Source organism: Tursiops truncatus, chromosome 5, assembly GCF_011762595.2.
Source record: "Tursiops truncatus isolate mTurTru1 chromosome 5, mTurTru1.mat.Y, whole genome shotgun sequence".
Taxonomy (NCBI): domain Eukaryota; kingdom Metazoa; phylum Chordata; class Mammalia; order Artiodactyla; family Delphinidae; genus Tursiops; species Tursiops truncatus.
This window is the reverse complement of record NC_047038.1, coordinates 45,327,875-45,399,963: the sequence shown is the minus strand read 5'-3', so window position 1 is coordinate 45,399,963 and position 72,089 is coordinate 45,327,875. Positions and strand designations below refer to the sequence as shown.

Genomic DNA, 72,089 nt, shown 5'->3' with positions numbered 1-72,089 from the left:
GAATCAGTTATACATATACATATGTTCCCATATCTCTTCCCTCTTGCGTCTCCCTCCCTCCCACCCTCCCTATCCCACCCCTCCAGGCTGTCACAGAGCACCGAGCCAATATCCCCGTGCCATGCGGCTGCTTCCCACTAGCTATCTACCTTACTACGTTTGTTAGTGTGTATATGTCCATGACTCTCTCTCGCCCCGTCACAGCTCACCCTTCCCCCTCCCCATAACCTCAAGTCCGTTCTCTAGGAGGTCTGCGTCTTTATTCCTGCCTTACCCCTAGGTTCTTCATGACATTTTTTTTTTTCTTAAATTCCATATATATGTGTTAGCATACTGTATTTGTCTTTTTCTTTCTGACTTACTTCACTGTGTATGACAGACTCTAGGTCTATCCACCTCATTACAAATAGCTCAATTTCGTTTCTTTTTATGGCTGAGTAATATTCCATTGTATATATGTGCCACATCTTCTTTATCCATTCATCCGATGATGGGCACTTAGGTTGTTTCCATCTCCGGGCTATTGTAAATAGAGCTGCGATGAACATTTTGGTACATGACTCATTTTGAATTTCGGTTTTCTCAGGGTATATGCCCAATAGTGGGATTGCTGGGTCATATGGTAGTTCTATTTGTAGTTTTTTAAGGAACCTCCATACTGTTCTCCATAGTGGCTGAACCAATTCACATTCCCACCAGCAGTGCAAGAGGGTTCCCTTTTCTCCACACCCTCTCCAGCATTTATTGTTTCTAGATTTATTGATGATGGCCATTCTGACTGGTGTGAGATGATATCTCATTGTAGTTTTGATTTGCATTTCTCTAATGATTAATGATGTTGAGCATTCTTTCATGTGTTTGTTGGCAGTCTGTATATCTTCTTTGGAGAAATGTCTATTTAGGTCTTCTGCCCATTTTTGGATTGGGTTGTTTGTTTTTTTGTTGTTGAGCTGCATGAGCTGCTTGTAAATTTTGGAGATTAATCCTTTGTCAGTTGCTTCATTTGCAAATATTTTCTCCCATTCTGAGGGTTGTCTTTTGGTCTTGTTTATGGTTTCCTTTGCTGTGCAAAAGCTTTGAAGTTTCATTAGGTCCCATTTGTTTATTTTTGTTTTTATTTCCATTACTCTAGGGGGTGGGTCAGAAAGAATCTTGCTGTGATTTATGTCATAGAGTGTTCTGCCTATGTTTTCCTCTAATAGTTTGATAGTTTCTGGCCTTATATTTAGGTCTTTAATCCATTTTGAGCTTATTTTTGTGTATGGTGTTAGGGAGTGTTCTAATTTCATTCTTTTACATGTACCTGTCCAGTTTTCCCAGCACCATTTATTGAAGAGGCTGTCCTTTTTCCACTGTACATTCCTGCCACCTTTATCAAAGATAAGGTGTCCATATGTGCATGGGTTTATCTCTGGGCTTTCTATCCTGTTCCATTGATCTATCTTTCTGTTTTTGTGCCAGTACCATACTGTCTTGATAACTGTAGCTTTGTAGTATAGTCTGAAGTCAGGGAGCCTGATTCCTCCAGTTCCTTTTTTTGTTCTCAAGATTGCTTTGGCTATTCGGGGTCTTTTGTGTTTCCATACAAATTGCGAAATTTTTTGTTCTAGTTCTGTGAAAAATGCCAGTGGTAGTTTGATAGGGATTGCATTGAATCTATAGATTGCTTTGGGTAGTAGAGTCATTTTCACAATGTTGATTCTTCCAATCCAAGAACATGGTATATGTCTCCATCTATTTGTATCATCTTTAATTTCTTTCATCAGTGTCTTATAGTTTTCTGCATACAGGTCTTTTGTCTCCTTAGGTAGGTTTATTCCTAGATATTTTATTCTTTTTGTTGCAATGGTAAATGGGAGTGTTTTCTTGATTTCACTTTCAGATTTTTCATCATTAGTATATAGGAATGCCAGAGATTTCTGTGCATTAATTTTGTATCCTGCTACTTTACCAAATTCATTGATTAGCTCTAGTAGTTTTCTGGTAGCATCTTTAGGATTCTCTATGTATAGGATCATGTCATCTGCAAACAGTGACAGCTTTACTTCTTCTTTTCCGATTTGTATTCCTTTTTATTTCCTTCTCTTCTCTGATTGCTGTGGCTAAAACTTCCAAAACTATGTTGAATAAGAGTGGTGAGAGTGGGCACCCTTGTCTTGTTCCTGATCTTAGTGGAAATGCTTTCAGTTTTCAACCATTGAGGATGATGTTTGCTGTGGGCTTGTCGTATATGGCCTTTATTATGTTGAGGAAAGTTCCCTCTATGCCTACTTCCTGCAGGGTTTTTATCATAAATGGGTGTTGAATTTTGTCAAAAGCTTTCTCTGCATCTATTGAGATGATCATATGGTTTTTCTCCTTCAGTTTGTTAATATGGTTTATCACATTGATAGATTTGCGTATATTGAAGAATCCTTGCATTCCTGGAACAAACCCCACCTGATCATGGTGTATGATCCTTTTAATGTGCTGTTGGATTCTGTTTGCTAGTATTTTGTTGAGGATTTTTGCATCTATGTTCATCAGTGATATTGGTCTGTAGTTTTCTTTCTTTGTGACATCCTTGCCTGGTTTTGGTATCAAGGTGATGGTGGCCTCGTAGAATGAGTTTGGGAGTGTTCCTCCCTCTGCTATATTTTGGAAGAGTTTGAGAAGGATAGGTGTTAGCTCTTCTCTAAATGTTTGATAGAATTCGCCTGTGAAGCCATCTGGTCCTGGGCTTTTCTTTGTTGGAAGATTTTTAATCACAGTTTCAATTTCAGTGCTTGTGATTGGTCTGTTCATATTTTCTATTTCTTCCTGATTCAGTCTTGGCAGGTTGTGCATTTCTAAGAATTTGTCCATTTCTTCCAGATTGTCCATTTTATTGGCATAGAGTTGCTTGTAGTAATCTCTCATGATCTCTTTTATTTCTGCAGTGTCAGTTGTTACCTCTCCTTTTTCATTTCTAATTCTATTGATTTGAGTCTTCTCCCTTTTTTTCTTGATAAGTCTGGCTAGTGGTTTATCTATTTTGTTTATCTTCTCAAAGAACCAGCTTTTAGTTTCATTGATCTTTGCTATTGTTTCCTTCATTTCTTTTTCATTTATTTCTGATCTGATTTTTATGATTTCTTTCCTTCTGCTAGCTTTGGGGTTTTTTTGTTCTTCTTTCTCTAATTGCTTGAGGTGCAAGGTTAGGTTGTTTATTCTAGATGTTTCCTGCTTCTTAAGGTGGGCTTGTATTGCTATAAACTTCCCCCTTAGAACTGCTTTTGCTGCATCCCACAGGTTTTGGGTCGTTGTGTCTCCATTGTCATTTGTTTCTAGGTATTTTTTGATTTCCTCTTTGATTTCTTCAGTGATCACTTCATTATTAAGTAGTGTATTGTTTAGCCTCCATGTGTTTGTATTTTTTACAGATCTTTTCCTGTAATTGATATCTAGTCTCATGGCGTTGTGGTCAGAAAAGATACTTGATACAATTTCAATTTTCTTAAATTTGCCAAGGCTTGATTTGTGACCCAAGATATGATCTATCCTGGAGAATGTTCCGTGAGCACTTGAGAAAAATGTGTATTCTGTTGTTTTTGGATGGAGTGTCCTATAAATATCAATTAAGTCCATCTTGTTTAATGTATCATTTAAAGCTTGTGTTTCCTTATTTATTTTCATTTTGGATGATCTGTCCATGGGTGAAATGGGGTGTTTAAGTCCCCTACTATGAATGTGTTACTGTCAATTTCCCCTTTTATGGCTGTTAGTATTTGCCTTATGTATTGAGGTGCTCCTATGTTGGGTGCATAAATATTTACAATTGTTATATCTTCTTCTTGGATCGATCCCTTAATCATTATGTAGTGTCCTTCTTTGTCTCTTTTAATAGTCCTTATTTTAAAGTCTATTTTGTCTGATATGAGAATTGCTACTCCAGCTTTCTTTTGGTTTCCATTTGCATGGAATATCTTTTTCCATCCCCTTACTTTTAGTCTGTATGTGTCTCTAGGTCTGAAGTGGGTCTCTTGTAGACAGCATATGTAAGGGTCTTGTTTTTGTATCCATTCAGCTAATCTGTGTCTTTTGGTGGGAGCATTTAGTCCATTTACATTTAAGGTAATTATCGATATGTATGTTCCTATTCCCATTTTCTATATTGTTTTGGGTTCGTTATTATAGGTCTTTTCCTTCTCTTGTGTTTCTTGCCTAGAGAAGATCCTTTAGCATTTGTTGTAAAGCTGGTTTGGTGGTGCTGAACTCTCTCAGCTTTTGCTTGTCTGTAAAGGTTTTTATTTCTCCATCAAATCTGAATGAGATCCTTGCTGGGTAGAGTAGTCTTGGTTGCAGGTTTTTCTCCTTCATCACTTTCAGTATGTCCTGCCACTCCCTTCTGGCTTGTAGGGTTTCTGCTGAAAGATCAGCTGTTAACCTTATGGGGATTCCCTTATGTGTTATTTGTTGTTTTTCCCTTGCTGCTTTTAATATGCTTTCTTTGTATTTAATTTTTGACAGTTTGATTAATATGTGTCTTGGCGTATTTCTCCTTGTATTTATCCTGTATGGGACTCTCTGTGCTTCCTGGACTTGATTAACTATTTCCTTTCCCATATTAGGGAAGTTTTCAACTATAATCTCTTCAAATATTTTCTCAGTCCCTTTCTTTTTCTCTTCTTCTTCTGGAACCCCTATAATTCGAATGTTGGTGCGTTTAATGTTGTCCCAGAGGTCTCTGAGACTGTCCTCAGTTCTTTTCATTCTTTTTTCTTTATTCTGCTCTGCAGTAGTTATTTCCACTATTTTATCTTCCAGGTCACTTATCCGTTCTTCTGCCTCAGTTATTCTGCTATTGATCCCATCTAGAGTATTTTTAATTTCATTTATTGTGTTGTTCATCGTTGCTTGTTTCATCTTTAGTTCTTCTAGGTCCTTGTTAACTGATTCTTGCATTTTGTCCATTCTATTGTCCATTCTATCTCCAAGATTTCGGATCAACCTTACTATCATTATTCTGAATTCTTTTTCAGGTAGACTGCCTATTTCCTCTTCATTTGTTAGGTCTGGTGCATTTTTATCTTGCTCCTTTATCTGCTGTGTGTTTTTCTGTTTTCTCATTTTGCTTATCTTACTGTGTTTGGGGTCTCCTTTTTGCAGGCTGCAGGTTCGTAGTTCCTCCTGTTTTTGATGTCTGTCTCCAGTGGCTAAGGTTGGTTCAGTGGGTTGTGTAGGCTTCCTGGTGGAGGGGACTCGTGCCTGTGTTGTGGTGGAAGAGGCTGGATCTTGTCTCTCTAGTGGGCAGGTTCACGTCTGGTGGTGTGTTTTGGGGTGTCTGTGGCCTTATTATGATTTTAGGCAGCCTCTCTGCTAATGGGTGGGGTTGTGTTCCTGTTTTGCTAGTTGTTTGGCACAGGTTGTCCAGCACTGTGGCTTGCTGGTCGTTGAGTGAAGCTGGGTGCTGGTGTTAAGATGGAGGTCTCTGGGAGATTTTCGCCGTTTGATATTATCTGGAGCTGGGAGGTCTCTTGTGAACCAGTGTCTTGAAGTTGGCTCTCCTACCTCAGAGGCAGAGCCCTGCCTCCTGGCTGGAGCACCAAGAGCCTTTCATCCACACGGCTCAGAATAAAAGGGAGAAAAAGTAGAGGGAATTAGTAGACGTATGAGGAAAGAAAGAAGGAAAGGAGGGAAGGAAGGAGGGAAGGAAGGAAGGAAGGAAGGAAGGAAGAAAGAAAGAAAGAAGCAAAGAAGGAAAGAAGGCAAGAAGGAACGAAAGGAGGGAGGGAGGGAGGGAGGAAGGAAGGAGGGAAAGAAGGAAAAACAAAAAGAAAGAAGATACAGTAAAAATAAAATAAAGTATAATAAAGTTATTGAATTAAAAAATTCTTAATTAGAAAAAAAAAAAAGGGACGGATAGAACCTTAGGACAAATGTTGGAAGCAAAGCTGTACAGACAAAGTCTTACACAGAAGCGTACACATACACCTTCACAAAAAGAGGTAAAGGGGGAAAAATCATAAATCTTGCTGTCAGAGACCACCTCCTCAATTTGGGATGATTCGTTGTCTAAAGGAGGGAAGGAAGGAGGGAAGGAAGGAAGGAAGGAAGGAAGAAAGAAAGAAGCAAGGAAGGAAAGAAGGCAAGAAGGAACGAAAGGAGGGAGGGAGGAAGGAAGGAAGGAGGGAAAGAAGGGAAAACAGAAAGAAGATACAGTAAAAATAAAATAGAGTATAATAAAGTTATTGAATTAAAAAATTCTTAATTAGAAAAAAAAAAAGGGACGGATAGAACCTTAGGACAAATGTTGGAAGCAAAGCTATACAGACAAAGTCTTACACAGAAGCGTACACATACACCCTCACAAAAAGAGGTAAAGGGGGAAAAATCATAAATCTTGCTGTCAGAGACCACCTCCTCAATTTGGGATGATTCGTTGTCTAAAGGAGGGAAGGAAGGAAGGAAAGAAAGAAAGAAAGAAAGGACGAAGGTAAAGTATAATAACGTTCTTAAAATTAAAATTGATTATTAAGAAAAAAAATTTTAAGAAAAAACCATGGACGGATAGAACCTAGGACAAATGGTGGAAGCAAGACTATACAGACAAGATCTCACACAGAAGCATACACATACACATTCACAAAAAGAGGAATAGGGAGAAAAATCATAGATCTTGCTCCCAAAGTCCACCTCCTTAATTTGGGATGATTGGCTGTCTGTTCATGTATTCCACAGATGCAGGGTACATCAAGTTGATTGTGGAGCTTTAATCCGCTGCTTCTGAGGCTGCTGGGAGAGATTTCCCTTTCTCTTCTTTGTTCTCACAGCTCCCAGGGGCTCAGCTTTGGATTTGGCCCTGCCTCTGCGTGTAGGTCGCTGGAGGGCGTCTGTTTTTTGCTCAGACAGGACGGGGTTAAAGGAGCCGCTGATTCGGGGGTTCTGGCGTACGGAGGCCGGCGGCGGGGAGGGAGGGGCACGGAATGCGGGGCGGGCCTGCGGCGGCAAAGTCCGGCGTGACTCTGCACCAGCCCGAGGCCCGCCGTGCGCTCTCCCGGGGAAGTCGTCTCCGGATCCCGGGAACCCGGCAGTGGCGGGCTGCACAGGCTCCGCGGAAGAGGGGAGTGGAGAGCGACCTGCGCTCGCACACAGGCCCCTTGGTGGCGGCAGCAGCAGCCCCAACGTCTCCCGCCCGCCTTGGGGTCCGCGCCTCCAGCCGCGGCTTGCGCCCGTCTCTGGAGTCAGCGCCCTCAGCAGCGGCTCGCGCCCGTCTCTGGGGTCCGCGCCCTTAGCCGCGGCTCGCGTCCGTCTCTGGGGTCCGCGCCCTCAGCCGCGGCTCGCGCCCGTCTCTGGGGTCCGCGCTTTCAGCCGCGGCTCGCGCCCGTCTCTGGGGTTCGCGCTTTTAGCCGCGGCTCGCGCCCTTCTCTGGAGTTCCTTTAAGCAGCGTTCTTAAACCCCTCTCCTCACGCATCAGGAAACAAAGAGGGAAGAAAAAGTCTCTTGCCTCTTCGGCAGGTGCAGGCTTTTCCCCGGACTCCCTCCCGGCTAGCTGTGGTGCACTAACCCCTTCAGGCTATGTTCAAGCCGCCAACCCCAGTCCTCTCCCTGCGCTCCGTCCGAAACCGAAACCCTAGCCTCAGAGCCTCAGCTCGCAGCCCCGCCCGTCCCGGCGGGTGAGCAGACAAGCCTCTCGGGCTGGTGAGTGCCGGTCGGCACCGATCCTCTGTGCGGGAATCTCCCCGCTTTGCCCTCCGCACCCGTTGCTGTGCACTCCTCCGCGGCTTCGAAGCTCCCCCCTCCGCCTCCCGCAGTCTCCGCCCGCGAAGGGGCTTCCTAGTGTGTGGAAACTTTTCCTCCTTCACAGCTCCCTCCCACTGGTGCAGGTGCCGTCCCTATTCTTTTGTCTCTGTTTATTCTTTTTTCCTTTTGCCCTACCCAGGTACGTGGGGAGTTTCTTGCCTTTTGGGAGGTCTGAGGTCTTCTGCCAGCCTTCAGTAGGTGTTCTGCAGGAGTTGTTCCACGTGTAGATGTATTTCTGGTGTATCTGTGGAGAGGAAGGTGATCTCCGCGTCTTACTCTTCCGCCATCTTCCCTTCCCATTTATTCTTTGCTCTCCTTCTGAAAGTCCTTTTAGCTAGCCATTGATACTTCTATTTCTATCCTCTCTCTTAATCTTTCTTTCACTCTTTCCATTATTTATCATTTCTTGACATCTTCCAGGAGAGTTCTTCACCTTGATAGTACAGTTCACTTGTTAGTTCTTCAGCTATATTAAGTTTATTATTCAGCATATCCATGCAGTAATTTAGTTTAACAATATCCAATTCCAAGAATATCCAATTGGATTTGAACAATATTGAAAATATTTGAACAATATTGCTCCAGCTGTTGCTTCATAACTATCTGGTCTACTTCATGTTTCCCGTGCTCTGTTATCTCTCTGATAGCATAGACTATGTTTACTTTAAACCTTTGCTGTATGTGTTCCATTAATTCTACATCCTCTTTTATGTATGTTCTATTTGTGCCTTTCCTTCCTAGGGCTTGTTCTCCTTACATGTCTCATGATTTCTCCATGATACATTTTTAGTTCTTATTCTCCTAGACTGAGGTATGCAAGGGCCTGTAGTGTCTCCCTGCAAGTGGGGGTGAGATTCTGAATGTCAGACTGTGAAATCCAGGGTGGGGACCCTCTAGCAGATTAATTATGTAATAGTTTCCCAGCTACCCTGCTTCTGCACATATAATAAAGCCTTGGCATCTATTTCCAGGAGCTGGGAATTGTTTAGAAGGATCATAGGATGTTACTATAGCTTATTTTTGGCTGAAAAGACCTGCAAAATAAAGGAAAACTGGAAGAGCCTACCTAAAGAATCTTAGGAAATCAAATGAACTCATTTTTTTACTCTTATCACTTTCTTTGAACCTTCAGCTTTAAAATTGTCTCCAAATAAATGTATTCTATGGTGCTAACACCAGAATGTGGCACAGATGATTATTTTTATTTGAGTATAAAAAGGCCTATCTTACATATTAAATTTATGTATCTTCTTAAATATTTCCCAGAGCCATCCCTAATTTTGAGGAGGCAATAGAGAAACATTTTTCCCTAATCAATCATAGGAGACACTCTAAAGTGTGGTCTAACAGGTGAAAAAAATAAACCCTATTAGCTGAAACAAAAGGTATAGGCTATGATAATCTATAAAAATTGGTTACCTGCCATGATACAGCTTTTATAGGAGGAGGAAATAGAAGGATGCAATTATGACTATTAGACATCTGACTAGGGCAACTATAATACTCAATTTCCTGTCAGTAAAGCAATAGTGATATTTGATCCACACATGCCCTCATACTAACAGTAAAATAGCCACTTTAAAAGGGAGTACATTTCATGGGGCATTTACAGCTTAATGATTAAGGGCAGAGACATTCTTGTCAGTCAGCTAAACTTTCAGTGCTGACACTTCACAACTATATGGCCTTGGACAAGTGACTTCACCCCCCTTGTTTTTATTTCTTTGTCTGCAAAACAGAATTAACAATAGCACATACCCCTGTAGTGATGTTATGGGAATTTAAGCAGAGAGTGCATGCAAAATACATGGCACACGGTACCACCCCCAAAACATTACTGATCACTATCTTGAGTGAACATGAATATTAAGCATAATATATAGACTTGCTAATTATGGTGGGTATTGGACAAAGATTATTAGGGTTTGAGCAGTTCAAAGAAACATTTTTTCCTAAGCAATTGAGTAAGCACTTTAACTCAGTCAATAGATAGAATGCAATTTGCAATTCAAAGTTGATTTAGAGCGCTAAACAGGGGAAGTGATGTGGCCAAAGTGAACACGAAAATAGGCATGAAATAGTTTGAAAAGCAAAATCTCAACCACGATAAACTTGGAAGAACAGTTGCCAGTGTGAGCCGGGAAGCACCTTTGGAATGTTTATGTTTTTAATGATTTGAGATAGCACTTAACCTAGAATTTATTTTTACACTCTCAAAACTACGACACTACAGAAAGAAGACAGTTCACATTTTTTACAATAGGATGTAATTCCTGATATAATTAGTGGCTAGTTCAAGAAAAGCTTATGTAAATTACAATGATAACAATCCAGAATAATAATCAAAGGAAACTGAGACTGTACCAAAGCAGGAATTCACTTTAACAACTCCTGGCTAAGAGTTTCATCCATATTTTAAATTAAGAATTGGTTTATGAAATTAATAATTTTAATAGTTAAGGGAGAAAGAGATAAAAAATCAATGTGAGCCAGTTGTGTGGGGGGGGGGATAGAAAGAATAACAGCCCCCCAAGATGTCCACGTCCTAGTCCCCAAATTTATGAATATGTTATGTTACATGGCAAAATCATGTTACATGATTTTATCTGTTCAGTTGCAGATGAAATTACTGTTGCTTATCAGCTGATCACTAAAATGGTAAGATTTTCCTGGACTATTCGGGGAGATACTATCTAATCACACAAGTACTTAAGCTTGGAGACCCTTTCCACTCTGGGTTAGAGATATGGTGTGAGAAGGACTAAACCTGCTGTTGCTGGCTTTGAAGACGTACGAAAGGGCCACAAGCCAAGGAACATGATGGCTTCTAAAAGCTGGGAACCACCCTCAGCTAACAGCCAGCAAAAAAACAGGATCTCAGTTGCACAACTGCAAGGAATGGGACTATGCCCACAACCTGAATGAGTAAAGAAATAGGTTGTCCCCTAGAACCTCCAGAAAGAAATGCAGCCCAGCCAGCACCTTGATCATAGCTCAGTATGACGGGTGATGGAATTCTGACCAATAAATCTTTAAGATAATAAATTTGTGTTGTTTTAAGCCACTAAGTACATATATGGCAAATTGTTGCAGCAGCAATAGAAAACCAACACTAGAGAGAGACAGAGATTTTAAAAAGACAACTGCTGAAACAGTGAAACTCTCAAATTTTATTATAAAAAGCTAATTGGTAAAAATGACACAGAACTCTGTGCTAGGGTCCTAGCAAAAACCTCAGAACACCCGCCCAGATTCCTGTTCTCTAAAGCAGGTCCTTCCTCTTGATGAATATTATCCTTCCATCCCAACTCAGCTCGGCAGCACACACAGAGGGGCTAAGCAAGCCCCAGGAAGACAGGATACTCAAAGAAATGCTGCTCAACTACATGTTAAGTCCTGGGCACCAGAACTGTGGATGCTAAAATCAAGGAAGGGCCACTCAGTTCAAAACAAAGGAACTTCTCTCTCAGGAGTAGGATTCTAAGATCAATTTGAAAAGTGAAAATTGCAGGTAATAAAAATTGTGCTTGATAAATCTCTTAAATTGCCCATAAAGCACAGTTTACACTGTTTTGTGTATTTAACTCAACGAAGTAACATGTGTATGTGAATGTGTAATGTATTTAATAATGTATGTAATGTATATAAGGAATATGTACACAAAATTTCATTCTACTGGGTTTCTTTATTTTACCAAACACAAATGAATTAGCGTAAGCTCAATGAATCCCCACAGTATACACAAATGTGTATACATTCATTCACATAGGATGTATAATAGTTAGATAAGTGGTAAGCTATAAATACACATACAGATGTGGATATAGACAGTCATCCTTGACCTCTGCCCTTCTCTTTCAACCTATATGTGAAGCGTTGGCAAATTTTTTCAGTTTTACCTTCAGATGAATCCATTTTCACAACCTCCATCGCTGGTTCAAACCACCATCATCTCTCACCTGAATCATTGTACTACTGTAGTCTACTTAATGGTTTCCCTGTTTCATTCTTGATGCCCTCAGTCTATTCTCAACACAGCTGCCAGAGTGACCCTGTTAAAACATAGGTCAGATCAAGTCTCTCCTCTGTTCAAAATGCTCCAATGGCTCCCATCCCAGAGTAAACAACAGATTTCTTACAAAGACCTACAGAACCCTGCTTGATTCATTCTCCCTTTTCCTCTCTCACTCCAACACCTGAATGTTTCCCTGGCTCTCTCAGCTGCAGCCATTCCAGCCTCTTTGTTGTGCCTCAAACCCACGGGGCACATTTTCAATATCACAGCCTTGCACTTCTTCTCCCTGATTGGAATGCTCATCCCTCAAATGCTCACAGGACTCCTATCCTTATTTCTTCATGTCTTTACTCACATGTTACCTTCTTAGAGATACCTTCCCTGCCCAAACTTTTGAAAATATCAACCTACACACTCTCTTTTCTTAGCACTTTCCACTACTAAACATAATGTATATTTTACTAACTCATCTTGCTTATTGTATATCTGCTTCGCTGACATATACAGTTCATGAAGGTATGGATTATTTTAAATCTTTTTGTTTGCTGTAATACCCCCAGCACCTAAATAATGTCTAGATCATAGTTGATGATCATCAAATATGTGTTGAATGGATCAATAAATAAATACACACAGATCCTTGAGGGGTTCCATTAACTTAAGTCTATGTAAAGATGAGAAAGGGTTAATTGGTAATGATCAAGCCTATACTACATTTTGTACCAGACACAGTTTGTTGAGCGAAATTACATAAGTTATATAGTTTATTGAATGAAGTTATACAAATGTGAAGAGAATATAAGAATTCTTATGCCTATCTCTAATTGCTCTTAACCAGCAATAAACCTCAACCAATTTGGTTGTAGTGGACAGATCCTATGACAGATTCTGTTTCCTGCCCCCTGGAAATCATATCCCTTCTCTTTGGGTATGGGTGGGACCTGCCACATGCCTCTATCTAACCAAAGGACTATATAGTCAAAGGGACTATGTCACTCCCTTGATTAGGTGATATTATACGGCAAAGATGAAAGGATTTGCAGATGTAATTAAAGTCCCAGATAAGTTATTTGGAGTTAATCAAAAGGGAAATTATCTGAGCGGGTCTGACTTAATCAGGTGAGAGTCCTAATAAGAGAGACTGGGTCCTTCCTCAGGGGAGAGATTCTTCTTGCTAGCTTGAGGAAGTAAGCAGCCATGTTGAGGAAGTCCACATGGGCAGCCTCCATCCTACACACAGCAAAAAATGGGGTCTGAGTCATGAGCCACAAAGAAGTGAATTCTGCCAACAACATAAATGAGATAAGAAGATTCTTCCCCCATCAGGCCTCTGTATGAGAATATAGCCTGACTGATACCTTGATAGGAGCCTTGTGAGACTGAGTAAAAGACCCAGCTAAGCTGTGCCCAGACTCTTGACCCCATGGAAACTTCAAGATAATAAATGTGTGTTGTTTTAAGCAACTAATCTGTGGTTACTTGTTACACAGCAATAGAAAACGAATATAGGGGTTAAGGCAGCACTTCTGGTCCAGGATTGATCTTATTGTCCACACTGTCATTTGCCAGGGTGTCCACACTTTCCTTTAGTTATTATTGATGACAGAAAGTCCATGATGTTGATTATGTGCTTGTTCAAAGTAGTTTTTGAGGTCTGAGTCTTCATTAAACTATTTCTGTGGAAGGATTTGCCACCTTCCAGTATGTAGTACTTATTGCTGATTAACTGCTTTACTTATTAACAAAAATGGCTTTTGGATCCAGTACTCGACCTCATTAATCTTAGCCAGCTACATTATTTCAATCTATTTTCCTTCTGGCATTATCAGTATTAGTATATCTGCTATGGTTAGAAGAAGGATGCCTTAATCTTCTTTGCCAAGTAAAGTTACTTCATGCTGGGAGTCTAAGCTGAGAATAAATCCACCATTGCACAGAATCCTAAGCACTGTGTTGCTTCCTCTGTAAGATCTGTCACTCTTCCTCCTGGTGCTGAAACAGCTAAGGAGCATCACCATTTAAGAAGTCCATTTTGCAATATAATTCCAGTCTTATCTAAACAAGCCTCATTTCACTTTCTCCTCCTCTCTTTTTCTTCTTCTTGTTGTTCAGTGTGCGCTGAAGACTTCTTGAAAGTGCAGAGAAGAATAAAAGGAGAAAAAGGGGGAAGATGGGAGAAGGGGAGGAAATGAAGAAGGAGGGAATGAGGGAAGTTGAATACAGCTTCTACTGTGTCATGCACTGTACTTAATATTTTCATATAAATAATTCCATCTAATCTTTGTTAAATGGGTATGATTTCCTCCTTTTTACAGAATTAAAAAACAGGCTGGGAGAGGCTGAATGAATTATTCATAGTTATAATGAGAGTAATGGTTCCATAGACGTTTCTACAAGTTCTCTTTAAAAGTAAGCTGTGTTTTGAATTGTTTTCATTGTGTGTGTTGTTCTGTTGTTGACTTTAGTTTATTTTAGGCAATTATCGTATGTGATGAGGCTATGCATGTTTCAAAGATTCTTATTAAATTCCAGGAACAAAATGTGGTAAAATTACCAAAAATACTGATATATGCAATTACTAATTTCTAAGGAAAAAAGTATTTTCTATACTGCAGCATAATGAATGTCCCATCTGCAATAACTTAATTTTAACCAATTTTACGTGCATAATACTTCTAATATTTTCTTCTTATCTCTAGGTTAAAAGTTATCACCAGAGTACCAGAGTCTTCTGTTTTGCACATATTATCAGATGTTTACTATGCAGTGACAGCTGTTTAAAGTTGTCTCCTGTGGCTAGAGCTAAAACCCAGAAAACAAGACAACAAAGAAAAAAATAAAGGAGATATCATGTTGCCATTAAAAATTCGTTCTAGTAAAGCATCCATAAGAATATATTATTGATAATTTCTCAATGTTATATTTCCAATGAGACATCAGAGAAAAAGGAAATCCATTGTTATAACTTAAGGGAATGAAAATGCTTTCACTGAGAAAGCTGGCTTTTCAGTTGGACTTGTACTGATAATCCAGTAATTGTCAAGAGGTGCAATGAGTGAGGAAAGAGAGAAAATTACTCTAAACCAAGAAAATATCGAAGACTTAACCCTTTCCTAACCAGCCTAGAAGGAGAAAGAGGAAAGGGTAGAAGACTTCTGGTTCTTGGTTTCAAGGGAATTTTCTGGCATCCAAAGCCAGAAAAATCATGCACCCCAACTATTGAAAGGGAAAGGATATGTGTTGTAGCAGCAAAGTACTCAGGTTCTGGACTCAAGTCTGCCTGAATTCCAGCACAGCTTCTGCCTCTGCTTGTCACTAAACACGTCCTGGTTTCTTCTCTCTTGCTTCCTGTTTCCGTATCTGTATAGTGACAGTAATAGTACTGCCTACTCAGAGTATGGTTTTGAGCATTAAAAAGACAATACATGTAGTTAATTTAGAACAGTGCCTGGCATTTAGTAAGCTCAATAAATGGTGGATGTTGGCTGGTGTTATTATTAATTAGCAAAAGAAATTCAGCATAGCAAAGCAGTGACATGTTTGGGATCTAGAGCCAGAAAACCTGAGTTCACATCCTGGTTCCACCACTTACTAGATGTGTAATCTTGGGAAACATGTAACCTTAAACTCTCTATACCTCAGTTTACTCATCTTCAATATGAGAATTATACTAACAAATACTTCATAGGGTATTTATGAGTATTAAGTAAGTTAATATTTGAAAAGTGCTTAGAACTGGAATATCAGGGCTTATTATATTCAAAAAATAAATAAGTAATTCAAACTAGACCCATCTTGCACCATCCAACTGCTATAACAGGAGGTCTGCTCCAAGCAAACAAATCCAGTTGCCAGTGCACTTAAAACTGTTCCTTGTGTATAAACATTCTTCAGGAAAACACATAAGACTCAGAGCAATTTTTTAAAATTTCTGAAGCACAGGTTTTTTACCCTAACTTTACTCCAGCTCCAAAGAGCAGATATAATTTCCAGAGGTGTTCTAGCTGATGCCATTCCTTTTCAGATGTTTGTCTCCATCTAAAAATTATCACCTAATTTCCTTCCACATGAAAGTGGACTCTTAGACTTCCTGAATTCATTCCTGAAACAATGCCAAAACATTAATTCACATGCAATCTTTTCCTAGTTTGAAAATTCCTCTTTCTTTTTCAATTAGAGGAACTCAGATATATAAAGGGAAAATTCAAAAAAGAAAGGTGAAAATGGAAGGGAATCAAATCTTTTAAAACTTACCTTAGGGACTTCCCTTCTGGTCCAGCGGTTAAGTGCTTCCACTCTGTGCTTCCATTGCAGGGGGCACGGGTTCAATCTCTGGTCAGGGAACCAAGATCCCACATGCCATGCTGTGTGGCCTAAAAACAAAAACAAAAACAAAAAAAACTTATCTTACATATCTCTTCTTTTTTTATTTTTCAATTTTTTTCTTTTACATCTTTATTGGAGTATAATTGCTTTACAATGTTTTGTTAGTTTCTGCTGTATAACAAAGTGAATCAGCTATGTGTATACGTATATCCCCATATCCCCTCCCTCTTGAGCTTCCCTCCCACCCTCCCTATCCCACCCCTCTAGGTCATCACAAATCATTGAGCACATCTCTTCTTATAAAAAGCATCCAGTAATTCCCCAGGATAACAGAGGTGATCTCTTGATGACAGCATAATATTGGGGAAAAAATTCAATGGTAAGCAATTCTATTGTTTTATAATCATGTGTAGTATAGATTATGCTGCAGTAACAAATAAACCAAATTCCAGTGGTTTAACACAGCAAAGTTTTCCTTCTCACTCAAGTGACAATCCAATAAAATTGGGTGGCCCTCTTGGGTAGCTCACTTCCAAGAAATGACTCAAGGATCCAAGTACCTCCTATCATGTGAATTCATCATCATATGATCATGTGATCACATCATCACATGAACAGATACATAAACTGTAAAGAGAATGCTATATTTTAAGACCAGGCCTAAAAATCATGTCTGTCAACATTTCATTAGCCAGAACTAGCCACATGGTCCCAACTCAATAGTATAAAGGAAGCAGAGATGTGTAGTTTTCCTGAGTTTCGTGGAACAGAAATAAGATTGCTGAACATCTAGTCAATCCCTGCCACAGTGGTTGTTTGCTTACTCTACTTTGAGCTCCTTGAGGAAACAGGACTTTCTTATCAATCCCACCAACATATCACCAACAATAATTGTGTGGGTCAGTAAATATTTATTAAATAAACTAAATGAAAAATACCACCCCTACTTGTATTCCTGTCCTTCTGGTGAGTTTACTGGGCTGTTCCTTGCTGTTTGTTTGTTTGTTTTAATAGAAGAGATAATTCCCTTCTAATTACAGTCTTCTCAACTGCTCAGCCTGGAACAAAGGCTGCCCTCCCCCCTCTTGGCTAGTCTGCAAAGCAGGGCTGGAGTAAGTTGTGGAAGTCAAATCAGAAACAAAACAACAGCCCGATGCCACAGGGCAGAGTGAAGCATCTGCAGTTTATGACAACATGGGCTAGGAACAAAAAGCATTTTTGGATATCAGATCAGAGATGAAAATATTCTGATTGGATAAATATTACGGGTGACAGAATCATTCTGGTGTCAAAAGAAAGAAGGAATGAAAGGAAAGAAGGAATGAAAGGAAAGATACAGGACATTTAGCTAAAATAAGAACATAACCTGGTTAAAATCTCTTTATACAGATTGTTTTTTCTTAGGGTGACACTCAGGCATGCTCCATTTAATCTCTAAACCAGAACATAACCATATCTGACATGCTTTGGCAGAGACAGTAACCCTCCTTGTTTAGCAATAGTTTTTTCTTGTCCTGCTTATCCTCAAAAAAGAGGACCTGAAGCGCTCACTGATATATGTCTTCCATCTGAGTCTACTACTTTATATTATATATCTACCATAGATCCAGTCCTGTGCCCAAGACTGTGAGATTAAAACAAAGTCTATAGTGTAGTCTCTGTCCTCAGTATTTTGTCAGCTCATCACAGGGAGGAGGCATTGGGTGATATCAGTAACTAGGCCACTTGAGCCAAAATACATATTTTTAACTGTGTGTTTAAGTCAGGATGAGTCCCTTAATCTTTCTGAACCTCAATGTCCTAATCAACAAAATGAGAATATTGAATCACGTGATGTCTAAGTACCCTACTCAGTCCAAGGTTCTAGGATACTATTCTCTGTGCTTAATAATATTGTAATTGAAAGTTTCAGAATCGTATTTAGGTACAAGAGGACCAAAAGAGCTTGTTCACTGAGAAAATGAAAAGAATTTCTACTAAGGATATTGGAATCTGTGAGTGTCTGTCTGGTGGCTCACCTCTGACCTATTCTTAAATGATCATCACCTCCTTCAAAACAATGAACAGATGATCCCTCCCCAGGATATGGAATCTCTGCATTTACAAAGTCTTAAGTGGTTGGTTCCCACAGGTGTGAGGTCACTTAGTGTTCTATGCAGTTTGTGACTTCCCTGAGCTCCAATGAGGTGATCCAGTGGCTTGCATTACCACTCTCCCTTGTGAAATGATTCTATATATGCGTTAGGCTTTCTCTTCCTGAAAATGTTTACAAATGTGAGCTGCTTTCATTCCTTACAAGAGGGAGAATGGGGTGGCCAAACAGGACCATAATCTTTGGAATCAAGCAGACCTGTATTTGAACCCCCAACCTGCTGCTTACTAGTTATGTTGCCTGGGACAAATTATTTAACAACTCTGAGATTCAAGTTTTTAAATTTGTATATAAATAATACAGATTCCCCAGAATTTTTCTGAAAGAATATTTGTGGGACATATCTAACATAGTAGATGCTCAAAGAATGGCCGTTGGGTTTGTTTGTTTGTTATTATTGTTTTCAGGGAGAGAACCCTGTGCTGAGGTTTGGAGATTAAATAAATTAACCAAGTCTGAGTCTACATAGCTACTACATGGCATAGACTTTGAAAGTACTCCTGCCTGATTCTTTCCATTTTCTATCATCTCCACCCCTCAACGAGTTTCTTCCAGTGATTTTATTGGACAATATTCCTTGAACTTTTACTCTGATCAGAGATTTGGAGGAATGTTAAGCGCAGTTTATTATAGAATCTAGCCCTGTAAATTTCATTAGACTAAATAAAAGACCATGACTTGCTCAAGATGACCTGGCTACTTGGGGGCTGAGGTCTTCTGACTCAGCACCCAGTTCTCTTTGCCTACGGAGAGGATAAATATTAGGGGTTTTGTCACATTATTAATGACTTGACCACAATATTGCTTTTAATAAAAATTCTTTCAACCCCTACATATTATCTCTATTTTGTAACAATTTGCATGTTTCCATTTTAAAGAATGTAATAATGATTCACTTAATAATGATTCTGTTTTATTAAAGTTTGAATTATATGCAACCTCCAGAAAAACATCTACAAAGACATGTCAATTTATAGAGAAATCAGGCCATAAACTCAGTACAAAAATTATTTTTAAATGCTTCCCAAAGTTGAAAACATGACAATATAGGTCTTTTTTTCCATAATAATAAATAAACTTCCCAAATGCAGAAATTAAGTAGAAGTCTCCCTGAATCTACAGCTCCTCTGTTCAGCTGTTTGTAGCCCTGACCTAAACAATACAACCTGTCAATGAGAATAACTTTTACCAGCTTATTATTAGTCAAAGAAACAGATTGCCAGTAATAAGGTGTTCCTTAGTATGAAAAGCTAAAGTCTTTGGCTCCAAAGACTGGAGCCAAAATCTCTTCCAAAGCATCCAGAACATATACCTTAATAAAGCTATGCATTCACACTCTTTGCAAAGTCAAGGGTGTAGCTTCTCATGGTCTACACTTTGTCACCGCTGGCTTTCACCTCAGGATATGGGGAAAAAGTCTGCCAAAGACAAATTAGAAAATGTAGTCTGACTGTAGAAGACAATGTCAAAATCAGGGACAAGTGTATGTAAAATCTCTGGATTTCTTCAAGAACCTCTTTTCCTCAAGTGGTTAAGAACAACTATTGGGAACTCCCTAAAAGCAATCTGGTGTTAGGTACTGAGGAGGTAACACAAATAAGATTAATATTAAATTAAAAGCAACCCCTATCATCGTACATCTTGCTGTGAATCTAAGAGGAAAGAAGGCAACAGTAGGATGGAACAAAACATGATTAATGATTGAGCGCTCCCAAGGTTTTCTTTCCAAGTAAACTAAAAAGGAGCTCTTTCTCTGCTAATGTTCTTTCCCTCTTCACCTTCTGAGGATAATCTTTTTTTGCCAGAGGGGTTTCTCTTGGATTTTGTGTTGCAATGATCATGTAGGGATGTGATGTGTAGGGTAAGGATACAAGTATGTAAGCTAAGCCTGGATAGGAATTCTTCAAGGAAGCTTAGATGAAAAAGAGGGGCCGGAGCAGCTGGGTATGTGAGAGAAGTAGGTGAAAGAAGGATAAAAGGATTCTGAGAGTACCTTCTGGCCTCTTTATGAGGACTGAGAAATGCAGTTAGGAATCAGAGTTTCTTTGAAGTGTCTTTCTTTGCTGCTGAATCATGCCTCTTTGATCACATTGCCACTCTGAGAATGAACTATATGAGTGTGGCCCTTTATTAGTTACCCAGAAATTTGGCTAAAGCAGTCTTTTAAGGTAATAGGTAGTGTGTTTAATTTATTGATCAGAAGCTCTGTGGCTGGATGCTTTTGGTTTGCTATATTTTTAGAGAAAGACATTGAAGTAAGCGAATATAGGCAGGATGAATTCATGTATGATATCCAGGCTATGTCTTGGGTTCAAGTGACATTGTGTCTCTTTCCTTTGGTAGAGATAGATCTAGTCTGCAGGTATGAACATACCTAGAGCAACAACACATCCAAGTATCCTGATTTGTTTTTTAAAAGAATTTTGTATTGATGCTTGAAAAAAAGGTACGGGAGCCATTCATCATCGGAAATTACAACTTTTTTTTGGATTTTTGTACACTTAGATTACGGTTTGATATTGATTTTCTTTTTGAATCATCTTTAGGGAGGACATGACAGCATAATCAGTTCAGAGCTTGAATCTTCTAAGGGTTTTAATTTGGCCCTAATCTTTTGTTCTCAGTCAAATGTTCAAAAAATGATTTATCTACATTAACTTACTCTTTAAACTTAGGCAATTGAATTCAGAAACTTTAGGGAGATTGATGGTAAGGAGAGACGCAACACAATGTTGTGGAACATTAAACAAGTTTGAAGAAAACCTGGTTACCAGCCCCGAATCTATTATTTACTTGCTCTGCGATCTTGTGCAGTTTCCTAAAGCTCTCTGGGTCTCCTGTCTTATCTGTAAACTGAAGGTGTTGGGCTAAAACAATGCTTTCCAACCTTTGTTTCAATCTGACATACCTGAGATCCACAACATTCTTACCTGAAACAATGGCTCATTTTGAGAGCGGTCTATAGGGGGTAGAGGCGACACAAAGAGAAGGAGGAAAAGTCTCTGAGCTTTGAAAAACTCCGCAAGTCATTTTTAAATTTCCTCCCCTCAACCCCTAGTGAAAAATCATTTCACCTGAGGACATCTGGAATCCCTTGTGGCTCTGGAACTTCTATAACAAAGGTTTATTTTCTATGTCTGAATCTTTATAACTGCTATTGAAGATATATTCACAAATCATTTGAAAGGTAAAGAAACCTAGGCTTAGAGAGTCTTAGCACCTTTCCCAGTGCCTTTGGGGAACAGCCATGGTTGCTGATACCATCCATGTTCCTGATCTTCCTATTGCATGAAGCTGAGCTTCTGATGCAGAGTAAGATCACACAAGTTTACCCCATTGGCACTCAAGGCATCTTTCTTAGAGGAAAATAGTTGTCCTCTTTGGTATCAACCCAGAGACCCTTTATTTCATTAGGTTCAATAAACAGTGGCTGAATAATAAAGGATAATATTTATTAAGTACCTACTATGCATCAGGCACTGTTGTGTTTATAGATGTTTTACATCCATAAACTTATTTAATCTTCCCCAAAACCCTAAAATGAAGATACTGTTATTTCCATTTTATAAATGAGTTAGCTGAGGCATGAACCCCAAATTACACAGCTAGTAAATGCTAGAGGCAGAATATGAACTCAGGTATTCAGGCTCCAGGGCCCTCATTCATAATTACTCTGCCATGCTGATTCTTGAAAGATCTTAAAGATTTTATATCTGTTTTATTATCCAGGTTGTATAATAGCTATAGAATTATGAAATCAGGAGGCCAGTGGAAAAACATGAGAGAAAGACAGCAAAGTATCGTGAGAGAAGGTGAAAAAAAAAGAGAAAGAGATGAGGATTTAAGATGGAATTCTGGTTCTTCCCCTTGCTAGCTGTGTGATCTCAGTCAAGTTACTAAATCTTTCTGTGTCCAAGTCTCCTTAAATTTTACACGGCTTTGACAAGAGCACTACTTCAAAAGACTTTTGTCAAAATTAGAAGAGTGAATGCCCAGTGCTCCACACTTAGCACAGCACCTAACATCTCCCACATGGGAACCAAACATTCTGAGATCCCTTTTGCAGCTCTCTCTCGAGCCAAACAACTCTAGCGTGTGTAAAAATAAAGTGTTCAAGGTAAAACAATATGTTCAGTGATATGGATCACCCAGTACAAGACTGTGTGTTGTAACCATGGTGATGGTTTTATATTTTATCTTTAGGAGATATCGTTCTTTAAAAGCCTTTCAATGAGGTGTACATCCTTGACTAGTGCTGACAGCAGCTCTCCTTTTGTTCACTCAATTAAATTCAACAGCTTTTATTGAACACCCCCCTCTTCTCTTTCTTCCTGGTTCAAGCTCTCATTGTTTCTAACTTGGTTTTTTGTTTTTTTTTTCAGCCTCCTCCTACCTTGTTCCACTGCCTCCTGTCCCTAACCCTCCATCTCAAATTTATCCCTTTCTTCTACACTGCTACCAGTGCTACCTTTATGATAAGCACAATCCAACCAGATCAGATCCTTCCATAAAATATTCCAGTAGCTCCTCAAAGTTCCCAAGGTAAGTTCACGTTTCTTAGTTTGACACACACAAGCCTTCTTGAATTGTCTTTTGCTTTCCTCTCTAGTTTCACCTTGAATCATTCTCCTAATCTGCAGGCCCTTGACCACACTGCATGATATGTCCTTCATCCCTGGTTCTTACTTGCTGCTTCGCATGTCTCTGCTTTGGATGTATAGCTACATCTTTGCATGATGCTACTCTTCCTGACACTCCTCCAGTACTTCACCGAGGCTCTTAAACTTGAGTACCTTCTTCTCATCCATCAAGACCAGCACCAGCGCTGGGGACCCTAGGATGACTTTGCTGACCACATCCCCAGCCCCACTGAATCTGGTTTCCTAAACATGCCCATATCCCCATGTGCTAACCTCAATCACTACACTTGGTGAATTGACCTGCGACATTTTTGAGGACAGAAACTGTGTTTTTTGTCTCTGTATTTCCAGGTCATGCTTGACACACAGTAGACATTAAATTCTCCTATGCCGAATGAATGAACAAGTGGATGAAACTCAACTAAACTCATTCAAAACAGGTACATTCGCGTGGAAATTCATAAACTAACCCACGTGATGCTCCTCCAAAAGGTAGGAAGCATATCATTGTGTTTTTATGCTACCGAGTGAAGAAAAGTGGTAAACTTTTCTTGCTCATCAAAACATATGTAAGCCTGCATCTGGCTTATGTCAGTGATTACAATGGTAAAAAGGGTGTTAATCCCACTCATACACGAATATAGGAGACTGTGAACCACCCACAACCTGTCTCTGTTAGGTAGTTGTATTAGAAAAAAATCTGTTGGAAAATTTAAAAATTTTCTCTATGAAATTTGAATGTCAATATATTTCATTTAAAAAATAATTTGACTTAAGGAATAAATTTATGAATTTATAAGTATTAATAATTTTAGGCACTTTTATATACTTTTGATTTTTATTACCTTCCCCCACCCTCATGTTTGAAGTTCTACACAATGCAGGGATCATTATCATGCCAACGGTAACATATGTGCTGCTAAATCCAACATATGGGGAGAGGTGAAAGAGGAACTTTAAAAATGATCAACTTATCATTTTTAGAATTTTTCAAGATATGAGTCCTGGCACTTCATTTTCAACACTCACGTTAAAAAGCATGCCTACAAAGCTATATCTGTAAGTCTCAAGAGGACACATCAAGGATTAAACTTGGTATAGGGGGAATGATCTGCTCAGGAGTTTAACTGTACTCAGCTGTAATGCCTTGTGTGAAGTAGAACAGACGCAGGCAAGGGAGGGGTGGGTGGAGGACAGGCAACGGTGGAAGGCTGGGGTCTCAGCATGGTGAAACCAATCCACAGAGGACTTCCTCTATGTCCTCATCAGCTTCACTGCCCAAATCCAACTGGGCTTTTGGACGAACAACAAGTTCAGTCCGTTCATGACCACAGGCTCCCAGAAACTACTAACCTGGTTTCAGGGGCCCTGCACTGCCACTGTCTTTGAAACTGGAGGACTTGTTTGCTAATAAACAAAATCTGTCAAGGATATTGCCACACTCCATGTTAATTTAATTAAGGGTTTTAATGAAGCAGAAAATTAATCAAAAGGTTGTCAGAAGAATATGTCAAAATCAGTCTTTACCAATGTCAACATACTGTTTCAGGATCATTCCGCTGTTTCTGGCAGCTTCCCTCATGAATACTGGATGGAATAGAAACAGAAGCCTTCATGAAAGGACAAAAAGGAAGTCCATCTTCCCTATCTGTGAAAAAGGTAGTGTAAGGTTTATTTCCTTTCAGGCTAATAGTGAGGAATAAGCCAAGGCATTTTAAAGAACTGAAGGAGATGGAAAGATTTCTAATAAATGCAAGTGGTGATAGTGACCCTCTTTTCCTCCAGAAAGAAAGCCTTTCAGGATACCCACTCTTACTTTGCTCAGAAGGGCTGCGACCTCTTTTCAGTGCCCTGTCATGTCCCTACTTGTCAAATAGAACAATTTTAATTACGGTCTTTAATTCCCCCTCTTAATAAAGAGGGAATTGTCTTATCATTTATACAACCCCCATTTCAGAATTAACAATGACTCCTCACCAGTACTTGGCATTTTCAGTTTCTTCTTAAAATTTTATCCATTATACGAGGTGTATAGTATTATCTCATTGTGGCTTTAATTTGCATCTCCCTAATGACTAATGGTGTTGAGAAGATTTTCATATGTTTATTTTATATCCATATATATATATATATATATATATATTTTAAATTATTTTATTTTTGGCTGCATTGGGTCTTCATTGCCGTGTACGGGCTTTCCCTAGTTGCAGCGAGCGGGGGCTACTCTTTGTTGCGGTGTGAGGGCTTCTCATTATGGTGGCTTCTCTTGTTGCAGAGCACGGGCTCTAGGCTCACGGGCTTCAGTAGTTGTGGCATGTGGGCTCAGTAGTTGTGGTTTGTGGGCTCTAGAGCACAGGCTCAGTAGCTGTGGCGCACAGGTTTAGTTGCTCCGTGGCATGTGGGATCTTCCCGGACCAGGGCTTGAACCCGTGTCCCCTGCATTGGCAGGAGGATTCTTAACCACTGCGCCACCAGGGAAGCCCAATCCATATATATTTTGTGGTGAAGTATCTGTTTTCTTATTACTGAAATTTTAGAGTTCTTTATATATTCTGAAAAAAAATGTAACTTTATCAAATATGGTATTTGCAAATATTTTTTCCCAGTCTATGGCTTGTTAAGTCATTATTTTAAAACTGTTTTTATGAGAGCACAGAATGAAATCTAATATAAAAATATTTTGTTTTAGGGGCTTCCCTGGTGGTGCAGTGGTTGAAAGTGCCCCGGTCCGGGAAGATCCCACATGCCACAGAGCGGCTAGGCCCGTGAGCCATGGCCGCTGAGCCTGCATGTCCGGAGCCTGTGCTCCGCAACGGGAGAGGCCACAACAGTGAGAGGCCCGCATACCACAAAAAAAAAAAAAAAAAAAAAAAAAAAAAAAATTTGTTTATAAGTCATATTTTTGTTGTCTTATCTAAGCAACCTTTGCTTAACTCAAGGCCCAAAGAATTTCCCCTAAGTTTTCTTCTACAAGTTAAATATTTTATATTTTTTACATTTTGGTCTGAGATACATTTTGAGTTAAGTTTTGTAAGCGGCAAGAAGTTGAGTCATTGTTTTTACATGTGTATATTCAATGAGTCCAGCATTATTCATTCAAAAGATTATTCTTTATTATTGAATTGTCTTTTCACCTGTGATGAAAATCAACTGACCACATATGCATGGGTGTTTCCCTGTAATATTTATTTTGTTCCACTAATCAATATATCTATCCTCTTGCTAATATCCACACCTTCTTGATTATTGTAGCCTTATACTAAGTCATTAAATCAGATAGTATGAATCCTCCAACTTTGTTCCTTTTCAATATTATTTTGGCTATTCTACTTTCTTTAGTTTTCTATATAAATTTTTCAATAGGCTTATCAAATTCTGGTGTTTTTCTGGTTTTAAACATCGGATCTTTTGTGTAAGCTGCTAGATGTGTACCCAAGTATTTCACGATTTGGGGGTACTATTGTAAATGGAACTTTTAAAAAATTTTCTTTCTCCAATAGTCCATTACAAGTATACAGAAATACAGTTGATCTTATATATTGACTTTATATCCTGTGTCCTTGCTAAGCTCATTTATTATTTATAGAAAGCTTTTATATAGATTCTTTCAGATTTTTCTATGTAAATGATCATGTCATCTGCAAATACAGACTGTCTTAACTTCCTATCCAATCGCTAAGCATTATATTTTTCTCTTGCCTTATTATGCTAAGACTTCCAGTACCATGTGGAATAGCATCAGAGAGAGTGCTTACCCTTGTTTATTCGTAGAAGAAAAGCATTCAGTCTTTCCACATTGAATATATTATCTGCAGATTTTAGATAGATGTCCTAAATCAGGTTAAGGAAATTCCCTTCTATTCCTAGTTTGCTTAAAGATTCTTTCATGAATGTTATGTTGAATTATGTTAAATGATTTTTCTGCATTTTTAAATGATCAAAGGGTTTTTTTGAATCTGTTGATGTGAATTTTATTGACTGATTTTAGAATACTGAAACAGCATTGTATTCTTGAATTAAACAAAACTTGGTCATGATATATTATCCTTTCTATTTATTGCTGGATTCATTTTGTTAAGAATTTTTGCATGTGCTGTGTTCATGAGAGATATTGATTTTCCTTTCTCATAATATCTTTACCTGGTTTTGGTATCAGGGTAATGACGGCCTCATAGAATGTGTTAGGAAGTGTTCCCTCCTCTTAATTTTTTTGGAATACTTAATATAGATTTTCTATTATTTCTTAATTGAATGTTTAGTTAAATTCACTCATGAAGCCATCTGGGCTTGAGTTTTCTTCCAGAGAAAGATTTAAGAACAAATATAAAATTTCCTAGATATAGGGATATTCAACTTTATCAAATTCTCTTTGAGTAAGCTTGAATAGTTTGTGTCTTTCAAGGAATTTGGTTATCTTATCAAATTTATTGGGATAAAGTTAATAATCCCTAATTATCCCTTTGTTGTTCATAGTGTCTATACTAATATCCCCCCTCTCATTCCTGATATTGGCGACTTATGTCTTCTCTCTTTTTTCTTTATCAGTTTAGCTAGAGTTTATCAATTTTATTGATCTTCCCAAAGAACCATCCTTTGGTTTTAGTGGTTTTTTTCTCAATTTTTCTCATTTCTATTTTATTTATTTCTGCTCTAATATAGATGTTTACTGCTATAAATGTCCCTGTAATCGTTGCTTTATCAGCATTCCCTAAATTTTGAAATGTTGGGGCTTATTTTCATTCAGTCTAAAATACTTTTAATTTTGCTTGTGAGTTATTTTAAAGTACGTTGGTTTTAAAGCAGCCACATAGCACAGGGAGATCAGCTCGGTGCTTTGTGACCACTTAGAGGGGTGGGATAGGGAGGGTGAGAGGGAGGAGATATGGGGATATATGTATATGCAAGAGGGAGGAGATATGGGGATATATGTATATATATAGCTGATTCACTTTGTTATAAAGCAGAAACTAACACACCATTGTAAAGCAATTATACTCTAATAAAGATGTTAAAAAAAATGTTACTCCCCAAAAAACTAATAAAATAAAAATACTTGAGGATTTTCCAGAGTTTTGTGTTACTGATTTCTAAAGTCCATGTGGTCAGAAAACATGCTTTATGTGACTTGAATAAATTTACATTTTTCAGATTGGATTTACAGTCCATAATATATTCTATCTTGGTAAATGTTCCATGTATACTTGAAAAGGATGTATATTCTGCTTTTATGAGTGTGATATTTTATAAACGTCAATATGATCAAGTTGTTGATAGTGATGACAAAGTCTTCTATATGCTTACTGATTTGCAGCAATCTGTCAATTATTGAGAAAGGGGTATTGAAATCTCCACTATATTTGTGAGTTTGATTATTTCTTATTATAGTTTATCAGTTTTTGTTTCATGTTTTTGAAGCACAACATGCTTAGCATATTTATGTCCTCAATATGTTTAGCATATGTATGTCCTTTTGAAAAACTGATCTCTTTATGTTTATTAAACTAAGGTCTTTATCTCTGCTCATTCTATTTGCTTTGAAATCTACTTAGTCAAACACTAAGCAGCTTTCTTTTGATTACTTTAGCCTGATATATTTGCTTCCATCATTATTCTTTTTTTTGCGGTATGCGGGCCTCTCACTGTTGTGGCCTCTCCCGTTACGGAGCACAGGCTCCAGACGCGTAGGCCCAGCGGCCATGGCTCACGCGCCCAGTCGCTCCGCGGCATGTGGGATCTTCCCGGACCGGGGCACAAACCCACATCCCCTGCATCGGCAGGCGGACTCTCAACCACTGCGCCACCAGGGAAGCCCCATCATTATTCTTTTAACTTATTTGTGTCTTTATATTTACAGTATATATATTGCAGGCAGTATATAGTTGGGTCTTGTGTTTTATTCAATCTGAAATTTTCCCTTTTAAGGTTTAGTTCATTTAATGTGATTATTGATATAATTGTATTTAAATCTAAAATCTTGATATCTATTTTTTATTTGTCCCATCTATTCTTTGTCCTCTCTTTATTTCTTTGTAGCCTATTGACTATGTATTTTTTATGATTCCATTTTTCTCCCCTTTGGCTTATAATCTACACGTTTTTTAGTAGTATTTTAGTGTTTTATTATACAAATTTAACTTAAATGTGACATAAATAATATTATGTAACTTCATACATAGTATTATAACCTTACAATACTGTATTTCCATTTCTCCTTCAGTTTTTCTCATTTTGTAAATGTGTCGTACATTTTACTTTTACATTTGTTATAAACACTGCAATACATTGTAATGATTTTTCCTTCAAATGGTCAATTATCTTTTGGAGTGATTTAAAATATAAGAAAATGCTATATACTTACTGACATATTTACCATTTCTGGTGCTCTTTATTACATTTTGTAGATACAGATTTCTGTTGATATTATTTTTCCTCTACCTGAAAGATTTTCTTTCATTTTTTAATTGAAGTATAATTAATGTACAATATTATATAAGTTACAGTTGTGCAATACAGTGATTCACAATTTTTAAAGCTTATACTCCAATTATAGTTATTATAGAATATTGTATATATTCCCTGTGTTGTACAATATATCCTTGTAGCTTATTTTATACATAATAGTTTGTACCTTTTAATCCCCTACCTCTATGTCGCCCTTCCTCTTTTCCCTCTCCCCATTGGTAATCACTAATTTGATTTCTATATCTGTGAGTCTGTTTCTTTTTTTGTTATATTCACTAGTTTGTTGTATTTTTTAGATTCCACATAATTGATATTACACAGTATTTGTCTTTCTCTGTCTGACCTATTTCACTTATCATAATACCCTCCAAGTCCATCCATGTTGTTGCAAATGGCAAAATTTTATTCTTTTTATGGCTGAGTAGTATTCCATTGTGTGTGTGTGTGTGTGTGTGTGTACACACACACACACATATACGCAAACACACTTATGCATACCACATCTTCTTTATTCATTCATCTGTTGAGGGACACTTAGGTTGTTTCCATGTCTAAGCAATTGTAAATAATGCAGCTATGAACACTGGGGTGCATTTATCTTTTCAAATTAGTGTTTTTGTTTCTTTTGTCTATATACCCAGGAGTGGAATTTCTGGGTTTTATGGCAGTTTTATCTTTAGTTTTTTGAGAAACTCCCATACTGTTTTCCACAGTGGCTGAACAAATTTACATTCCCACCAACAGTGTGCGAGTGTTCCCTTTTCTCCACATCCTCACCACCATTTGTTATTTGTGTTCTTTTTGATAATAGCCATTTTGACTGGTGTAAGGTGATATCTCACTGTTGTTTTGATTTGCATTTCCCTGACAATTAGCACTGTTGAGCATATTTTCATGTGCCTGTTGGCCATCTGCATGTCCTCTTTGGAAAAATGTCTGTTCTGTTCTTCTGCCCATTTTTTAATTGGGCTGCTTATCCTTTGATGTTGAGTTGCATGAGCTGTTTGTATATTTTGGATATTAACCCCTTATCAGTCATATTTGCAAATATTTTCTCCCATTCTGTAGGTTGTCTTTTCATTTTGTCAATGGTGTCCTTTGCTGTTCAAAAGCCTTTAAGTTTAATTAGGTCCCATTTGTTTATTTTTGATTTTATTTCCTTTGCTTTAGGAGACAGATCCAAAAATAAAAATATTGATATGATTTACATCAAAGAGTTCTGCTTATGTTTTCCTCTAGGGGTTTTATGGCTTCTGGTCTTACATTTAGATCTTTAATCTGTTTTGAGTTTATTTTTGTATATGGTGCTATAGAATGTTCTAATTTCATTTTTTACATGTAGCTGTCCAGTTTTCCCAGCACCACTTACTGAAAAGACTGTCTTTTCTCCATTGTATATTCTTGCCTCCTTTGTCATAGATTAATTGACCATAAGTGCATGGGTTTATTTCTGGGTTCTCTATTCTTTTCATTGATCTATTATGTCTGGTTTTGCACCTGTACCATACTGTTTTTATTACTGTAGCTTTGTAGTATAGTCTGAAGTCTGGGAGCATGATTCCTCCAGCTCTGTTCTTCTTCCTCAAGATTGTCCTGGCTATTTGGGTCTCTTCTGTTTCCTTACACATTTTTAAATTATTTGTTTTAGTTCTATGAAAAATACCATTGGTATTTTGATAGGGATTGCATTAAATCTGTAGGTTGCCTTGGGTAGTATAGTTATTCTAACAATATTAATCTTCCAACCCAAGAACATTGTATATCTTTCCCTCTGTGTTATCTTCAATTTCTTTCATCAGTATCTTATAGTTTTCCAAGCACAGATCTTTTACCTCCTTTGGTAGGTTTATTCCTAGGTATTTTATTCTTTTTGATGTGAAGTGAAAGATTTTTTTTTACTATTTCTCATAGTACAAGACTGCTGGTGATAAATTCTTTTATTTTTCATATGTCTGAAAATGTCTTTTTCCCCCTCTCTCTTTTGAAAGATACTTTCACTGGGTAAGAATTCTAGGTTAGTAGGGTTTTTCTTTCAGTTGTTGCACTGCCTTCATGCCCATATTATTACCACTGCAGAGTCTGTTACTATTCTTAGTTGTTCTTCTATGCATAATGTCTTTTTCTATGGCTGCTTTAAGATTTTCTCTTTATCACTAGTTCTAAGCAATTTGATTATAATTTTGGATGCCAGATTTTGTGAATTTTCCAACAGGATGAACATTCTGTTATGTCATTTTTTTTTCATTCTTGAAGTTTGTTCTGGGACACAGTCAAGTTACCCTTAAATTATTTGATCTCTTCAAACCTTGCTTTCAATCTTATTTAGCAACATTAGAGAAGCCTTTAATCTAGGGCTAATTTTACCACAGTTAATCTTTCCCATCCCTTTTGGTATCTTAATGTCCAGAAGCTGTCCAGTGTCCTGGGTACTGAGATGTTTCCTCATTCAGTCATCAAAGGCTTGTAGGGTAAGACTTGAAGCACAAGCACAGCACAGATTAAATTTACACAGAGGCAAGGCATTAATAGTGAAGTACTTAAAACCAAGCAAGGATTCTACTCCTGGAGTGACCTGTTCCCCAGGGTATTGTGATGGGATGCATTCAGAAATCCAACGATTTCTAGAACTTCCCACAACACACTCCTGGTAGCACTATCCATGGTCCACTGGCCTTAGCACTTTAGGAGACTTGGCTCTATGGAGTTCAAGTTTCTAAATTTCCATTCTTCCCTTTACCTTCCCACATCTTGTCCTTTCATGCCTGTTCTCTGTCTCTTATCAACACTACAATACCAAAAGGTATATATTTCTCCCCCAGTGGAACGTAATGGCCTCCCAGAGAGAGACACAAAAGATCCTGCTGCTCTCTGTGGGGCTAAGGAGGGATGGAGTCAGGGGAACTACCTATCTATTGTCCCAGGAACTGGAAGGTGACTGTACTTTCATTCCCACATAAGTGAAGAGAAGTAAAAGGTAGCTTGTGGATCTGATACATTTTGTATATATCAGATACATACTCCAAAGAGACAGTGTTCCCTGAGTAACCCAGAGAAGTTAACCAACTTGCCCAAGACCATACAGTAAGTGGAAAGGCTGGAATTAAACCCTTTACTCCTGGCTCCTCTCCTGCTCTATGTGAACACTCATTCTTGACTACTCTACACCACAATACATACAAACAGTTACCAGAAACTTTTGCAGCCCATGGATTCTATTGATCCACCACTTCTTTTTATGCATATAAACCAATGTGGCGAACCTGCATTCTGATATAAATGATTACTCCTGAAAATAGATTCTTTACTTACAAATAAATTATTTATTTACAAGCAACATCTATGGGCCCCAGGAATTAAGCCTAGTATACAATAGGTACGTTATTTCATTTGATTCAAATGCCATCGAGTGGTTGAATTATTTTTACTCCCATTTTACAGATGTGGAAACTGAGGCTTAGAGAAGCTTAAATAACACACCCAACATCACTCCTTTAATAGGAAGAAAACCAAGCCGGAAAGACTACGAAGATCCTAACCACTATGTTAAACTGCCTGACACGTGAAAATGTATGTTTAGATGTCAAGAAATTCTTTCTGCAAAAGGCTTTACACACCTCTTATATAACAAAACCTGCACTGACAGCAGCCAGGACAATAATAGTCTCTCACATTAGATCTGAAGTTTCCTGTTCACAAAGCATTTCCTTATATTGCCTTGTTTCCCCAGAACTTGAGGCCCCACTGGGCTCCTAAGATTTTTCCAAGGTCTGACTTGTCCTTTCAGAGACAGAGAGAGACAGAACATTATTGCAACTTGATTCTTAAATCAAACCAAATGAGCATGAACAGTGGGACTCAACATAGGATTCGACTGGCCCACATACATTTCTTCTAAAAAGAAAACCAAAAAAATGGCATTGGGAGTATTTCAGTAAATAAAAAATCAAGGTTTCAATTCTGCTTGGTCCTTATTTTTCTTTAAGATGGTGCAGAGTATAATTTAAGTTGCTCACTATCACACATCTTAATTGACAGACCTTTTCCTTATGCTTTGTTCCTAAGAATTAATGTTTGTATTTAATATCATACTGTCATTATCTTGTTTCCTCTACACTGAAAGGAGTTGTCTGTTATTTGCAGGTGTGGAGGGCCAGCTGGAAACACAATTCCCTCTCCCCTTCCCTCCTCCCACTGATCACTGGTTATTACGCCTAATTACATGGAAGCATGTATTAGACTATTATAATGCGTGACAGTGTGCTTTAAGTAAATTAGAAATTTGCATATCAATTCAGGAAAAAAACCTAAAATGCCATTAAGGACATTTTTTTACATCCAGAGGATTCCTAGTTTTTAGGGAATTGCTTCTCTTCTCAGGTCTGAGTCTAAAATTTTAAAGCATAATGAAGTGAGAGTGAGGGGGGAGGGGCTCTGCATCCTAGGCTGATTTTCTTCCTCTCTTTCCTCCTCCATCTCTTAGTAACCAGCTGGGCAGATGGTTTCTTAGTAACCACACAGGTCAGCCATTGGCTAACTGGGGCACTTGGCATTTACCTTACAAGGTTTCAGCCCCCTGGAGCCAGCAGGTAGCTAGCTGGTGGTTTCAGTACCTCTACAGCCGAAAGAAATCAGGGCCATGCAAGGTAGACACAGCCAGTGTTCCCTGGAGTGTCGAGAAATAACAAGTCACAATGAGCCCTTCAATTACTCCATCCTGGCCCTACCTGTCACTTTTTGTACTGTACCCCTTATCTTCCTTGACCCTGGAGAGAGGTGACCCAGGCTGAAGAATTGCTTGAGGCCTTCAAGACCATGAACAACGGCACTGGAGTGGGTCATCTCCAAGCAGAGAGGGGGAAGGAATCTTGTTTCCTCCCAAATAGCTCAGGCTTGACTGTGTGGATGTTCAGTCATTCCTGATGGAAATGTATGTCCCTCAGCTCGTTAAGATAATTTGTAAAAATATTTTTGCCTTTGGAGAGTACTGGAGGCTATCAGAGGGTGTTGTTTTCCACAGTACAGTTTGTCACAGATTTCATTATGCAAAGGCTTTGTTTCAGCTCCACTGTATTGTGTGTGCACTTATAGATTTAGAAATTTAAGGATCAGGCAAGCTTTCTTTGGATTTTTAAAAAATCTATGCAGTCTTTATGAAAGTATGATTTAAGTTTTTTAACTCTTCACCTTAGAAGATATCAGTTATAATATGTGGATAAAGTTGGGAAAGAAACATAGATAATAAAATAGTTATTTAAGAACAGCAGGGTTATGGATGGATTTTTTAAATTACATTAATTTAATACCAATAATAAATATATATTTCCTTGAATTTAAAAATATCTCCAAATAACCAGATGCTTTTACAATGGAGACATATTGCTAAGGAGTAACTTCAAATGGTGTTAGTTTTAAGGTAATTTCTATTGTGTAGACAGAATAGAAACCACTACTAGGTTGAACCATTAGAAATTGCCTGTATCCGAACACTTTGGATCTACAAAAATAGCAGTTTCATATGATTCAATCTAAACTACCTAACTGATCAATCATCTTTTCACTTCAACTACATAGAAAGGTAGTTTTATTCATTTTGTTTGTACCTTCACCTTATTCCATATAGGATTTGAAAGGGATGATGGCATTCTATGGTTCCCCACTCCCCACCACCCCTTCCTAACATTACAACAGTTAGGAAGAAAATGCAAGTAATATTTGTTATTGTTGTTTTGTTTTGCTTTTTCTATTATCTCTCTTTAGAATCATTAGTGTCATCAGAATTATTCCCTCTGATAGAAACATACTGGGACACTTTAGAAAGGGCATAGCTATCCGGTGTCCTAACGGGGATACCTGTGTGACTTGTGTAGCCACCAAGCAGCACAAAGCAATTTCCCGTGAAAGAGTTTACCTAGTGCTGCATAGCAACTGCCCCAGGACAAAGAATCACAATCAACTGAAACCAAGTAGGAAATAAGAGACAGAGAGAATGCTATTATCCACATTATTATTTCCTAAGAAGACCAGCATTCATACACCCAGGCGCTCCAAAGTATCAGGGACTCTGTCACATCACATATTTAAGGACACTAATTCCAATTCTGCCAGCTCATAGGTTTCTACAGATAGTGACGGGTGAAACACAATAGTAATGGAAACATGAAAAATGTAAGAAGGGCCTGTTCTTTGGGATGAAAAGTTGACTTCTAGTTTGGAAGAGGACAGTTAAATTCCAACTTCAATCTCTCAGCCTTTCAACTTCCATGCAGGTTTCAATTGCTTTCATTAAGAGCAAGGGATGTGAAAACTGAAAAAATATTAATCAAGTCACTCTGCTAATGTGGTCATATGTGTACATCTTTTATTTCTATAGAAATAGGTTTTTAAATTCTGCATCATATAGTTATAAATGTGTGTACATAAACATACACACCTACCTTTGTTGTGAAACTTTGGGAACCAGATAAGGGAATAAGAATTGAAAGAATTCTTAGAGGACCCATAACACAAACCCCCTTATTTAGTGTGAGATACTGAAGCCAAATGTCATATTAGGCTGGAATCAGAATCTAGTACTCCAGTACTCATTCCACTGCACCACACCGCATCTTTTACACCCAATAAAATCAACCAAATTTAAACCAAGTCAAATTCTCCATCTTCAGGAAAAAAAATATGATTCAAATCAAGCTGAAGTAAGTACTATGGCAGAAATTGCAAACTGGCTTCTGATATACATTCTCCGTATGTTCCTTAGATATAAGAAAATAAGTTTTTAGCTGGGTACACTGTCAGAAAAACTGTATTGCCCAGTATCCTTTTTAGCTGGCTCCCCATTATGTGACTAATTTCTGGCCAGTGAAATATAAACAGGAATGTTAATATATTGGCTGAAACTTTGATGTCCATTTTGGACCTGGAGGCAATGGATGCTACGGATGGCAGAGCAACAAGATAGAAGGAGCCTGGATCCCTAATAATCAGGAAGCCCTAATAACTAGGTAGGGTTGTAGTCCTACCTACATCCAGTACTACTTTAATTTAAAAATAAACTTCTTTCTTACTTGAGTCCCTGTTATTTGGTGTTTTTCTGTTGTATACAATCACATCTAATCCTAAATAACATAAATATACAAAATATATATCTAAAAGACCTTAGAATGTTTTAATTAACATGACAGTAATTGAAAACAAAAGACTGATTTAACCCATGATTTTTTTTATCCTAAAGAGATCGAAACATTAATCAAACTTTATATTATTCTCCCATTCTCATTCCTATCCCCTGAGCATATTAAATTTCTAAAGCTGGACAAGGTACCAATATCTAGGACAAGCACTTTGAAGGGAGGCAGAGAGGCAAAATTCATATTTCCTTTTCTGTATCTTAATTAAAAGCATTACAATTCCAATTATGTAATTCAGCTGTTTATTTGTCCGATGCATGGAGGCAGAAGTGAAATTGAGGTTTCAAATAATTTGAGGTTTAGGTATTGTGTGTGTGTGTGTGTGTGTGTGTGTGAGAGAGAGAGAGAGAGAGAGAGAGAGAGAGAGAGAGAGGGAAACTCACCACTTGCAGGACCTTTGATGAACCTAGGGGCAGGACAGGAATAAAGACACAGATGTAGAGAATGGATTTGAGGACACAGGGAGGGGGAACGGTAAGCTGGGATGAAATGAGAGTGGCAGGGACATATATACACTACCAAATGTAAAATAGATAGCTAGTGGGAAGCAGCTGCATAGCACAGGGAGATCAGCTCTGTGCTTTGTGACCACCTAGAGGAGTGGGATAGGGAGGGTGGGAGGGAGATGCAAGAGGGAGGGGATATGGGGATATATGTATATGTATAGCTGATTCACTATGTTATAAAGCAGAAACCAACACACCACTGTAAAGCAATTATACTCCAATAAAGATGTTAAAAAAAAACCCTGAGAAAAAATGTTTACACAACACTTATCAAAAAGTATCATTCAAGGAAAAACAAATGTTATACACTACTCATCTTTATCTGTTTTGGCTGCTCATCCCTAATTTTCATGGTTGTCCAATCTATTCCTTCTTACCTTTATGATCAACAGTTCTGCTCTGAATCCTTAGCTCAGAAACAAATGTCTCATATGAGGACAGGAGAAAATAAGCTAATAACAATATAAGTAATAATAATTTTACATTTCCAATGTGCTTTCATACAAAAAGCTCAGAGTGCCTTATAAATTATATATACAGGGATCACTTAACCTCCTACTAAAAGGCCACTACTCTTAAAAGGAAATTCTCTGCAGTGTTGGACAGCGGGAAAGAAAGTCTGCCACGTCCATGTGCAATTTCTGGAGGAGTTTTAGGGAAGCAAAGTGTAATTCCCTACTCAGGGGCACAAAAAGCTTTGAACAATCCCTTTAAAAAATTGTCAAGGGAGCTTTTAATCACCAGAAGTAGTCAACTCTTTGTTCTGGGTCTCATCCAATCAAAGTGAAAACTTCAGCCATAAAATAGCGCACCTGAATCATCAGGGGTTATGATGTCAGCTCCACTTCATTAGCAGTAGTCTCTTCACCAATGACTATGTCAAGCAAGGAAACTGGAAAAGATCAGAAGGCAGGCAAAAATTGTTACTCTTGAAGCTGATAAGAATTAGGCTGTGAAAGACATACACCTGGCTGTATTTTGCATACTTTTGCTCCCTGCTTCCAGTTCTTCAGAACCAAGATCTAAGAACTTGCCCTCAATTCCCATCACCTACCACAGAGCACAACAGCAGGGAATGTTCTTCATACCTCCTTGCCACCTGCAAACTTGTATCAACCTTGGTGACCATGACCCAGCTACTGCTGTCTCCTCTGTGAAGCCTACTGATTGTAGCTACAGCAGGGATGATTATTCCCTTCTCTTAGTTGCCTCAGCTCATTTTTCATACCACTAATACAGCATGTGTGAATCCTATAAGAAATGTTTTTGAATCTTTCTCCTCTACTAAAGGATTTGTTCTTTATGTGTAGTGATGGTATCTTGTCCTATGTCAACCCCTAGCAAAAGGCCTGGGACAAAGTAGATGTTAAGTGTTTCATTAAAGACCGAATTAGCTAGTCCACTATCAACTCTAACCTAGACAATTACAACAACCTTCCTGTTACCACGCTTGTCTTCCATTTCTCTATTCTGAATGCAGTAGCCAGAAAGAGCTTCTACAAGTGAAGATCATGCCACCAACACTTCCCCACTGCATCTCTCTCTCCCCATCATGATTGCTTAAAACCTCTTGCTGGCTTTCCAATCCTCTGAGAACAAAGACCACAGACATGGATTTTTTTCCAAAACCTTATTTTCTGCCTCTATTTCACTCCCCTACTCACTACACTTCAGTCATACTGGCTTCCATCCCTCAACAAACACACCATATTCTCCTCCCCTAAACCTTAATATATGTTAATCCCTCCAGTTGGAATGTTTCTCTCCACACACCATTCTCATTCTTCAGATCTCAGGTTCAACATCACCTCTTCAGAGAAGCCTCTTGTGTCCACTACATTAGGTAAAATTTGTTATCACCTAGCATTCTTTATCTTGGGCTCCTAAGATCCTCTCCACATAAAATATAAGTTCCATTAAGGCAGGGACGATGACAGTTTTATTTTCCATTATATCCTTAGCAACTAATACAGTGCATGGAACTTTTAAGTACACAGCAATTATGTGTTGAATTAATAGATAACACAACTTGGGTTCTAAGACTAAAGACCTATGTCCCACAAAGAGAGTCCCACTAGACTAGAGAGAATCTCCAAGGCAGATAAAATTGGGACAGTCTGACAGCCAGAGAGAAAATGCAACTAAAATGAATATTTATGAAACTTAGGAAATATCAGAAAAGTAAAGCTTTCTTCCAGGTCCATCCATGTTATCACAAATTGTAGGCTTTCTTTCTTTTTATATGTATATGCCATATTTTCTTTATCCACTCATCTGTCAATGGATATTTGGGTTGTTTCCATAAATTGACTATTGTGAATAATGCTGCAATGAACATGAGAGCGCAGGTATCTCTTCAAGATCCTGATTTCAATTTTTTGGATATATATACTCAGTAACAGGATTGCTAGATTACATGGTAGTTTTACTTTTAATTTTCTGAGGACCCCCCCCCCATACATTTTCCATAATGGCTGCACCATTTTACATTCCTACCAACAGTGTATGAGAGTTCCAATTTCTCCACAAGTCAGTCACAGAAGGACAAATACTACATGATTCCTCGTATATGAATATCTAAAATAGTCAAACATATACAAGTAGACAACAGAAAGGTAGTTACCAGGGGATGGGAGAGCAGGATATGAAGAGTTGTTGTCAGTGGGCATAAAGTTACAGTTATACAAGATAAATAAATTTCAGAGATCTGCTGTTTAACATTGTGTCTGCCTATAGTTAACAATAAGGTGTATAATTGTGCACTTCAAAATCTGTTAAGAGGGTAGATTTCATGTTAAGTGTTCTTACCACAAAAAGAAAAAATGGACACAAGCAAACTTCTAGAGGTAATGGATGTGATTATTACTTTGATTATGAGGATGGTAACACAAGTGTATACTTATGTTCCAACTCACCAAATTGTATTCATTAATTACATGCAGTTTTTTGTATACCAATTACACCTCAACAAAGGTGGAAAAAATTGAGGCTTCCTAGCATGGATAGTATTTGCCCATGTAAATAAGTAATTATAATTTGTGGTATATATCTCATTACAGGGATTCTCTCATGTTTACCTGGCTAAGTCAACACAGATGTCATGTCCTCTAAGGAGACTCTCCACTGGTGTAAGGTGTATTTTGATGTGCTCTGGTGATACCTGTTGTATCTGTCTAAGATCAGTGAAGTGGCAGAAGATGTGGGCAGAAAGAAGTGTTAGGTATAGATTGTGCAAGTCTCTATATTTCATACTAAAACGTTTGGAATTTACCTAGTGAACAACAGGGAAATAACTGAAAGCATGATCAGAAAAATGTAGTTTAGAAAAATTGTCCTGATTAATCTGCGAGTAGAGTAGATTCAAGGAAAGGAAGACTGAAAGTAAGAGGTGGTTAACAGGCTACTACAGTGGCCAAAGACAAACATGATGAGGATTTGAACTAGGCCAATGGCAAAAGGAATAAAAAGATGAGCATGAATTCAGGAATTATATAGAAGCTGGATTCTACAAATCAGTTAAGTAAAGAAGTTGGGTTTTCAAAAAAGATGGTAAATTTGGCTTGGCGAAAATAAAGTTAGAGGTGTTGGGGGATATCCAGGTGAAAATGTTCAGTGTATAATTGTAGATTCATACCTGGAGCTCACAAGAGAGAGGTAGGCTGGAGATGTAGATCAGGAAGCCATTGGCAGTTATAGGTTCTCCCACAGATGACCTTGTTGATGGCCCTACATACAATGAAAATACCTGGGATAACGATGCAGGAATTGATCAGAACATTCTCCAGAGCAGAGCAACCTAAAATAAAATGACATCCTAACAACTAAAAAAAAAATATTATACTATCTGCTCAATAATACTAGATACTGACAATTTCAAAGGAATTACCAAAACAGAAGACATTAAATCCAGTTTGTTGTCCACAATTTCTAACAGTTGGTCATCATCTTAAGGTCCCCAAAAGAAGGCTCTCTGACTTTAAAGATACAAATATAAAATGCTGGAGTTCGTTGAAATATATTATGCATTAGTATGTTAATGCGTTCTAGATATGTGTTTGGCACATACTGCACTATAATGAAGATGAATTATCTTGTATTTTATGTTCCTTTTGCTTAAACGGATCCCATTACAAGTTTCACAAAGCATGCTAATAAATTCTTTGCATTCACCTAAGTCCATTAATGAAGTTGAGCTGTTTATATTACATGGCAGTACTGTGACTGAGTTCAACTACCTCACTGAGAGAAAATAGCATTGAAGAGGAAATTAAGAGTTCACTAGTGCAAAATTATAAGAACTTACTATGAACCCGGCACTATTAATTCACTCATTTTTTCCTTAAACACTCACAGGAGATATTAACATTATTCCAGTTTATATCCTCCCTCCCAAAACTAAAGCACAGAGAAGTTTGTAACTGTCAAGGTCACAGAGCTTATAACTGGTAAACCTGAGCTTGAAACACAGGCTCTCTGGCTCTAGAACCTGTTCTTTAAATCACTCAGACTCCATACCTTCCCCCTCTAAAATTTCTCAAGGTCTTCTTCCTGGGAAGACTGAAAAATTCAATCACTCCTTCCATCAACATAAAATAAGAGCTAAAATATTAAATGTTGACTTGATGCATTAATAAATAATGCATGAACATTCAATTATATCATCTGTCACCACCAAATTTCACTGCAATGACATTCTGCTCCTCCCTACTCAACCAGCCCATCAGCCTCATTCGGACTTCATTTTGTAGCCCATTCTGTTCTAAACACAGTGGTTCATCATTTCAGCACTACCCTCACTAGCACTGTAGAGTGTCACCCCTCAAACTTCCATTGGAATAATAAATCCAGAGTTCATAGACCCTTTTTCCTGCAGGAGAACCTCTCACAGGGCAGCTTCATGAGTGGATGACTTATACAGTTGCACCAGGCACCATATTCAGAAGGGCTCCCTGCTTGGTTTAATGCTCTGCTGTCACTGTCTTGAAATTCTTAATAATTTTTGAACAAGGTGCTTGCATTTTCATTTTGCACTGCACCCCACAAATTATACTGCCAGTGCTGAGCTCACATAAACTCATTCTAATTTCAAAGCAACCTTCTCTTGACTGATTTGTGCAATGAGTTATTTAATTATATTTGGAGGGAAATATTATAAAGAAAGAGTGCTATGGGAATGTGTAGTCTGAGGAGTTAGGGAAGCCTTCTTAAGACGGTCAGATTTCTTCTGGGTTCTGAAGGATGAGTGGATACTAAGGAGTCCAAGAGCTGGGAGAAGCACATTCCAGGCAGAGCCTTGAAGCATGAAGCACATGGTGGGTTAGTGGGACTAAACATAGGGCATTTAGCACAGTGGAGTCAGGAACAGGTGAGGCTACTGAGGAAAGCAGGCAAGATCATGAAGGGACTGTGCATCATGTTAAGAATTTTGATCTTCATCCCAAAGAGCAATGGGAGCTCACTGTAGCATTTAAATCAAGAGAGTGACAGGATCCAATTTTTACTTAACAAGGTCACACCAAGACCTCACATCTTTACACTTCAAGTTACTCCTCATCATGCATTGACATTTACCAGATCTGCAGTTTCTTTTTTCACAATTCTCCAGCTCCAAATGGCACCTTTTTACATTTAGCAGATGACTTCATCTACTATTTCTAAGAAAGCTGAAGCTTCCCCACTTCAATATATCTTCATCGCCTCTGCCCTTATCACCACATGATCCTCGTAACTTTAAGATGGTTTCGGGTTTACTCATGCTTACCTCCTCCCCTCCTGTCCCAGAAGAAGATGTATCCTTCATCTCTTCACAGGCTAACCTTTCCAACTATAGTCTTTTTTTTTAATTGAAGTATAGTTGATTTACAATATTATAGTAGTTTCAGGTATACTGCATAGTAATTCAGTATCTTTACAGATTATACTCTATTAAAAGTTATTACAAGATAATGTTTATAATTCCCTGTGCTGTATCCTTGTTGCTTATCTATTTTATACATAGTAGCTTGTATCTCTTAATCCCATACTCCTAACTTGCTCCTCCCCACTTCCCTCTCCCAACTGGCAACCGCTAGTTGGTTTTCTATATCTGTGAGTCTGTTTCTGTTTTGCTATATAGTTTCATTTGTTTTATTTTTAAGATTCCACATATAAGTGAATCATACAGTATTTGTCTTTCTCTGTCTTACTTATTTCACTAATCATAATATTTTCTAGGTCCATACATGATGCTGCAAATAGCAGATTTTAATTTTCTTATTACTGAGTAATATCCCATTGTGTATGTATACTACATCTTTATCTACTCATCCGCTCATGAACTGTTAAGTTGTTTCCATATATTGGTTATTGTACATAGTGCTGCTATGAACATTGGGGTGCATGTATGTCTCCAAATCAGTTGTTTTCTTTTTTTTCCAGTTATATTACCAGGAGTGGATTTACTGGGTCATATGGCAGTTCTATTTTTAGTTTTGTGAGGAACTTCCATATGTTTTCCTCAGTGGTTGCACCAATGTCCATTCCCACCAACAGTGCACAGAGGTTCCCTTTTCTCCACACCCTCAGCAACATATTTTGTTTGTAGACATTTTGATTATAGCCATTATGACAGGTACGAGGTTTAATTTGCATTTCTCTAATAATTAGTGATGTTGAGCACATTTTCATGTGCCTGTTAGCCATCTGTATGTCTTTGGAAAAATGTCTATTCAGGTCTTTTGCACATTTTTTGACTGGGTTGTTTTTGATAGCGAGTTATATGAGCTGTTTATATTTTTATATTAACCCATTTTCAGTCATATCATTTGCAAATATTTTCTCCCATTCATATGCTGTCTTTTCATTTTGTCAATGGTTTCGTTTGCTGTGCAAAGTCTATTAAGTCTAATTAAGTCCTATTTGTTCACTCAGGCTTTTATTTCATTTGCTTTAGGAGACAGATACAGAACAATATTGCTCTGATTTATGTTAAAGAGTGTTCTGCCTATGTTTTCCTCTAAGAGTCTTCTGGTTTCAGGACTTACATTTAGACTTTTAATCCTTTTTGAGTTTATTTTTGTATATTGTGTTAGAGAATGTTCTAATTTTATTCTTTTACATATAGCTGTCCAGTTTTCACAGCACCACTTATTGAAGAGGCTGTCTTTTCTCCACTGTATATTCTTGCCTCCTTTGTCATAGATTAATTGACCATAAGTGTGTGGGTTTATTTCTGGGCTATCTATTCTGTTCCATTGATCTGTGTGTCTTTTTCTGTGCCAGTATCATGCTGTTTTTGTTACTGTAACTTTGTAATACAGTCTGAAGTCTGGGAGGATGATACCTCCAGACTCGTCCTTTTTTCTCAAGATTGCTTTGGTAGTTCAGGGTCTTTTTTGGTTCCATATGAATTTTAGAATTATTTCTAGTTCTCTGAAGAAAGTCATGGATATTTTGATAGGGATTGCATTAAATCTGTAGATTGCTTTGGGTAATATGGCAATTTCAACACTATGAATTCTTCCAATCCAAGAGCATGGCATTTCTTTCTATTTCTTTGTATCATCTTCAATGTCCTTCATCAATGTTTTATAGTTTTCAAAGGATACATCTTTCACCTCCTTGGTTTATTCCTAAGTATTTTATTCTTTTTGATGTGATTTTAAAAGGGATTTTTTTTTACTTTCTCTTTCTGATAGTTCATTATTAGTATATACAAAAGCAATAGATTTCTGTATATTAATCTTTTTTTTTTTTTTTTTTATTTATTTATTTATTTATTTATTTTTTAACATCTTTATTGGGGTATAATTACTTTACAATGGTGTGTTAGTTTCTGCTTTATAACAAAGTGAATCAGTTATACATATACATATGTTCCCATATCTCTTCCCTCTTGCGTCTCCCTCCCTCCCACCCTCCCTATCCCACCCCTCCAGGCTGTCACAAAGCACCGAGCCAATATCCCTGTGCCATGCGGCTGCTTCCCACTAGCTATCTACCTTACTACGTTTGTTAGTGTGTATATGTCCATGACTCTCTCTCGCCCCGTCACAGCTCACCCTTCCCCCTCCCCATAACCTCAAGTCCGTTCTCTAGGAGGTCTGCGTCTTTATTCCTGCCTTACCCCTAGGTTATTCATGACATTTTTTTTTCTTAAATTCCATATATATGTGTTAGCATACTGTATTTGTCTTTTTCTTTCTGACTTACTTCACTGTGTATGACAGACTCTAGGTCTATCCACCTCATTACAAATAGCTCAATTTCGTTTCTTTTTATGGCTGAGTAATATTCCATTGTATATATGTGCCACATCTTCTTTATCCATTCATCCGATGATGGGCACTTAGGTTGTTTCCATCTCCGGGCTATTGTAAATAGAGCTGCGATGAACATTTTGGTACATGACTCTTTTTGAATTTCGGTTTTCTCAGGGTATATGCCCAGTAGTGGGATTGCTGGGTCATATGGTAGTTCTATTTGTAGTTTTTTAAGGAACCTCCATACTGTTCTCCATAGTGGCTGAACCAATTCACATTCCCACCAGCAGTGCAAGAGGGTTCCCTTTTCTCCACACCCTCTCCAGCATTTATTGTTTCTAGATTTATTGATGATGGCCATTCTGACTGGTGTGAGATGATATCTCATTGTAGTTTTGATTTGCATTTCTCTAATGATTAATGATGTTGAGCATTCTTTCATGTGTTTGTTGGCAGTCTGTATATCTTCTTTGGAGAAATGTCTATTTAGGTCTTCTGCCCATTTTTGGATTGGGTTGTTTGTTTTTTTGTTGTTGAGCTGCATGAGCTGCTTGTAAATTTTGGAGATTAATCCTTTGTCAGTTGCTTCATTTGCAAATATTTTCTCCCATTCTGAGGGTTGTCTTTTGGTCTTGTTTATGGTTTCCTTTGCTGTGCAAAAGCTTTGAAGTTTCATTAGGTCCCATTTGTTTATTTTTGTTTTTATTTCCATTACTCTAGGGGGTGGGTCAGAAAGAATCTTGCTGTGATTTATGTCATAGAGTGTTCTGCCTATGTTTTCCTCTAATAGTTTGATAGTTTCTGGCCTTATATTTAGGTCCTTAATCCATTTTGAGCTTATTTTTGTGTATGGTGTTAGGGAGTGTTCTAATTTCATTCTTTTACATGTACCTGTCCAGTTTTCCCAGCACCATTTATTGAAGAGGCTGTCCTTTTTCCACTGTACATTCCTGCCACCTTTATCAAAGATAAGGTGTCCATATGTGCATGGGTTTATCTCTGGGCTTTCTATCCTGTTCCATTGATCTATCTTTCTGTTTTTGTGCCAGTACCATACTGTCTTGATAACTGTAGCTTTGTAGTATAGTCTGAAGTCAGGGAGCCTGATTCCTCCAGTTCCTTTTTTTGTTCTCAAGATTGCTTTGGCTATTCGGGGTCTTTTGTGTTTCCATACAAATTGCGAAATTTTTTGTTCTAGTTCTGTGAAAAATGCCAGTGGTAGTTTGATAGGGATGGCATTGAATCTATAGATTGCTTTGGGTAGTAGAGTCATTTTCACAATGTTGATTCTTCCAATCCAAGAACATGGTATATGTCTCCATCTATTTGTATCATCTTTAATTTCTTTCATCAGTGTCTTATAGTTTTCTGCATACAGGTCTTTTGTCTCCTTAGGTAGGTTTATTCCTAGATATTTTATTCTTTTTGTTGCAATGGTAAATGGGAGTGTTTTCTTGATTTCACTTTCAGATTTTTCATCATTAGTATATAGGAATGCCAGAGATTTCTGTGCATTAATTTTGTATCCTGCTACTTTACCAAATTCATTGATTAGCTCTAGTAGTTTTCTGGTAGCATCTTTAGGATTCTCTATGTATAGGATCATGTCATCTGCAAACAGTGACAGCTTTACTTCTTCTTTTCCGATTTGGATTCCTTTTATTTCCTTCTCTTCTCTGATTGCTGTGGCTAAAACTTCCAAAACTATGTTGAATAAGAGTGGTGAGAGTGGGCACCCTTGTCTTGTTCCTGATCTTAGTGGAAATGCTTTCAGTTTTTCACCATTGAGGATGATGTTTGCTGTGGGCTTGTCGTATATGGCCTTTATTATGTTGAGGAAAGTTCCCTCTATGCCTACTTTCTGCAGGGTTTTTATCATAAATGGGTGTTGAATTTTGTCAAAAGCTTTCTCTGCATCTATTGAGATGATCATATGGTTTTTCTCCTTCAGTTTGTTAATATGGTTTATCACATTGATAGATTTGCGTATATTGAAGAATCCTTGCATTCCTGGAACAAACCCCACCTGATCATGGTGTATGATCCTTTTAATGTGCTGTTGGATTCTGTTTGCTAGTATTTTGTTGAGGATTTTTGCATCTATGTTCATCAGTGATATTGGTCTGTAGTTTTCTTTCTTTGTGACATCCTTGCCTGGTTTTGGTATCAAGGTGATGGTGGCCTCGTAGAATGAGTTTGGGAGTGTTCCTCCCTCTGCTATATTTTGGAAGAGTTTGAGAAGGATAGGTGTTAGCTCTTCTCTTAATGTTTGATAGAATTCGCCTGTGAAGCCATCTGGTCCTGGGCTTTTCTTTGTTGGAAGATTTTTAATCACAGTTTCAATTTCAGTGCTTGTGATTGGTCTGTTCATATTTTCTATTTCTTCCTGATTCAGTCTTGGCAGGTTGTGCATTTCTAAGAATTTGTCCATTTCTTCCAGATTGTCCATTTTATTGGCATAGAGTTGCTTGTAGTAATCTCTCATGATCTCTTTTATTTCTGCAGTGTCAGTTGTTACCTCTCCTTTTTCATTTCTAATTCTATTGATTTGAGTCTTCTCCCTTTTTTTCTTGATAAGTCTGGCTAGTGGTTTATCTATTTTGTTTATCTTCTCAAAGAACCAGCTTTTAGTTTCATTGATCTTTGCTATTGTTTCCTTCATTTCTTTTTCATTTATTTCTGATCTGATTTTTATGATTTCTTTCCTTCTGCTAGCTTTGGGGTTTTTTTGTTCTTCTTTCTCTAATTGCTTGAGGTGCAAGGTTAGGTTGTTTATTCTAGATGTTTCCTGCTTCTTAAGGTGGGCTTGTATTGCTATAAACTTCCCCCTTAGAACTGCTTTTGCTGCATCCCACAGGTTTTGGGTCGTTGTGTCTCCATTGTCATTTGTTTCTAGGTATTTTTTGATTTCCTCTTTGATTTCTTCAGTGATCACTTCATTATTAAGTAGTGTATTGTTTAGCCTCCATGTGTTTGTATTTTTTACAGATCTTTTCCTGTAATTGATATCTAGTCTCATGGCGTTGTGGTCAGAAAAGATACTTGATACAATTTCAATTTTCTTAAATTTGCCAAGGCTTGATTTGTGACCCAAGATATGATCTATCCTGGAGAATGTTCCGTGAGCACTTGAGAAAAATGTGTATTCTGTTGTTTTTGGATGGAGTGTCCTATAAATATCAATTAAGTCCATCTTGTTTAATGTATCATTTAAAGCTTGTGTTTCCTTATTTATTTTCATTTTGGATGATCTGTCCATGGGTGAAAGTGGGGTGTTTAAGTCCCCTACTATGAATGTGTTACTGTCAATTTCCCCTTTTATGGCTGTTAGTATTTGCCTTATGTATTGAGGTGCTCCTATGTTGGGTGCATAAATATTTACAATTGTTATATCTTCTTCTTGGATCGATCCCTTGATCATTATGTAGTGTCCTTCTTTGTCTCTTTTAATAGTCCTTATTTTAAAGTCTATTTTGTCTGATATGAGAATTGCTACTCCAGCTTTCTTTTGATTTCCATTTGCATGGAATATCTTTTTCCATCCCCTTACTTTTAGTCTGTTTGTGTCTCTAGGTCTGAAGTGGGTCTCTTGTAGACAGCATATGTAAGGGTCTTGTTTTTGTATCCATTCAGCTAATCTGTGTCTTTTGGTGGGAGCATTTAGTCCATTTACATTTAAGGTAATTATCGATATGTATGTTCCTATTCCCATTTTCTATATTGTTTTGGGTTCGTTATTATAGGTCTTTTCCTTCTCTTGTGTTTCTTGCCTAGAGAAGATCCTTTAGCATTTGTTGTAAAGCTGGTTTGGTGGTGCTGAACTCTCTCAGCTTTTGCTTGTCTGTAAAGGTTTTAATTTCTCCATCAAATCTGAATGAGATCCTTGCTGGGTAGAGTAGTCTTGGTTGCAGGTTTTTCTCCTTCATCACTTTCAGTATGTCCTGCCACTCCCTTCTGGCTTGTAGGGTTTCTGCTGAAAGATCAGCTGTTAACCTTATGGGGATTCCCTTATGTGTTATTTGTTGTTTTTCCCTTGCTGCTTTTAATATGCTTTCTTTGTATTTAATTTTTGACAGTTTGATTAATATGTGTCTTGGCGTATTTCTCCTTGTATTTATCCTGTATGGGACTCTCTGTGCTTCCTGGACTTGATTAACTATTTCCTTTCCCATATTAGGGAAGTTTTCAACTATAATCTCTTCAAATATTTTCTCAGTCCCTTTCTTTTTCTCTTCTTCTTCTGGAACCCCTATAATTCGAATGTTGGTGCATTTAATGTTGTCCCAGAGGTCTCTGAGACTGTCCTCAGTTCTTTTCATTCTTTTTTCTTTATTCTGCTCTGCAGTAGTTATTTCCACTATTTTATCTTCCAGGTCACTTATCCGTTCTTCTGCCTCAGTTATTCTGCTATTGATCCCATCTAGAGTATTTTTAATTTCATTTATTGTGTTGTTCATCGTTGCTTGTTTCATCTTTAGTTCTTCTAGGTCCTTGTTAACTGATTCTTGCATTTTGTCCATTCTATTGTCCATTCTATCTCCAAGATTTCGGATCAACCTTACTATCATTATTCTGAATTCTTTTTCAGGTAGACTGCCTATTTCCTCTTCATTTGTTAGGTCTGGTGCATTTTTATCTTGCTCCTTTATCTGCTGTGTGTTTTTCTGTTTTCTCATTTTGCTTATCTTACTGTGTTTGGGGTCTCCTTTTTGCAGGCTGCAGGTTCGTAGTTCCTCCTGTTTTTGATGTCTGTCTCCAGTGGCTAAGGTTGGTTCAGTGGGTTGTGTAGGCTTCCTGGTGGAGGGGACTAGTGCCTGTGTTGTGGTGGAAGAGGCTGGATCTTGTCTCTCTAGTGGGCAGGTTCACGTCTGGTGGTGTGTTTTGGGGTGTCTGTGGCCTTATTATGATTTTAGGCAGCCTCTCTGCTAATGGGTGGGGTTGTGTTCCTGTTTTGCTAGTTGTTTGGCACAGGTTGTCCAGCACTGTGGCTTGCTGGTCGTTGAGTGAAGCTGGGTGCTGGTGTTAAGATGGAGGTCTCTGGGAGATTTTCGCCGTTTGATATTATCTGGAGCTGGGAGGTCTCTTGTGAACCAGTGTCTTGAAGTTGGCTCTCCTACCTCAGAGGCAGAGCCCTGCCTCCTGGCTGGAGCACCAAGAGCCTTTCATCCACACGGCTCAGAATAAAAGGGAGAAAAAGTAGAGGGAATTAGTAGACGTATGAGGAAAGAAAGAAGGAAAGGAGGGAAGGAAGGAGGGAAGGAAGGAAGGAAGGAAGGAAGAAAGAAAGAAAGAAGCAAAGAAGGAAAGAAGGCAAGAAGGAACGAAAGGAGGGAGGGAGGGAGGGAGGAAGGAAGGAGGGAAAGAAGGAAAAACAAAAAGAAAGAAGATACAGTAAAAATAAAATAAAGTATAATAAAGTTATTGAATTAAAAAATTCTTAATTAGAAAAAAAAAAAAAAAGGACGGATAGAACCTTAGGACAAATGTTGGAAGCAAAGCTGTACAGACAAAGTCTTACACAGAAGCGTACACATACACCCTCACAAAAAGAGGTAAAGGGGGAAAAATCATAAATCTTGCTGTCAGAGACCACCTCCTCAATTTGGGATGATTCGTTGTCTAAAGGAGGGAAGGAAGGAGGGAAGGAAGGAAGGAAGGAAGGAAGAAAGAAAGAAGCAAGGAAGGAAAGAAGGCAAGAAGGAACGAAAGGAGGGAGGGAGGAAGGAAGGAAGGAGGGAAAGAAGGGAAAACAGAAGGAAGATACAGTAAAAATAAAATAGAGTATAATAAAGTTATTGAATTAAAAAATTCTTAATTAGAAAAAAAAAAGGGACGGATAGAACCTTAGGACAAATGTTGGAAGCAAAGCTATACAGACAAAGTCTTACACAGAAGCGTACACATACACCCTCACAAAAAGAGGTAAAGGGGGAAAAATCATAAATCTTGCTGTCAGAGACCACCTCCTCAATTTGGGATGATTCGTTGTCTAAAGGAGGGAAGGAAGGAAGGAAAGAAAGAAAGAAAGAAAGAAAGGACGAAGGTAAAGTATAATAACGTTCTTAAAATTAAAATTGATTATTAAGAAAAAAAATTTTAAGAAAAAACCATGGACGGATAGAACCTAGGACAAATGGTGGAAGCAAGACTATACAGACAAGATCTCACACAGAAGCATACACATACACATTCACAAAAAGAGGAATAGGGAGAAAAATCATAGATCTTGCTCCCAAAGTCCACCTCCTTAATTTGGGATGGTTGGCTGTCTATTCATGTATTCCACAGATGCAGGGTACATCAAGTTGATTGTGGAGCTTTAATCCGCTGCTTCTGAGGCTGCTGGGAGAGATTTCCCTTTCTCTTCTTTGTTCTCACAGCTCCCAGGGGCTCAGCTTTGGATTTGGCCCTGCCTCTGCGTGTAGGTCGCTGGAGGGCGTCTGTTTTTTGCTCAGACAGGACGGGGTTAAAGGAGCCGCTGATTCGGGGGTTCTGGCGTACGGAGGCCGGCGGCGGGGAGGGAGGGGCACGGAATGCGGGGCGGGCCTGCGGCGGCAAAGTCCGGCGTGACTCTGCACCAGCCCGAGGCCCGCCGTGCGCTCTCCCGGGGAAGTCGTCTCCGGATCCCGGGAACCCGGCAGTGGCGGGCTGCACAGGCTCCGCGGAAGAGGGGAGTGGAGAGCGACCTGCGCTCGCACACAGGCCCCTTGGTGGCGGCAGCAGCAGCCCCAACGTCTCCCGCCCGCCTTGGGGTCCGCGCCTCCAGCCGCGGCTTGCGCCCGTCTCTGGAGTCAGCGCCCTCAGCCGCGGCTCGCGCCCGTCTCTGGGGTCCGCGCCCTCAGCCGCGGCTCGCGCCCGTCTCTGGGGTCCGCGCCCTCAGCCGCGGCTCGCGCCCGTCTCTGGGGTCCGCGCTTTCAGCCGCGGCTCGCGCCCGTCTCTGGGGTCCGCGCTTTCAGCCGCGGCTCGCGCCCGTCTCTGGGGTCCGCGCTTTCAGCCGCGGCTCGCGCCCGTCACTGGGGTTCGCGCTTTTAGCCGCGGCTCGCGCCCGTCTCTGGAGTTCCTTTAAGCAGCGTTCTTAAACCCCTCTCCTCACGCACCAGGAAACAAAGAGGGAAGAAAAAGTCTCTTGCCTCTTCGGCAGGTGCAGGCTTTTCCCCGGACTCCCTCCCGGCTAGCTGTGGTGCACTAACCCCTTCAGGCTATGTTCAAGCCGCCAACCCCAGTCCTCTCCCTGCGCTCCGTCCGAAACCGAAACCCTAGCCTCAGAGCCTCAGCTCGCAGCCCCGCCCGTCCCGGCGGGTGAGCAGACAAGCCTCTCGGGCTGGTGAGTGCCAGTCGGCACCGATCCTCTGTGCGGGAATCTCCCCGCTTTGCCCTCCGCACCCGTTGCTGTGCACTCCTCCGCGGCTTCGAAGCTCCCCCCTCCGCCTCCCGCAGTCTCCGCCCGCGAAGGGGCTTCCTAGTGTGTGGAAACTTTTCCTCCTTCACAGCTCCCTCCCACTGGTGCAGGTGCCGTCCCTATTCTTTTGTCTCTGTTTATTCTTTTTTCCTTTTGCCCTACCCAGGTACGTGGGGAGTTTCTTGCCTTTTGGGAGGTCTGAGGTCTTCTGCCAGCCTTCAGTAGGTGTTCTGCAGGAGTTGTTCCACGTGTAGATGTATTTCTGGTGTATCTGTGGAGAGGAAGGTGATCTCCGCGTCTTACTCTTCCGCCATCTTCCCTTACTCGACCTGTATATTAATCTTGTAACCTGCAGCTTTGCTGAATTCGTTTATTAGTTCTAATAGTTTTGGGGTGGAGAGTTTATGGTTTTCTGTATAAAGTATCATGTCATTTGCAAGTAGTGACAGTTTTCCGTCTTTGCTTCCAGTTTGGATGCCTTTTATTTCTTTGTCTTCTTTGATTGCTGTGGCTAGGACTTCCAACACTGTATTAAATAGAGGTGGTGAGAGTGGGCATCCTTGTCTTTCTCCTGAATTTAGAGGAAAGACTTTCAGCTTTTCACTGTTGAATGTGATGATAGTTGTTGGTTTGTCATAAACAGCCTTTATCACATTGAGTTATGTTACCTCTATGCCCACTTTGATGATAGTTTTCATCATAAATGGATGCTGAATTTTGTTAAATGCTTTTTCTGAGTCTATTGAGATGATCATGTGGTTTTTATCCTTCTTTTTGTTAATCTGGTATAGCACATTGATTCATTAGTGAATATTGAGCCATCCTTGCATCCCAGGCTCCGGATGCGCAGGCTTAGCGGCCATGGCTCACGGGCCCAGCTGCTCCGTGGCATGTGGGATCCTCCCGGACCAGGGCACGAACCCGTGTCCCCTGCATCAGCAGGCGGACTCTCAACCACTGCGCCACCAGGGAAGCCCTGTATGATCTTTTTTATATATTGTTGGGTATGGTTTGCTAACATTTTGTTGAGGGTTTTTACATCTATACTCATCAAAGATACTGGCCAATGATTTTCTCTTTTTTAGTGTCTTTGTTTGGGTTTGAATGAATTTGGGAGTGTTCTATCCTCTTCATTATTTTGGAATAGTTTGAGAAGAATAGGTAGTAGCTTTTCTTTATATGCTTGGTAGAATTCCCCTGTGAAGCCATCCAGCCCTGGGCTTTTGCTTGCTGGGAGTTTTTAAATTACAAATTCAATTTCACTAGTAGTGTTCAGTCTTTTAAAATTTTCTGTTTCTTCTTGATTCAGTCTTGACAGGTTGTATGTTTCTAGAAACTTATCTGTTTCTTCTAGGATGTCCAATTTTTTGGCTTATAGCTGTTTGTAGTATTTTCTTATGATTTTTTTTGTATGTCCACGATATTGGTTGTTACTTCTCCTCCTTCATTTCTCATTTTCTTTATTTGGATCCACTCTCTTTTGTTCTTGGCGAGGCTGGTTAAAGGTTTATCAATTTTATTTATCTTATTAGAAAACCAGCTCTTGGTTTCATTGATCTTTTCTACTTTTTATCTCTATTTTATTTATTTCTTATCTTTATTTTCTTATTTCTGCTGACTTGAGCTTTATTTGTTCTTCTATTTCCAATTCTTTTAGGTGGTCAGTTAGGTTGTTTATTTGAGATTTCTCTTATTTCCGGAGGAAGGCTTGTATCACTATGAACTTCTCTCTTAGAACTGCTTTTGCTGCATCCCATAGATTCTGGAAAGTTGTGTTTCCATTTTCATTTGTCTCAATGTATTTTATGATTTCCCCTTTAATTTCCTCATTGACCCATTGGTTTTTTTAGTAGCATGTTGTTTAGTCTCCACGTGTTGGTTCTTCTCCCATTTCTTCTCTGTAATCGATTTCTAGTTTCATACAATTGTGGTCAGAAAAAAACCTTGATATTTCTATCTTCTTAAATTTGTTGAGGCTTATTTTGTGACCAAGCATGTGATCTATCCTGGGGAACGTTCCATGTGCACTTGAAAAGAATGTGTATTCTGCTGTTTTTGGATGTAATGTCCTGTAGATATTTATTAAGTCCTACTGTATGTTTTGTCATTTAAGACCACTGTTGCTTTGTTGATTTTCTGTCTGGATTATCTGTCCATTGATGTCAGTCTACTGTTGTTGTATTATTGTCAGTTTTTCCCTTTATATCCATTAGTATTTGCTTTATATATTTAGGTGCTCCTATATTGGGTGCATACATGTTAAAAATGTGTAATATCTACTTCTTGTATTTATCTTTTTATCACTATATAATGCTCATCTTTGTCTTTTGTTACATCTTTTTTTAAAGTCTGTTTTGTCTGATATGAGTACTGCTACCCCCATTTTCTTGTCATTTCCATATACATCAAATATCTTTTCCTATCACCTCACTTTCAGTCTGTGTGTGTCTTTAGCTCTGAAGTGAGTCTCTTGTAGGCAGCTTATAGAAGGCTCTTGGTTTTTTTTCCAATCAGCATTTAATCTGTTGACATTTAAAGTAATGACTGATAGGTGTGTGCTTGTTGCCATTTTATTACTTGTTTTCTGGTTGTTTTTGTAGTTCTTCTCTGTTCACTTCTTCTTTTTGTTTCTTCACCTATGGTTTGATGATTTCCTTTAGTAGTATGCTTGTGTTCCTTTCTTTTTAGTTTTTGTGTATCTATTGCAGGTTTTTGATTTGTGGTTACTATGGGGTTCATATATGTTGGCCTATAACTATAACTACTTGTTTTAAACTGGTAGTCATTTAAGTTCAAACATATTCTAAAAGATCTACATTTTTGTCCTCTTCACCCCGCCCCATCTTGGGGTTTTGATGTCACATTTTAAATCTTCATGCTTACCCCTTAACTGTTTATTGTAATTATTGTTGCCTTTACAATTTTTTGTCTTTTAATCTTTGTACTGGCTTATTTAAGTGGTTGATCTTCATTCCTTACTATATATTTGCCTTTCCTAGTGGGATTTTCCCTTTCCTACAGATTCTTACTTCTTTTCCACTTAGAGAAGAGCCTTTAACATTTCTTTTAGGGTAGGTTTAATATTGATGAACTCTTTTAGCACTTGCTTATCTGAGAAGCCCTTTATTTCTCCTTCTATTCTAAATGATAGTCTTGCTGAGTAGAGTATCTTAGGTTGTAAGTTTTTCCCTTTCAGCTTTTTGAATATACCATGCCACTCTCTTCTGACCTGAAAAGTTTCTGCAGAGAAATCAGCTAATAGCCTTATGGGGATTCCCTTGTATATGTCTATTTTTCTCTTTCCACCTTTAGGATTCTCTCTTTAATTTTTGCCATTTTAATTATGATATGTCTTGGTGTGGGTTTATTTGAGTTCATCTTCTTTGGGACTCTCTGTGCTTCCTGTATCTGGATATCTGTTTCCTTCTTCAGGTTTGGGAATTTTTCAGCCATAATTTCTTCAAATACATTTTCAATCCACTTCTCTCTCCCTTCTCCTTCTGGGACCCCTATAATATGAATGTTAGTACACTTAATGTTATTCTAGGGATCTCTTAAACTGTTTTCATTTTTTAATTTGTTTTTCTTTTTGCTGTTCTGATTGAGTGATTTACATTATTCTGTCTTCCAGATCCATTATGCATTCTTCTGTATCACTTAGTCTGCTCTTCATTCTTTTTAGTTTGTTTTTTATTTCAGTTACTGAATTCTTCATTTACGATTGGGCCTTTTTTATATTTTTGAGTTCCTTGCTAAAAATTTCACTGTGTTCATCTATTATTTACCCTAATTCAGTTAACATTCTTATTACCAATGCTTTGAATTCTGTACCTTTACAGATGGTTTATTTATGTTTTAATATTAATTTTTCAGGGATTTTCTCTTGCTCTTTAAACTGAGAGCAGTTCCTCTGCCTTTTCATTTTGTTTAACTTCCTCTGACTCTATAAATTTAGGTGAAACAGTTACCTATTGTGGTGCTGAAAGGGTGTTCGTATGTGGGAGTGTCCGTGTACAGACTGTGTGTGCCCAGTGCCTTTGGTGGGAGAGCTGGATTTGACATGGACAAAAGTCATGTCTTTCCTCAGGGTATGCTGGCAGCTATCACCTTCTTATGGAGTGGGGCTGAAGATGGACTGGATAGAGCTGGCATGGGGTATGAGACAGGGCTTCCCCTCTGCTCAGTGGCAATCACTGCCCTATCAGAGGTAGGGTCTGATCCCAAGCTGCTGGAGCAAAAGCCATGAGGATCAGTCCTGAGTTGGCTTTGTTCCCTTTAAGTGTGTTTTTTCCACTTTCCCAGCACCAGGACCCTTGCCTCAGAGGTGGGGAGTGCTGAAATAAAGGGGGCACAGGTGGGCTCTTGGCTCCTGTCAGCCACAGACAGAGGTCTGAGCTGTCTCTGATGTACTTCCTGTGCAGAAACCTGCAATTGTTTTCCTTGCTCTGCTCAGATGCAGCCTCAGGTGCAAGTCCCCTTTGTCCCTCACAGTATATCACTGCCCCCAGCTACCTCTGCCCCCTCCCCTATTATGGAGTCACATTGCAGGGCAGTATGGGCCCATGTGGATTCTTGGCACATATCAGGGTGTGAACTGTGGTGGAGCAGTCACTGTCAGAGACCTGGGCTGCTTCTGATGCACTGTTTAAGTGCCAGCAAAGGCTGCCACATCCCAACCCAGGCTCCAGGACTTGGTCACCTCGGCATCCCATGACCAAGTCTTCTGCCTAGTTGTGGCCACCCCAGATCTAGTGCTGAGCTGCAAATTGGAGTGAGTGGGGATGCAGCATTTGCTTGGCTCAACCTGGGGTGCATTTCCTTCTTACACTTACACAGTTTTTCCACTGATGAAGTTACATTTAAATTTTTGCTTAATAATTGGAAAGTTAAACTGCTGTTATCATGTTAAAAATATTAGCAAAAACCTAATTACGTAGAGTTATGAAAAAAAAAAAAAGAAACCCATGGGGTGTACATCAGAACAAGAACATACAAATAGTGAATAGAGGAGAGAAAATATTTTAATAATGGTTGAAAATCTAGCTAGAAACAAAAGCATAAGTGTCTTATGTCCTCTCAGACAGCTCTCATTTTAGGCAACAATGGTTTTCACAGAATGCTTCAGGGCATTACTACAGGTTCTCATGGTGCCAGTGAGTGCGACCAGAGTTGGCCCGTTTGTATATAAAGGTTGCCCTAACAGCCAAATGAGATAGGCACTGAATGGAAGAATATTGAGATTTCAATGCCCTATTCAACCTTTTGCAGGCCTAAAACTAGGCAATGAAAGGATCTATCTTATAAATTTGCCTCATAATCAGGGTAATCTTTAACAGAGCATTATATCTGATTTCAATAACTACATAGCAATTAGATGATTATTGATGCCTGGTATACCATTAAGCATTAAGGAAAAAATACAGATGAACAATAATCACACTGTATTTTACATAGAGCTATAACCTGAAGCATAATAACTGTCATGTGCTATAATCTCCACAATATAAATAACAGTGTAAAGGTCATTTGAAAGAGAGAAAGAAAAAAGACAGGAAAAAAAACAGAAAAAGAAAAAACCTTTATCTGGACCAACTAGGAAGCATATGCCAGGTAAAAATAAGCAAGGACAACTGGGGAAATGGGAAATAATAAAATGACATAATGATTTACACAGTGTGATTCCTACCAGCAAGTCCATGAACTCTACCTCTTGGGTGTAACCCTGCTGCCTCTACCCTAGCTCAAGCCATCAACATTCCTTGCTTGGACTGGTGCAGTCCTCTTGTATCCTCATAAGTAGTCTCCTTCCTTCTGGCCTCTATCTTCTGCTCACTCTCTACCATGTCACTAGAATTCTCTTTCTAAACTAAAACTCTGGTCATGACACTTCCAACTTAGAAATCCTCCATGGCTTCCCCCTGTTTATAGAATTAAATCTAGATTCCTTAGTGAGGCAATCAAAGTTCCTCACTAGTAAACCCTCACTAACTTCTTCAGCCTCACCGCTAGGCAGTTGCAACCCTCATACTTCCAGCCCCTGCCCTCCCATATGCTACCTTCCAGCCATGGTAGAAGGTCCGCCAGGTCCTCCCATGACCCTGCTCTTGATAGTTTCTGTTTGGGCAGCAGAGTGCTTAAAAGCATGGATTCTGGAGCCTAAGCACCTGGGTCCAACCTCATCTACGTCTCTTCTTAGCTGTGTGAACTTGGAGAAGTTACTTAACTTCTCTGTGCCCATTCTTCACATCTGCAAAATGGGAATATAATGAAATTGCCCACATATAGCATTTCTTAATGAGCTATTACAGGTGCAATGCTTAGAACAGTGCCCAGTACACAGTGAGCAGTTATGTAAGTATTAGCTTTTACTGTTATCACTGATTCTTGCCATCTCTTGTCCACTTGGCATACTCTTAGGGATCTTAGTGACTCTTGTCAAAGGGCACTTTTCTACAAACCTCACCTCCTGCACTTTATCACCATTAGACATAAAAGACACTTCATTTTCTACCGTAGCATCATAGAACTTCGATCATAAAATTGAATGATATTAACTCTCATTTATTAAACACCTACTACAAGCTATGCATATACTACACAAAAAAATAAGGTAAATATAAGGATTACCATTATACAGGTAAGGAGACTGAGAATTAGAGGTGCAAATGAACTTATTCAACCAGCAGATAGAAGAAGTATAATTCAAATCCAACCCAATATGACTCAAATCTATTAACTTTTTTCCACACAACATTGCTGCCCAAGTCCAACACTCATTACTCTGTATCAGGTAAGTGCTTATTCTCTCTCAAGTCCATGAGTTTAATCTCATTTATCTTTTAATCCCCGGTAACTTGCCAAAGGCTCAGCACATTATATGTGCTCCATAACTGTGTGTGGCCTTTGAAAACCATACTCTAAGGGAGCACTGTCCAACAAAAATATAATGTGAGCCACACGGGCAATTTTAAACTTTCTAGTAGCTACCTAAAAGAAAAAAAGAAACAGGTGAAATTAGTGTTAACAATGCTTTATTTAACCCACTGAATCTGCAATATTATCATTTTAACATGCAATCAACATAAAAATGTTAGCGAGATGTTCTGCCTTCCTTTTTCAGGCTAATCTTTGAAATCTAGTGTATCCTTTACACTTAACAACACATCTCAATTCAGAATGGCCACATTTCAAGTTCTCACTAGCTGCTGTCATTAGTGGCTAATTTAATGGACAGTGCAGGCTGAAGATGTCCCTTGGTATCCATGAGGGATTGGTTCCAGGACCCCCCACAGATACTAAAATCCATGGATGCTCAAGTTCACTATAAAAAATTGCATAATATTTGCATATAACCTATGCACATCCTCCTGTACACTTTAAATCATCTCTAGATTACTTATAATACCTGATACAATGTAAATGATATCTAAATGGCTGTAAATACAATGTAAATGGTATGTGAATAGCTGCCAGTGCACAGGAAATTGAAGTTTTGCATTTTGGGATTTTCTAGATTTTTTAAAAAATATTTTCAATCCATAGTTGATTGAATCCGTGGACACAAAGTGACTGTAAACTGTAAATATAAACTAAATGGAATATCATCCACTCTGTAGAGATCGAATCAAACAATGCAAGGACACAACACACATTCTCAATCTCAACTGAGTCTCTTCACCACTTTCAGACAATGGCTCTACTCTCCACATTAGGTTATTGGGACCTTTTGCAATCCTTTGAGATTCATGGTTATTTTATGTCTTCACTGCCTCGGACAAAGTACACATGAGACTATTGAACAAAACTACCTTTTTAAATCCAAAGTAACCTTATTGGATTTACCTACAGTATTACTGAGTTCCCACTGCCTGCCAGACACTTTGTGGGTAGGGGAGAGTTAAGTATACACCTACATGCCAACTATTTGATTTTAACCTCTCATGCGGCATTTTTCAATTTCCATCTTGTGTTTGAATCTATTGCCTGCAGAACATCTCTGCACACGAGGTTTTAAGTTAGAATCCCATATGTTTGACTTGACATGTGGCTAAGCACCGAGTGGTATGCCTTGACTCATTATCTGACACTCAACACAGAGTTATCGGATGAAGAGTCTCAAGGAGTATACCACGGATTGAGAGTACAGGTCTAGTGTGGAAGATGTGACTGAGGGTAGAGCTGAGATTTAAGGAGTACATAACGTGTTTGAGGTGACACTGTGATAAGGTCACTTCAAGCAGAGGAAGCACATGCAAAACATCAGAAATATAAAATATCATAGTGGGAAGGAGTAACTGTGCTCTGCATCTAAAGAGCTCTCATTATGTCTTTGCTGGCAGTAGGATTTGGGAGCAATCACTGCATAGAATTCCAAAACATTTAGTGAGAATTTATTATGCCAGCATCTTGCAAAGTGATAGGGATACAATGATCTATAAGACATGGTTCCTCTTCCTGAAGAGCTCAAAACGAGTAGGAGAAACAAACATATGAAAAAATAATTGTCAGTCAGTGGGATATTTGCTATAATAGAGGTCTAGTATAAGGTACAGCGGTGCCATTCAATTCAACCTAAGCATAAAGGAAGACTGACTGATCTAAAGCTGTGATATATGAACTTGTTCTTAAAGATGAATGAGTTGTCCAATGGTAAAAAAAAAAAAGGGAAAGATTCTTTCAGACAAAGGGAGTATGTACGAAGATAGAACTATGTGAAACATCATAGCAAATTTCTGGAAATGCAGGAGTTTGGCATTGCTTCAAAGATGGAAATGGATGGACATAAGACTGAAGGGATGTGCAGGGGTCATACAATGGAGAGCTATATATGAAATGCATAAATGTTGTGAATTCACTCATAACAGGGCAAGTCACTGAGGCTTTTAAGCAGGGAAGTAATATAATCAAATATGCTCGCCAGTCAAGAGTAGATTGGAAAATGGATTAGAGAAGTTAAGACTGTAGGAACAGTTAGGAGGAGATGGCAACTATCACTTGAGAAAAGATGGCACCCTAAATTAGATTAAGTGGGTTAGGATATAAGGACCATCTAGATTAGGTGAGGGAGGGTAAGGAGGTTGGTAAGGATGATTACTCGTTTCTAGATTGAGCCATTAGATGAATAGCGAAGACAGTACCCAAGAAAGAGCAGGTGCTCTTAAAGAGAAAGATGATGACATGGAGAAGTGGAAGTTGATGATGTGAAGCAGGAATACTGTAAAAAGGAAGCAATCCATTCAAGCTTTGGATGACACCAATCTATCAGACAAATCTGCCATCTGCCCCAATCTACTATTTACTTTGTGTTTCTTCTAAAATAACAGAGCAGTCAATCTTGATATTCACCCAGCTCCCAGGCTTGGCTACCCCTCCTACCTGGGATGCTGACTGCAAAAATTGGTCAGATTACAACAAATCAATCAAGTGGTATCTGCCAAGTTAACCTCTCTATAGGAAGTTAATTGACCCTGCTTCTGACACAAGCCCACATGACAGATGAGGAGTGAAAGAGGATGGGACATAGCCAGCAGTTTATGACGCAGGCAATAAGGAGATGTCCTCCTTCTATAAACGGACTGTCTGGGTGGAAAGTGATCCATGGAGCAAATCTGTGGGGAAGGTCAGAGTGTTAACAGGTATCTGAGGGTGAGGAGAGTGAGCTCACAGCCACGCTGCTACTACAACTCCAGGGAAGCAATCAGACTCAGACAATGACAGGTAAAAACTGGAGGGGACATCCTCTCCCTGCCTTAGGGAGAAAGAGGGGCACAGAGCAAAAGGGGTGCAATTGCACTTGATTTGCAATCATAAGGTCTGGCTTCATGCCTGACTTAATGGACACATTACTTAACTTATCGGAAATTAGTAAACCCATCCTCAAAAGGAGGTTCATAATACCTAGTTCGCCTCTTACCAGCTGGATAATATGAGACAAGTTTCCTAATCTTTCAAAGCCTCTGTTTTCTCATCAGTAAAATGGGCTGACATTTGCCTTGTTTTACAAGATAAGTAAAGGTAATAATTTAAGGGAAGGTGATTGGTAGAGTGAAAATTGGTAGACATGTTCTAGGGTCAAGAGGATCTTGGATCACCTATTGAAAGACAAAAGTTCTCATCTTAACTCCATTATGTCCTAAATTTGGAATATATCAAATCATGGAATTTCTCTGGACCTCAAAACAAAGAGCTGGGACTAGATGATCCCTGCATTCCCTTTTAGCTCAAACATTTTATGTTTTAGGGATACTGTTTAGACCCTTGGAGTTTGAGGTCACTAGAGAAGTTTTTGGTAGCCTCGAAAGAATGCAGGATTTAGTCGTAAACTATGAATTCTATTTCCTTTCCAGCTTTTTAGTAAACATGTGAACTTTGGAAATTTACATAACTTCTCAGAGCCTCAGCTTCCTCTTCCATAAAACGGATCTTAAATACCACGCATAAAAGTGCTTTACTAGGCATAAAGAACTAAATAAATATAAACTACTTATTGCCATCTAGGCTGAATTGCAATTAATTGCAAATTAATCACCAAAACCTAACAACCTTCTTGATGCTCTTCAAATCCAAATCAATAATAAACCAACTAATGACAAAGTGTAAGCTGGACACACCTGCCTGGTGTTCCAAGAAATCTAAAACACTGAATAAGCCACTGTTATGGGCTGAATGTTTATGTCTCCCCAAATTCCTATATTGAAGTCCTAACCCCCAATATAATGGTATTAAAAGGTGAGGCCTTTGGGAGGTAATTAGGATTAGCTGAGGTCATCAGGGTAGGACCTCACGATGGGATTAGTGCCCCTATAAGAAGCAGAAGAGACCAGAGTTTCCAATCTCTGCCATGTGAGGACACAGTGAGAAGGTAGCTATCTGCAAGCCAGGAAGAGGGCCTTCACCAAGAACCAAATCACTGTCCCTCTAACCCTGGAATTCCCAGCCTCCAGAACTGGGAGAAATAACGTGTGTTATTTAAGCCACCTAGTCTATGGTACTTTGCTATAGCAGCCTGAGCAGACCAAAAGCCACTGTGGCCAGTGCAACCTCCCTTCTCAACCACAGTCTGTCAGCTATAGAAATGCTTTGTTTACAAGGAGTTTCAACTGATCTCTTGTTTAAGTACCTACCTCCCTCTTTACTCACTTTGTATTTGGTAAGATACAAACTTCTTTCTTATCATTTTGTTCTCTTCAAACCCCTCATAAATTCCATCCTTTCCCAAAACCTAATGCTGACCAGAAGGGCTACACTCCCTTTCGATCTTCTGTGGTTCCCTATTGCCTAATGGATGGAACTAAGAGATCATTCTCAACCTGGCTTCCTTCCCCACCCCCATCATGGGAGAATCAGCATGAAGGAGCAATGGACAGCACAGGCTTCCAGACCAGAAGAAGCCATGTCTTCCCAGAACCTAGCAGAGAGCCTGGCACCCAGCTGGTTGGCCATCAATACTACTCATTGAATTAATGAATTAAGGAATCCTTACTCTACCACTCACTTCCTGATTGACCCTGAACTATTAATTGGCCTCTCTTCATTGGAATTTGATCATCTGCAAAAGAGAGTATTAACATCTACTACATAGCTGTTCTGATTGAACAGAATAAAGTATAACCTGTTGTCTGAGACATATTAAATGTCCAATAATTTGTAGTTAGTAAAGCACCTTAAACCCTAGCCAAGTTGAGAAGTTTAACATTTCTCAAGCCTGCCTCAGCCTTTTAGCCCACAATTCCCACAGCTCTCGACTCTCTTCCCTTGGCAATGCTGGGAAAGTGTGTTTATGCCTCTCCACTTGTCACATCATACTTTATCTCAGAGCTATATAAGCAAACGGCTTCACTTCTCTGCTTAGCTCTCAGTTCCATGAGAATGAGGCATGTGTCCAGTTCATCTATGGGTCCCACTTGTGTCTAGCATAGTGCTGGCCAAAAGCTAGTGATCAAAGTTTAAGTGTTTGAATGAGTGAAGGAATGGATGAACATAGATGACATATTCTGAGGGCTGGTGTCTATTTCAGCAAATGTCCTTTTTCCACAGTCTAAACCATTCTGGCTATGCGCTGTATTGACTTGATTTGTAGTGTTAGTTCCACAAGTGTCTGCATAAGTTCAAACCCACCAAATTGCAGGCATTAAACATGGGCACCTTTTTGTATATCATTTACACCTCATAAAGCTGTTTATTAAAAATAATAACAAATAAACCACATTTGCCAATAGTGTGGAGAGAAATCTAAAGTCTGAATCAGGGGCTTCCCTGGTGGCGCAGTGATTGAGAGTCCGCCTGCCGATGCGGGGGACACAGGTTCGTGCCCCGGTCCAGGAGGATCCCACAGGCCACAGAGCGGCTGGGCCCATGAGCCATGGCCGCTAAGCCTGCGCATCCAGAGCCTGTGCTCCGCAACGGGAGAGGCCACAACAGTGAGAGGCCCCCGTACCGCAAAACAAACAAACAAACAAAAAAGTCTGAATCATAGATATCACACCTGCCCTTTGACCTTTGATGGAGGAAAGAGGTAGTCCTACTCTGTTAGTACTTGTTTTCTGAGGAATTGTCAATAGCCTTCTGGCTATCCTCTCCAGTGGAAGGAATATCCTCTCCAGTTCAGGATAAACATATTTTCCCTTCATGTCTGCCGACAATGAAGAAAGCAGCAATGATGGCTATAAAACCTTTCATCCAGTTAAACTCTAGGGTTTAATTTTAGCCCTATCGAGAGGAATTAATTTCCACTGTTTCTTAGTTTTCCCCATATGTAACATAGGTGTAACATAAAGATATGAATAAATGGATAGAAGATCATCACCCTGAAGTTAAACAACTATTAGCTTTACCTAGCTATTCCCTTAGGCTGCAGGTTTCACTCAGCTAAGCCCTTCTAGTGCTAAGCCTCCAGGTGCTATTGCCAAGTTGGTGATACTAACATGTGTAGACATGTATTCACTTCTAGAGAAAGTAAGGAACCAATATTTACTGAATACCTATACTGGGTTCAGACACTATGTCAAGCACTTAACAGGTTAGGTCTCACTTGAGGTAGACACACATGAAAATCCTCTGATAGGAGATCAGAGAAGTTAAGTGAGCCAAAGTCACACAGCTAGTATAGTGCTGAGTTCTATTTATTTGTTATTTTTGTTTATTTTTATTCTGAGTTTAAAGTCTTTGCTGAAGCCCAGGCTGATCTGATACTAAGTAGAAGAAATACTTAATTTTATACAGTCTATCCTTTTAGAGGAATTCTTCATGTTCTCACTTATCCTTACAGCAAACCTATTGCAGAGTTGAAGAACAGAGGAAGTACCTTAAGACTTGGGAGAATAAGGCTCAATATCAACTGTACATCTTTATGAGGCAGGTATGAAGAGAAATACAAAGTGTCATGCCACAATTTGCTGTACTCCCAGAATTATTCTTTTGATAAGCATATTGTTGATCATTGGTTTGAACTTCTAGAATGATTAAAAACCTCCTAACGACCACTGTGTGGCCCTACAAGACAAAGCCAGAAGCTCCAAGTCTGAGTCTTTCTATTGTTAGGAGACAAGAGAGCTTAGGGAATTAAAAACAAGTGTGTTGGAGTCACACAGACCTAGGTTCAAATCTGAGTTTATCACAGAGGAAATTTAAGCCAGTTTTAACACTAGGACATTTGTTCCAGTATTGCAGGAACCATTTCTGTCTTCTGCACTGCTCCATCCCAGCACCTGGAAGGATGCTTGGTACATAGGAGGGGGCAATTAATGCTTGTTCAATGGATGTCTTAAAATCACATGATGATGTAATAAGCACACAATAAATGAGATTTAGAATTTATTCAGATTTTAGAATTTGTGTATAGTTGAAGTTATCCAATGTTAAGTGGAAAGACTGGAGACCATGTCTCTTCGTAGTGGAAGAAACCATAGCCAATGACCTGCCCTGAGTCACCCAGCTAGGAATTCAACCTGGAATTCCTGATATGTTCTTTGCTACACCTAGTTATTTTGTATATATGCCCACAGACTCTTAAACATAGTTGTTTAATAATAAAACAATAAAAGCCAACATAAAGCCTTTCACATGACATCAAGATTGTCTCTAGCCTGTTCAATTTCTAGAGAGGAAACTAAAAGCAAGGCTTCAATGATCCCCAACTTGTGAACTCACCAGAAACAATGCTGGGGTTGGACCCACAGGCCAGAGGCAGAGTCCCACTCAGACCCTATTGAATAAACAATGAACCACAGACAGACCTTGGGGTATTTCTTAGTGAACTTCTTAGGGGAAAATAGCTCCTGCTTTCATGGGGGGCTCGCTGCATTGTCCTTGGGGCCTGATTTGTAAAGAGACTAGAAACTCTTGGACCCCAAACACAATACATGTATAAGGGGCCTGTGTTTGATACAAATCACAAAGAAAAAGAAATGTCATGAAAGAAATCAAAGTATCCTTTGTACAAAGGGAAAAAAAAAAAAAGAAAAACCTGGGCAACTGAAAACCTAGCCCGTGTGGTTCAAATTCCATTTCATTAATATTTCTTTGGTTGTTGTATTCTCGGCAACGTATAAGCTGTGGTCTAGTTAATGCAAACCATGGCCTTTTTGCAAACCTTTTGAGACTGCTCAGAAGGACTGATTTGCGTTACTTCCCCACAACAGAAACTCCAACCTAGGGGGGGTGTTAAGCTCATTACACCAGCAGATTTCCCAGGCTAAATGTGTGTCTGTTTTTCTTTTTCATAATACTTGTTAAGCATTAATAAACACCCAAAGTCTCCACTCACAGCTCTGTAAAAAACTATTTCTTATTTAAGCTATGTTTAAAATGCCCCAGGAAATACGGTTGCTTTGTTTACGCTACTTTCTGAGAGGTTTCCACCCTCAACAGGTCAGGGTGAAGTAGAAGCTGATTGGCTCAATGGTTACTGGCAGCAGCATCATAGTTCAGCCTCCAAATGAGTCTGCCTCCTCATTAACTTCCTGCAGCCACCAAAGAGCAACCCAAGTTAGCACTATTCCCAGACAGCTTGTTTGTTACTTGACTGAAAAGTTAAATCCTTCACCTCCCCTCACGTTGTCCAAATAAACCCCAAATGACTAAGTTTCTCTGCTTCCTTATTTTGGCTTCTTACTTTATTGCCAAGTGTACTCTATTTCAAAAGAACACCTGAGCTGTAAGAGGCCCTTGAACTCCCAGGAGTCCAGCCCAGGCTTGTTCTTGGTGAAAGCAGAAAAGCAAGAGAAAGGCCTCTTGAGATGTAGACGTAGAATGGCCACATTGTTACTTCTACCATATTCTTGCGGAAATAAATGAAGACCACCCAAATGAGACCAAGCCAAGGCTACTTATTCAGAGATTGGTATAGCAAGGGAGTCAGCAACCATCACTTGCATTTGGCAGAGACTCAAAGGCAGGCAGAGGAGTAAAAAAGCATTATAGCGGAAAAGGGGAAGGCTTCAGGTATGTCCTGATTGGAGGCTGTTGGCCTGAAAAAGCGGTAGCTGGGCTAACTAGAAGGGGGTCATCCCATGTGATTGGTTAGGGGTGCCTGTTTAGCTTTCTGTGGTTGGTTCTCATTTGGAAGTGGGGTCAAAAATTACGAAAGCTGTCAGTTACTAATCAAGTCCTGGCCATTTGGGGCCAATTGTTACAGAGACTATTGTTTGACTTCCTAGTCTGGTTGCTCCGGAGAGTGGTTTGACTTCTTGGTTACTGAAGCTTGGCCCTGTGGTCTGGTTGCTGCAGGCTGTGGGTCAGAGTTCTGCTTTTATACATAGTCTGGCCATTGTCTGCCTCTGTTCTACAGTCTCTCATTCTATTGACAAAACAAGTCGCAAAATTAGTTTACATTCAAGGGTGGGGAAATAGACTCTATATTTTTATGGAAGAAGTTGCAAAGCCACATGGCAAAGGATATGGATACAAGGATGTCATTAACTGAGTTCATTAAGGCAGTTAACCTACAACAAGTATCCAGGATGTGCTAAGGGACTAGATATGAATTATGAGAAAAGCACTGATGACTCCTAAGTAACTGGGAAAATAGAGTCATAAAATATAGAAGACCAGGGGTAGAATTAACAGTTCCATTTTGGATTTGATACCTTGTAAGACTATTAGAAATCTAAGTGGAGATATCAACTGGATATAGAAGTCATGGTGGAGTTCGGCTGGAAATAATAATTTGTAAGGGATTGACTAAAAGGAGAAATCCTAGTTCAGGCTGATTGGGTGGCTTATAAACAACAGAAATCTATTTCTTAACAGTCCTGGAGACTGGAAGTCTGAGATCAAGGTGCCAGCTTGGTTGGGTTCTGTTGAGAGCCCTCTTCCTGGTTTGCAGACTTATTATGTTCTCATACAACAGAAAGAGAGCTAGAGAGCTCTCTAATGTCCCCTTTATAAGAGCATTAATCCCATTCATGAAGGGAGGCTCCACCCTCATGAACTAATCATCTCCCAAAGGCCCTGTCTCCTAATACCTCTACATTGGGGGTTAGGATTTCAATATATGAATTTGGAGGTTGAGGGACACAAACATTCAGTCCATTGCAGAAGGGAAAATAATTTATAAGCCTTGAATATTAGAGAGATGCAGAAAAGCAGACTAAGAAGTGACTGGTGCATTAGGGGAGATCCAAGGGAGGGTGGCATCCCAGAAACAAAGGGAAGAAGAGGATGCAATAAGGGCATGATCAATTGTGTCAAATGTACAGCAAGATTAGGGCAGAGAATTGAGTATCGAATTTGGCAACATGGAGATCAATCGTGACCTTGACACTGGTGACCTTCTAAGACTGTTTCTACACTGTCTTTTTCTTCATCTCTACTCCCACCAGCTAGGAGGCTAATATTACCTCTCTCCTAGAAGACTGCAGTAGACTAACAACTGGCCTCCCCACATCCATCTTTGCCTTCTTTCCAACCACTGCCCACACTGAAGCACATCTAATTCTAGCCATCACCACTACCACCATTTAAATCCCTATAATAGCTTCACACTGCTCCTAGAACAAAGTCCAAACCCTTACTATGATTTCTATGCACATGGCCTCAGTCTCTTCAATCTCTTCAACCCTTTCACTCCACTCCCACCACTTCTCTTACTTCTTGGGGTGTTGTTCTCCCTTTCACCAAAAAGTCTTTTCATATGTCGTTCCTTCTCCCTGAAATATTCTGCTCCTCCAACCCTAACATATGAAATGTGTGTGTGCATGAACGTACACATTTGTGCCTTGCTAAGTCACAAGCATCCTTTCTCCTTCTATTTAAAAGGGAAGCAGTCCATGACTGTCTAGCCTAAGTCCCCTAAACACCCCATACTCCGTACCCTACTCTTCCATTACCCCAGATCCCACGTATCTTGAATTTGATTTTGGCAGATCTTTTTAAAATTATTGTTAATTATCTGCCTTCCATGTAAGCCTGTTGGCTCCTTGAAGGCTGCCATATCCCCTGACTCAAAACAGAGACTTATTCATTATTGTCCCCTTTTAACGGATGAGGAAACTAAGACTTCAACAAGGTCAGGACCTTGCTCCAGGATTCTAATCAAGCCCTGCCTAACTGCAAACTCTAGCAACTGTCTCCTAACTTTTCTTACATGGGTGTATGTTCACCACTAGCTGGAGTTTTTTTACAGCAGAGTTTATATTTCATTCATCTCTGAGTTAGAGCCTATCCCTGGATTGTTGGCCCTATAATCTCTAGAAATATTGATTGAATTGAACTGCAGAGAAATGAATTTCATAGATTTGAGTTGAACTGAACAAACATGCAAGCCTTGTAAAACTATGTTTAGGTTTATCTTAGGAATATTCTATTTGGTTTATAATAGCAACTTCTGCCTCTCCCTCCTCCCCTCATTGCTAATGTTTCTTTCTTCAGGGAGATATTATTTGTGTCTATACTTACAGCTAGTTGGTTCTGGCAGAGGCTACCTCCTGCTCTTTCTTGCTCACCTCAAGCACTATTTGTGTTTGTCTGATGAAGACAGAATTCAGCCCATTATGAAGCAATAGAAATTGTGTGAATGCTTTCAACTCAAGAGTCAGTGCACTTATGGGAAGTAAGGCTCTCAAGCTCCTGCAGACTGCAGACCACTTTGGTGAAATGGAGGATGCCCACGAACCACCAACCATCCTCATTCCCACTTGAGGCTTCCCCAGATGGAAACCACACCCCAGGAAATGAAAGGCTGGTACTGCCTCTGATGGGCTGCAGACCAGACAATGCCTGCTTTTATTAAATATTATAAGCAACTGACTTAATAATACCAGTAACCAAGCCACAGATATAACAGTAAAATAAGCAAACACTGATGCCACAGCCCACAGACCACCTGGTTCTCCAACTGTGGATTATCAGGTGGTCCCCAAAGAGACTTCAAGAATACTCTAATTAAGGTGTAATAATATTGATAAAAAATAAATAACATTACTAACAATTAACTTTAAATACTGCAGTAAAGTTTATAAAGATGTTCACATTTGCTCCATAGATATACAATAAGTCTATGAGGAATATGGGACAGGGATTATGATGACCATCTCAGAACAGGTGAGGGCTCAGAAGGGTTGATAGGCCAAATGCTTCATGGCCAGGAAGTGACAGAATTTCAAACTCTATCACTAAAAGACAGATCACTAACACACACCTGCTTGGCCATCTTGCTGGTTTGGGACTGTGGTAGACTGAATTATTACTCCCAATTTTTCACCTGCACTGTGTTATAGAATTAATGCATCTGAACGCTTTGTCATATAACTTTATAGTTCCTCCCACCGTGGGTGGGCTATAATTCCCTGACTCCTTGATGTTTGGCTATAACTCCTTGCCACCTTGAGGTCTGGCTGACCATGTAACTCCCTTTGTCCAATGAAATGTTAATGAACATAATGTGAGCAGTAGCTTTAGAGGGTTTGTATGGCTTGAATGGCTCTCTTGCACTCCTACCATTCACCATGAGAAGATACCCAAGGATCTGGTAGATGGAATTTGAGAAGACATTTGGAGTAGACCTGCGTCCAACGTGCATGGAGAGCCAAACCCAGATGAATCCATCTAGGCTCAGCTGAGACCAGCCAAAGCCTAGCCAACTTGCAGGCTCCTCAATGAGAAAAATAAATGCTGTTGCTACAAGCCAGTGAGTTTGGGGGTTGTCTGTTACACAGCAATATTACAGTAATAGCTAAATAATACAAGGACTATGTTTCCTTTGCTAAAAGGAAATTTGGCTGAAGGGCGATGGAGCTATGGCAACGTGCAGAGAAAGGAGCACAGGCTTTGCAGGAACAACTCTAAGAACTAGGATTCAAATCCTAGTTCTACTGTGCCTTAGTCGTGTGACTTTGAGAAAATTACCTAACAGTACGATCCTTATCTTCTTTATCTACTAATAAAGATAAGAATACCTAGTTTATA

General features: G+C 39.1%; 1 long non-coding RNA gene across 1 annotated transcript; it reads right to left on the bottom strand.

The window, feature by feature from the left end:
- Positions 1–16,029: 16,029 nt before the first annotated feature.
- LOC141278680 (uncharacterized) lies at positions 16,030–40,728 on the bottom strand. The gene is made up of 3 exons (XR_012331719.1): positions 40,681–40,728; positions 37,859–37,938; positions 16,030–16,149 (listed from the first exon to the last, which is right to left on the bottom strand). It is a non-coding gene; the product is annotated as an uncharacterized lncRNA (long non-coding RNA).
- Between the last annotated feature and the right edge of the window lie 31,361 nt (positions 40,729–72,089).